General features: G+C 39.9%; 3 protein-coding genes, 1 long non-coding RNA gene and 1 other non-coding gene across 6 annotated transcripts; 4 read left to right on the forward strand and 1 right to left on the reverse strand.

The window, feature by feature from the left end:
• Window positions 1–4,392: 4,392 nt before the first annotated feature.
• On the forward strand, window positions 4,393–6,084 carry LOC145549722 (uncharacterized). 2 transcript variants are annotated; one of them, XR_014085564.1, is made up of 3 exons: window positions 4,393–4,899; window positions 5,391–5,504; window positions 5,599–6,084. It is a non-coding gene; the product is annotated as an uncharacterized LOC145549722 (long non-coding RNA). The 2 variants fall into 2 exon arrangements; XR_014085563.1 differs by lacking the exon at window positions 4,393–4,899 and having other exon boundaries at window positions 4,906–5,504.
• Window positions 6,085–17,839: 11,755 nt separating this feature from the next.
• kcnk13b (potassium channel, subfamily K, member 13b) lies at window positions 17,840–33,294 on the forward strand. Its single transcript, XM_017302214.2, has 4 exons — window positions 17,840–18,132; window positions 18,246–18,696; window positions 28,320–29,113; window positions 32,658–33,294. The coding sequence occupies exons 2-4, from the start codon at window positions 18,357–18,359 to the stop codon at window positions 32,814–32,816; spliced, it is 1,293 nt and encodes a 430-aa protein (XP_017157703.1). The 5' UTR covers window positions 17,840–18,132; window positions 18,246–18,356; the 3' UTR covers window positions 32,817–33,294.
• Window positions 33,295–36,076: 2,782 nt separating this feature from the next.
• trnak-cuu (transfer RNA lysine (anticodon CUU)) lies at window positions 36,077–36,149 on the reverse strand. The gene has a single exon. It is a non-coding gene; the product is annotated as a tRNA-Lys (tRNA).
• Window positions 36,150–36,230: 81 nt separating this feature from the next.
• LOC103457809 (26S proteasome regulatory subunit 4) lies at window positions 36,231–43,598 on the forward strand. Its single transcript, XM_008398221.3, has 11 exons — window positions 36,231–36,277; window positions 36,779–36,832; window positions 37,308–37,404; window positions 38,387–38,511; window positions 38,600–38,785; window positions 38,867–38,995; window positions 39,250–39,346; window positions 40,320–40,509; window positions 41,109–41,260; window positions 41,741–41,895; window positions 43,241–43,598. The coding sequence occupies exons 1-11, from the start codon at window positions 36,275–36,277 to the stop codon at window positions 43,373–43,375; spliced, it is 1,323 nt and encodes a 440-aa protein (XP_008396443.1). The 5' UTR covers window positions 36,231–36,274; the 3' UTR covers window positions 43,376–43,598.
• Window positions 43,599–47,842: 4,244 nt separating this feature from the next.
• LOC103457807 (calmodulin-1) lies at window positions 47,843–65,185 on the forward strand. Its single transcript, XM_008398220.3, has 6 exons — window positions 47,843–47,981; window positions 56,182–56,212; window positions 56,911–57,054; window positions 63,206–63,312; window positions 63,470–63,605; window positions 64,893–65,185. Exons 1-6 carry the CDS (start codon window positions 47,979–47,981, stop codon window positions 64,919–64,921), a joined length of 450 nt encoding a protein of 149 aa, XP_008396442.1. The 5' UTR covers window positions 47,843–47,978; the 3' UTR covers window positions 64,922–65,185.
• Window positions 65,186–71,866: the final 6,681 nt, after the last annotated feature.

Consider the following 71,866-nt stretch of genomic DNA (forward strand, 5'->3'; position numbering starts at 1 on the left):
GGTCCAAGCCTTCTTGGGGCCCTAAGCATTTTTTGTTTTGTGGCCCTCCCATCAACACCAGATGATTTTTAATTCTTAATTCCTAATCCACTCTATGTCTGTAGCCCACCTACTACCATTAGCACCATCTGTAATTAGCATAGTTTAATATTCAGACGTCATTCATACCTTGGCATGTTTATGTAAGAAATGATTGGAAAGTCTTTGGGGACTCTGTTTCACTTCATGTAATCTGATGTCTGCGTTCCGGTCTCTGTTCTGTAAAACTCACGTTCAGATGGAATATGTTTGAACTTTACAAATAAAACAGAAGTTCTTTGAGGAACATCAGCAGCACGTTGCAGCTCTCTGGTGCTTCCAGCATCGTTAGCATTTTGTACTTGAAACTACACGCACTTGAAAATGAGCCTCTAAATGAATGAGAATGAAAACCAGTTAAATCCTTTTCTTTCTGAGGTTTTTTGGCTTAAAAACATTTTGATTGGGTTTTTGAGCAGCATAATTAAAGCATAAATTTCTCTCTTCATTTGCTAAGTTCTTTGTATAAATTTTGATTTTGATTTTTTTTTGTGTGTATTCTGCTGACAGCGGTAATGAACACATGCAGTCACTGTAATTAACTCTGAATCTCTTCCTCGGGGCGTTCTGCCTACTTTCTTTCTCATTTTGCTCGTGCTGTAGCCTCTGAGCTAACATTTATTATATTTGCCAAAAAACCTAATGGCTGCGCGACAGAAAACATCATATATCCTTCTACAATAATCATAAAAACAAAAGAGTTCCTCACTATCTTTGCTCAACGGCACCATTATCTCTCTCCCAATTTGTGCCTTTTATTCCTTAAGCCTCTACAGATTTTGTTTTCACAGTGACTCTCTGACATCTTCACACCCATAAATTACATGTTGGCTGTGAAATAAAAAATGGGACGATGAGGAAATATTACCTTACCATTTCCAACCATCAATGTGACTTGCTATATTTTATATTGCTGCAAAAGTATGGACACCCTTCATCTGATTCTGTGTAAAAAGCCTTTGGATTCATTTTTAGCTTCCAGTCTTATTGAGCCGACATCTCCCGTTCCTCTCATCAAAACGATGGCTTGCAGAAATGTTGCAAAGGATTGAATGAAGAAAAAAATAAATTGTTTGATCAAAACACGACGCCCACAATGTCCAAACACCAGTTAGCGTTGACCGAAATGGGGGATATTATTTTCTGTCATCGCAACAAGTCCTAACATGCAGCCTAACCAGCGAAGGAGCGGCATCAGAAGCAGAAAGAAACATTCTGAGAGTCCAAGACGTGAATAGACAGAAAACCTGATGAAAACGGTTGTGGGCAATAGACGTCTGCATAGCCTGAGAGATTCTACATGTCGCAAAGTCATTCACCAAAGCTATTCTTGTGCAAGTAAGCAACTGGGATTCAACAAAAGAACTTCAAACCTGCAGTCTAAACACGGTAGAGGCAGCGTCATGATCAGGGCCAGACTAGGCTACTGAGAACAGTAGCCCAAGGTCCAGAGAAATGTTAACCTTTTTGATAACACTTCATTTGAAAGGGGGTGAATAAGACTGTTATGACACTGTCATAAACATGACATAACACCTGTCATGAACATGAATAAGCCTTCATGAATATGTTGTCATAAAGCGTCATTCAGTAAATTATGATACTTTTAATGCAAAGTTGACATTATTCAAAATGTCTTTGTTATGACAACTTAACATTAACCAAGAAATCATTACTGATATAAATTTGTTATAAGTATTACTGATTGCACTTTAAAAATTAGCTAACTTTATGTTATTAAAGGTAAAGTTTAAACAGTAATGAGTCTTATTCACCCCCTTCAAATAAAATGTTACCACTTTCTTTTTTTTTTCGTTTTTGTGAATGCATTTCTTGCAAACATTGTACTTTATACAAAACTCAGAAACGCATACCAGTATAAATATTTTGGGATTTTTTCTTTTGCAAACATAACACTCATTATTAGTATTTGAAAATTATGAAGTTATAGCACATTTTTTTATTGGTATTGATCTTATCTGTAACTGCGTTTTTTTTTGTGGTTTTTTTAAAAGAATGCTGTCTTTATCTTATTTATCTATTACTGATGTTCTGGAGTTTGTTTTAGCTACGGCTGGAGTTAAATCACATTATAAATAATTTGTTGATCATGATGATTTTTTTACGAACAACAAAAAAAACGACTGATTAAGTCAGTCATCAGTTCATACCCACTAACGTAAAGAAGTATCTATTAATGTACCTTAATTTGGTAAAAGAGTTTTTCTTAAATACACTGGGCACCAAAATTGTCTCTAGCCCAGGGCCCGGCATCCTTGCAAATTTGGCCCTGGTCACTGTATTTTGTCGCTTTTCTTCACATTTGTTTGCCGTCCATTCTGATGTTTTTGTTCAGTCTTCGCCTCCCTGCTCATTCAGATGAGCTGACAGCCACCTGCTGCTGTCTGAGCGAGCTCTGCGCTGGTGGCGACACAGTTCGGTTGGACGTTCCTCAGACATTTTCCGACGTTCGGATCCCCCTCACCTCATCATGTCTTTGTTCAATAGCGCTGTTTGTGACCTCTGAGGAGACAACATGTTGAAGTTCTCAACTTATTCCTCTGTTCTCACCGAGTTCGAGGTGAGAGCTGCCTCTTTTCTTTATGAATTTGTCCAGTTTGCATTACGCCCACGGTGCTGTTTAGAAAGTGGCGTGTTGGCGTCTCCCAGGTGAAGGTGGTACCATCGGATGAAGCACAAAAAGCGCCGGTGTTGCAGTGCGGCTCTGTCTGGTTTACCAAAGTGGCCGCTGCGGTACAAACGTTCATGGGGCGGGGGGAAAGCTGGCTGACAGATGAAAGGGCCCAGCCACTGTAGGTAGCCATGGCAACCAGTCATCCTCACCATGACATTGCAACAAAACACTGTATGTGGTCTTTTGGGATTTCTTTTTCATTTTAGGCTTGACTCACCGGCACAGAAGAAAAGGATAGAGCCTGGCTCTTTGAATTGTGTGGGATAGTTTAACCAATGAATCATGTGGATACAATAGAGATATGTCAAAATACAGTAAAATATGCATGTTTATTGAACTGTGTTTAAGCAAAATATATTTTACTAGACTCATTCTGTGGTTTAATTTCATAATAGCCTAATAGCCAACTACTGCACTGCAAAAACTGAAATCTTAGTAAGATTAAATATCTTAAATTAAGGAGATTTTTCTTGTTTTCTTTCTGTCAAGATAATTTTTCTCACCAAGAGGGATTTATGTAAGAATATTTTTCTTATTTTAAGTGTTTTTGTACTTAATTATCTCAGTAAGATATAAAAGCTTAATGTTAAGAAAATATTACTTATTATGAGTAAATATGTGCTAGAATCTAGAATATCAATATTTACCAATCAAACTTCAAGTCTAGAACTTATTTTATATAAGTAAAATTTTCTTATTTCAAGCACAGAAAGCGAAATCACATACTTAATTAAATGTATTCAGATAATTAAAACAGACTATGTCCAAATGGAATCCTTTGTGTTATTGTCAATGAAAAATTAAAAAAACCCATGAACTTATATTCTTGTATAAGTTGGCAAAGTGTACAGGAAATTATAATTTAATATTTAAACGATTGACATTTAACACAACAATTTCAGAAACGATATCAGTTTATATATCAAGATAATTCTTGGCATGTTTCCATCTGCTAAGGACCTTCTTAATTTGATCTTCTTGATGCAACCTCTTACTGACATGTCATGAAATTTCTATTGATGTGTGATTTGAAATGGCTGGTATTCCACACAATGAGATTAGAATCAACAATATTGATTAGCTCAATGTCATGATAAATATTTTAACTTTTGGTTTATATTTCAAATTCTTACTTTATAAGTTACTAATATTAGTTTGAACAATATTTTATTCATCATGTTTGTAACCCCTTTTATGACATCATACAATCCACATGGGAAAGCGCCCAAAATGTCAGTGAGATAGTATTAATGTTCGATACAACAGATTTTCTTTCCGATCCAATACCGAGTAAAATTTAAGGTGGTATTGGCAATACAGATCCCATACTTTGTGCAAAAGACAATTAATTTGTTTCTTAATTAAATAAAAAATAAATGTAATCCATATCTTGGCTTCATAAAATGAACACAATGTACTCTGATGCACTCATTTTAAACTCAGAAGTACATTGAGAACAATCTCGTTTACTATAAGCTATTTTAATTCAGCAGAAATATACAAAACATATGAAAATGGAGTTGCAAACTAAAAAAAAGTAAATTAGTAAAGTAATAACCCTACTAAACACATCCTTGTTTAATTATTAAAACTACTACAAAATGACAGCTGAAAATGGCTCCATGTCACTTTTTTAATAATCTGTCAACATGTTCATTTCTGAGTGAGTGAGCGTCAGCAGCACGCTGCGCTTGGGCATTACGTCCTTACACATTACATACTCACCAGGCGGAAGAAAAAGTAGTTCCCATTAACAACGTTTCATTTCGGCAAGATCTCAATAATTTAGTTACTTTCTAACTTGCTCTTGTTAATCTACATTATCTCAAATTACTAAAGTGTTGAAAGTATTGATCCTTGGATCTGACAATAGATTTTAAAGAATTAAGTTCTGGTATCGGAAGAATCGATATTTCAGTATCAATCCGCACATCACTAACGGCAACGCCAGAGATCATTTAACTGCCCTGATTAACCGTTAATTCAGTTGTAACAGCGTAACTAAGCTTTTATCTACTGTACTTTTATAAGATTTTCTTTTGGCAAATTCTCTAATCTCGGTTGGACATGAATGAAGATGGAGGACTTTTTTATGTGTATAGACCCTACAGCTGCTGTACTGAGAGGTAAGTTTAAAGTTGTCTGTCTTTCTAAGATAAGCTAACTGAAGCTAGTTAGCATGTCGTGATATGCCAATTTTCATCCGCGGTTAAAGAGCCGCTCTTGTGAATATGAGCTTTGAACAGTTATTAACCACAATAGCTGTGGCTTAAAAATATCGACACGAGTCTTGGTAGCTTCCGTTTTTTAACATAGCTAAGGTGGCTTCTCATTCGTAGCTTATGATTCGGGAAATGGTTAAAGAGCAATTCCGCCTAGTATTTCACTAACTGAGGGTGTTTGATGTGCTGTAATTAAAAAACTTAAATGCAACGAGTCTAAAAGCCAAGGTTAGATATTCCACACTGTTACCAGGATATTTTAAACACTATTTTTGATTTGTGAATTTAAGTAGTCCTAGTTTGATTTAATTAAAATAACTTTCTTGCCATCTTGAATTCATGTAATATTGTAATTGAGCACATGAACTAAAATAAGACTTGTTTTATTTTTCAAGTAAACCAAACTGTTGCCATGGTGAAGCCTATGCCAGACACATGTCAATCACGTATTGCACCATCTACAAGAAACTTTGGGAATTGCAAGTGACGGCATCCTTCACATTCTTGAGGTAAGAAATTTATGATACTGATTCATCATTACACTGATTAGTCCCTAAAACGTGGTTTGTTTTGTGACTGTTTTTCTGTCTGTGCTCCAATTAGCAGATGACCCAACAACTTCAAACAAGACCACTTTTCAGCTCTGTGGTGATCGTGAAACCAACTTTCTACTGGCCATTGGAACCATGCCTGCCTGCCCTGATCTTCTGAAAGGAGGACATCATAGCTACTACACCTTTCAGCATCCGTGTGTGGGGCCACTCCTCTCTGTGCTGCTGACAGACGTCTTGAGAACGCCGTCCGTAACTGAGGCAAGACTTCCACATATAAAAGGCTATGGCTTATTGGAAGAAGTTCATTGCGGGGGAAGCTCCTATTGTTGACATCTAATCCCAAGATTTTTTTTTTGCTTTGGACAATTTGGTTTGCTTGACTCTTAGTGCAGCAGATGTGTCAGATCTTCATTGTTCTGTCATTTTACAGGATTGTTTCAGAATCAGATGCCCATCCAGACTTTAAATTCTGACCAGTAGTCATGTTTTATTGTGTTTATGTGAAACTTAAACGTAATAAAGATGTTAAAAGTAATTGAACTTATGTCTTCATTTCAGCAAGCCAATAACATCTCTTGTTCCAGTATTCACAGGATCAATTTTTGGATGTTTGTCTTAGCATAAGAACCTTGAGTAAAGCTGTGACAAAATATATATTTTAATCCTATGCAACAATAAAAATAAACTAGATTTAGGTATATCACTGCAAAAAGTCCCCTTTCAAAAACAAGAAAAAAAAAAGTACAAAAATAGGGTATAATTTTCTTAAAATAAGAAAAATTATCTGCCAACAGAACAAGAAAATTTATCTTGTCAAGATTTTCCAAAACAAGAAAAAATATCTAACCAAGATAAACCTACAAATATCTTAAAATTAGTGTATTTGTACTTAAAACAAGCCAATTTTACTAATACAAATAGAATATATGATATTTATTTTCTTAATACATAGAACATTTTTCTTAAAATAAGAAAATTTTACGCTATTTTAAGAAATTCAGTGTCAAGTAACATTTTCTTTACTTGAGATAATTTTTCTTAAAATAAGATAATATATCTTACTCGTATAAGTAAAATTGGCTTGTTTTAAGTAAAAATACACTAATTTTAAGATATTGTAGGTTTATCTTGGTAAGATATTTTTTCTTGTTTTAGAAAATCTTGACAAGATAAATTTTCTTGTTCTGTTGGCAGATAATTTTTCTTATTTTAAGAAAATTATACCCTATTTTTGTACTTTTTTTTCTTGTTTTTGAAAGGGGACTTTTTGCAGTGGTGCTGGTTAAACAAAATATAAAAATACACTTAAATGTTCTTAAAGGGATAATATTATGTAGAATTGACTTTTTTTTAGCGTTGTATCATGTTACAATGTTCTCTCATCAAAAATGTACCTGGAGTGCTGCCTTGATTCTTTCATGCATGTTTGAGAAATCCTTTAGTCTCCAATGGCAACCATTCAGCTGGATGGACATAGCTCCGCCTTCAAGGATGAAGCTCCTCCTCTGAGCTGCAGAGTCCGAGCTTCTGAGCAAATCTCGACTGCGACTCCTCCCACTCAGCTCCTTCAGACTAGCCAGCAGCAATTAGCAAACACTTGGTAGAAATGTGGAACTGCTGAGCTCATTATAGGAGCTGCTTCTCAGACCATCGCTGGTAAAAACGTTGTTAAAGGGTTAATATAGGAGCCATGTTGTGATGACTTCCTGAAGGCAGAGTTTCAGAATGAGCTGGAGTTTCTTAAAGAGACAGAGGCCCAATCTCAAGGCGTTAAATTACGAAGTCGAATTTCTTCTAAGTCATATTTCATATCTATAGCATTTCTTTTAACAACTGAAGTTAACATAGTAACTTGATTATGAAATAAAGTGGCACTTTGTTCATGGAATACACAGTTTGCTGCCCATCTAACTCCTGTGTCTAATGTATCCACTGCATGTAACTGCACATTAATGAGGCAGAGGGTTAGTGCTTCCATTAGCACATTCAACTTCGGATGTGCCAAGAACATCTCACGGTCAAGTGTTTCCGAGGTACTTTAGCAAAAATACAGAAATAGGCCTGTAGAAGAGAGAGCTTTCTGTGCCAGCATTGATAGAGGAAGAACCGGCACAATTCGGAAGGTCGATGGGTTAGGAAAACAAGATGAAAGCTCTAAAGTAGCCTTTATTAGTGCAGGTTCATTCAAACTTTATGAGAAAGAAAACAAAAGCGGCAAAAAAACCTTTGTCGGTTCTAAATGAGAATCCGTGGGCAAAACGCTCCGTCAGTGCTGTGTTGAATCCTCACCAGATGAACACAGAACACAAGATTTGCATAGTGTAATTGCTCTATTATATGCATATCAGCTCATGATGAATTCTCCGCCCTGTTTGGAGACAAGCGTGTCACATGTGTCGGTGTCCTCACCGAGCAGCTACATATCGCTCCAAAAAAAAACGAACTCCGATAATTAGCAGGATGGGAGCTGCAGAGATGGAGACCAGAGGGGACATGCATGGAGAATCGTTGATGAACTCTGATAAACACTTAAAAAAACTTGATGTGGTTTTTGAAGATGAGAAGGACAGAATTTACAAGAGTTTTCACTCAAAGTGTAATTCATTGATGTCCAAAGTGCGGCTCTGGACTGATTTTCTTACTGTAATTCAATAATAGGGCAAATTTATCCCCCCATCAGAGATGCAACAAAAATTTTTAGATTCAATGCAAAATATTAGCTTTAATGACAAATCTTTTTGTATTTTCTTTCATTTTTATAGTGAATCTGACCACATTTAATGTGGGATTTTTACTCCAAAGCAGACTTTAATGCATCCAAACGCATTTAATTCAGTTATTAAGCTCAACCATCTACAGAAAATGTTTTCTGAGAAAAGGTGAACCAAATCCTGTTCTTGTGCTGACAATAGACAATTTTTTTCCCCAAAACGTAAAGTTCTGGTGCATTCAGGGACTTCGTTGTTGTTCGTATTTGGATCATTCATCCCTTTGTTATGCAAAGACATTAAAACTGTATGAAATTCCTAATGAGAAATTGATTTTTTCCAGTCCATTTCTTCACATTCTCTGTTTTGAAAAAGAAAAACCAATATACAATAGAAAAAAAACTGCTGATCTACTGAGATTCTCACACAATAGTATCTCAGGTTTACTTAGAAGAAGCCAAAAAAAAAAGAGAAAATCTCCCGTTGATGGCAATCGTGTGGGCTAAAATGCCTGGCATTGTTAATAGAGGAGACTGGACAGACTCATATGAGGCGATAGAAAGTAGTCCAGATGAGCCTGGTTTACAGCCAACGCACGAGGATTGCCATCGCTAAATGTACAACACATCTAACCTTAAAAACGGGAGGGTATGGAGGTCAAGTGACAGTATGTGTAAAGTTGCTGGCAACACAGACACAGCTCCATTTTAACCAATGGAGCTTCTATGACTTGGCCTGGTAAAAATCAAACTGTGCTTTGCTCAGTCCAGATGGTCTGGACCCTCGGCTGTTGGGAAACGACTGTTTCCTGGAGGTGTGGACTCTGTTGAAGTTGTAAATTTTACCCAATCATTAATGTTTGAACTTTAGTTATCTAATGCACCAGTATGAAACTACGAGGCTAACCACAAATTGCCTTCCTCCACTGCAAAGAGAGAAGCACCAATCCAAACCAAATGGCTGTTGATGATGATTCAATATTTAGCCAACCTGGACTGAACGGCTCCGTTCACTTCCTCTGCTGCCATTGCTAAAACTACCGTCAGAACACAATCCTAAAACAGAAAATCGACATCAACAACTTTACCTTTTTTCTTGTTGATTTGCCAAGCAGAATTTCTACCAGAGTCATCCAAGTCGAATCTTAGTTACGTGAGATTTGAATTGAGCAGAGTAGCGCAGGACGCCAAAGGCCAGGCTAGTGAAGACTAGCTATCGTCAAACATCTGCTATACACGTCTGCATTTTATTAGTTTCCTCAGGCTTAGTGGACTTCTGGAACTGGCTACCATTTACATAAAAGTTAAAATGTGTGGGTGTGTTTCATGTAGAGTGAAAACAGCATCAGCCTGTGTCCAGAACCATGGCATTACAAGAAGTGGATGAGCTTAAACCTGTCCCTGCTGTTGATTCAGAGGTTGTAGGAAGAGGGACGAATTGCTCAAGATCGTGCTTTTGCTCCATCTTACTTTATCAAGTATATCGGTAAGCCAAATTGTTCAGTTTTATCCTATTGTATCCCATGAACAGAAATGGCAGCTAAAACGTGATGAAATGCCACCAATCACTAAATAACCAGTAATCACCTTTTCATTTGGAGATTCGAAAAAATTTTATGTTTCCAAAACTGAAGTGGACGTCGCCCTGGTTTTGGTTTGATCTCAAAGGTTCCTCTGTGTGTCTCTTTGGCCAATCAGCTGTTCTTCACATAGAACAAGCTCATTATCTCTCCTCTGGCCAATTACACCGGACTCAGGAGGCTGTGGTCGCCGCTGTCTTCAGACTCTAATGCACCATATATCCTTCACATGCTCAGCAATGAGGCATCAAAGGCTCTGCAGATGAAGGCCTTTCACACTCTCACTTAAAAACCACCAAACTTTGCACACACACACACACACACACACACACACACACACACACACACACCTCTCACGGATGTACAATTTCACTCTGACACTAAAGCAGCTCCAACCCCTGCAGCAGCTAATTGGCTCCGAGCTAATCCCGCCTCTGGGTGTCTTCGGCTGGCAATAAAGTCTGCTGATTTCGCAGCAATGCAATGGATGAGGAAGCGGCAACGGAGGCACTTTGTCGCACAACACGGTTAGCCGTTTGCTTTTTAAAGGGTGAAGGCGAAGGAGAGTTGGCTTCTCTGTAAATTAAACTCACAAGCAATATGAAAAGGACGCAATCACTTTCTCAAATTTCCCTAGACTGGTCTGCCAATTGATGTTGTCCAATGAATTGTCACCAATACGTTTCATTCATTTATTTATATATGTGTGTGTGTGTGTGTGTGTGTGTGTGTGTGTGTGTGTGTGTGTGTGTGTGTGTGTGTGTGTGGGGGTGTGCGTGTGTGTGTGTGTGTGCGCGTGCGGGTGTGTGTGTGTGTGTGTGTGTGTGATGTTGCTGTTTTATTGTGGCTTTGTTCTCAGCTATTCATAAGCTTTTCTCCAGAGGTTATTGGGAAAGAGGCGGGGTCCACCCTGGACGGGTAACCAGTCCATCGACTCACATTCATGTTTAGGTTGAACGTTGTTGTTCAATTTTAAAATAACTCGGCTGTATTCCATTCAACCTTCCTGTTATCTACTGACTGTCTTTCTCACTTTTGCTGTTTCTTGACAATTGTTGATTAGCAAAAGCAGCTAATTGAAGAGTTTTTTTTTTCTCACTTACAGCATCCACACCTCCAAAGGTTTTTTTTTGTCAGTACCACCCAGATACTTTTTTTTTTTATGGTGCATTCACAGATCTATTTTTTGATTCTGGACCATAAGTTTCAGATTTTGCATTTTTAACTGTCAGGTCGAATAAACGTTTAACAGGTTTTCCAGCCACTTTTTTCTTAGAGTCAAAAACGACGAAAGGTAAACAGCACACACTGCAGTGCGTGTGTTTTTCTGGGACCTAACATTACATTTACAATGATATATTTTTGCCAAATTTATATTTAATTTGATGCTATCAGAGTCTTTTGGACAAACAAGTGATTGATTTTATTGCTTTCAGCTTCAATGGGACTAGAAATGGAAATTAGCCACCTGGAGATAATCTCATGTGTTTACATATATAAATGTTCATTAATATATATTGTCCCCATTAAAAAAAAAAACAACAACAACAAAAAACTAGATCTTATTTTTACAAGTTTCACATTAACGAGAAGAAAACTGGGTAGCAAGACTCTAAAACATGGTGGCAGCTGCCCCTTCTCCCACCCCCCTTGTAGATCCGCCCCTGCTGTTTGGGGTTTCTCCATGTTTCACCACACAGTCAGGAAAGAAAAGAAAACCACACAAAGAAGATAAAGACCTTCTCATGATTGTGTTCCTGACGGAATATTAGCTGCTCTGACACCTTTGAGCATTACTTTACTCTTGTTTACATACAGTCCTTTGTAACCTAGTTCCTTGTTACTATGGTTACCCTGCATCGCAAGGGTGGATATCTCCCCTCCCTTTAAGATTCATAGTGGGAGACGTGCACTGCAACTGTATTCGCCAAAATTCAATTTAATCTGGTGATTTAGCTGAAATGAAATAAGATTTCAAATGCTCTGTTTTTTGTCCACTCAGAAAACACATTTACTGACCTGTAAAGTCATCAGGTCGTCCAAGGTGCAATGGCAGGATGAGCAGTTTGATGTCTCATTTGACTGCTGCCCATTTTGTGTTTAATCATTATTAGTATTTTTAATAATTGTCAAAGCTCAGCATATATCTTTTTTTTCTATTTTTTATAAAAACAGTTGAATCTGTACTCAAAATATTCAGCTTAAAGAAATATGTTGCTCCTTAAAACATCAGCGCCCTTTGAAAGAGCAGAGAAAGTGAGCTGACTAAAACAAATATGGCTGCTTTGTGTAGAATCGAGCTACTCTACTCAAAGCAGGTTTGTCTTACCTCTTTTTTTTTACTGTAAGCTAATATATATATATATATATATATATATATATATATATATATATATATATATATATATATATATACATGCAGTCTCGGGCGTCTCAGTCTCAGTCGCCCGAGACTGCAAAACCCGACACACCAACCTGTGTACCGCTTGGATTGATTACAAGAAAACCTATGACTCAATGCCACACACTTGGATCATTGAATGCTTAGAGATATACAACATCAATAGGACTCTAAGAGCCTTCATTGCAAACTCGATGGGGCTGTGGAAAACCACCCTTGAAGCCAACTGCAAACCACTTGCACAAGTGTCCATCAAATGTGGCATATACCAAGGAGATGCTCTGTCCCCACTGCTGTTCTGCATAGGCCTGAACCCTCTCAGCCAAATCATCAACAAGACTGGCTACGGATACCGACTCAAGAATGGGGCCACGATCAGTCACCTCCTCTACATGGATGACATTAAGCTGTACGCCAAGAGCGAGCGAGACATCGACTCACTGATCCACACCACCAGGATCTACAGCACTGACATTGGGATGTCATTCGGACTAGAGAAGTGTGGTCGGATGGTTACAAAGAGAGGGAAGGTCGCCCACACAGAAGGGGTCTCACTCCCAGAAGGAACAATAGCAGACATAGAGCACAGCTACAAGTACCTGGGAATACCACAAGCAAATGGCAACCTCAATGAGGTCACAAGGAAAGGAGCCACAGCCAAATACCTCCAACGAATAAGGCAAGTCCTGAGAAGCCAGCTCAATGGCAAGAACAAGATCCGTGCAATAAACAGCTATGCCTTACCAGTAATCAGATACCCTGCCGGAATAATTAGCTGGCCAATGGAAGAGATGAAGGCCACGGATGTTAAGACTAGGAAGCTACTAACCATGCATGGAGGATTCCACCCCAAATCCAGCACCCTGAGACTGTACACGAGCCGTAAGGAAGGAGGCAGAGGACTAGTGAGTGTGAGAGCCACTGTCCAGGATGAAACATCCAAGATCCATAAATACATCAAGGACAAAGCCTCAACGGACGATGTGCTCAGCGAATGTCTCAGGCAATGGGGAACAGAAGACAAGGTGCTGGAAGTACCATCATGGGAGGCAGTCACCCCCAAACTGGAGCAGTGGCTCAAACAGATCCCAGGAACAACATCAGACATCTCAGTCCAGAAATGTGCAGTTCTAGGCACAGCCAAGATACTGCGCAGAACCCTCAAGCTCCCAGGCCTCTGGTAGAGGACCCGAGCTCAGAGGATGAAACAGACCACCCGCGGAGGGTGAGAAGGGAATTTATATATATATATATATATATATATATATATATATATATATATATATATAAAATTGCCTACTTCCATTTCACGATTGCAAACTGAAAGGTTGAAGAATCGGGAGACGTTTTAGTTACAGTGACTCAGGATATTTTACACCTTTTCTACCTGGTGGTTTATGTATTGCACATTTTTATGACAAGTAAGGCTTTTTTTTCTATTTCATGTTTTATTCTGTGACCTTTCTCTACTTGTAGCCAAATGAATATAACTAAGCAAAGTATGGTTTCAGTGAAAGTTATGTAGTTCATAACTTCAATTAGCAAAAATACAGATTAGTTTTACTCAGAGGCTAAAGCTAATAGCTAGGTCAAGGAAGACCAACAGCTGGAAGCACAAAAATATCACAGTTGTTCATGTGAACGCTATTATGGGCGTAACGAAAGAAAGACTGAATTTCTGCAGGTTTCGTCAACTCAAACTTAAGACTTTTTAGACCATTATGAGTGGAATTTAACATGTATGTCTTCACAGAAATGGACAAATTTTGTTCAGCCAACTAGCCATAAATTTGCATTTACCCATGGCGGGCACGAAAAAGCTAGCTAGCTAGCTGCTAACATACACTTGCTAGCTTGAGAGCTTGGCAGCTAGCAAAGGTAGCCTCAACCGTCTCAAGTCACAGAACGTAATGAAGATGTGCGACTCAAACGTTTGCCTGAAAGAAAATCCCCGCAAGAAAAACATTAAATATACGAGGTTATGAGATTTTGCCCCGTCGAGATAAAATTTAAGATGTGTAATTAATATATTAAAGGCCAACTTACTTTTTTAAATGAATTCATTTTAAATTAAAGACCATTGTGAATGCAATTTAAAATCTATATCCTCACAGAAAAGTACAAACTTTGTCCAACCAACTGCTGGTAAATTTGCATTTACCCACAGTAGATGCCGAAAAGCCAGCTAGCTAACTGCTAACATACCTTAGCCAGCTGGAGAGCAAGGCAGCTAGCAATGGTAGCCTCAACCATCTTGAGAACGCAATGAAGAGTGCGACTTAAAATTTTGCCTGACTGTAAAGTCCTGCAAGAAAAGAAATTGGATTAAATAATGGTGATTACGAGATTCCGTCGTGTCAAGACAAAATTTGAGACCTGTGATTAACATATTAATGCACAACTTAATGTTTAAAATGTATTTAAGACATTTTAAGGCCTTCATTTTAGATACATAAATTTCAGACATAAGGATGCGGCCACACCTTATGTAATTAATTTCTGTCTGGCGCAACTACCTGACAGAAAAGTAAAGTGGTGTAAAAGGCCGAAATATTATAAACATATTACAAATAAATCATGAACCACCGCCTTAAATTAAGGGTTTTAATAACGCATGACGCATATTTCAAGCGTAACATTTTGTGAAACTTTCAATTCTGTTTTCTGAGATACCTCAGAAACAAGTTGGCATTTTTGTCAGACCTATTTTTTTAATGGTTTTTGGTCGGGTCAACACAAACTTCTAGGGTTGTTCAAACTGATTCTCTGCGGTAAATCTTTTCTTCCAGTAGGTGCACACGGAGTTGTTCTTTTGGTTTGTTTTAAACTCACACTACATATAATGGTTTCAACACGTTCTGACGTCACTGGTCAAGATGGGTAACAAAAGTCCACAATAGAAACTTTTACAGCAAAAACTCACTAAAATAAAAAAAAGATAGAATAAAGAAAAAAAAGAAAATAACCTTTTAGTTTGAGTAAAGAAAAAAAGAAAATAACCTTTTAGTTCGAGTACAGTGATTCAGTGGGGAGAAGTAAATGTTTTTGACAAAATTACCAGTGCCGTTTTCAATGGCTCCCCTACTGTAGAACAAAACCTCTAACATTTAGAGAGACACATAGAGTGAGTGTTAGTATTTTCAGTCAAAGTCATGTTACAGTTGAGCAAACTCCACGTTTAGATTTGTTACAGTAGGTCAGAAAACACCCTTTGTTGTCTCACAGGCTTTTAGATTTAGAAATCATACAATGGTTGTCATGGCGACCTGAAAGTGGCACTTTTTGCTCCAGTCCTCTAGCAGATCCTTCTTTCCCATCCTTGTCGCTTTCCGTAACTGTAAGATAGACATGGGTCGTCATCCATTCTTGTCTGCATCTTCATATAAACGTTAAATTATTTCTCTGACCAAAGATTCGATCAAGCATACACAAGTGTCTATTTTCTTCTGATTGTTCAACAAATATCTGACTTACTAGGATGTTATGTTAGAAGAATAATGCCACGTCACGTCATATTTTTTTTACAAAAATTAAAATGAAAGTTACAAATTACCTACTAATTAAAATTTGCCAAACCCCCTGATCTGATCGACCCAGAAAGAGAAATTCAAACCACATAAACGCTTTGGATTTACTTTGCCGAAAGAGTGGAGTAGGTTTGGCTAAAAAAATTTCTTACTGTACAAGGACCTGACTTGAATATGTAGCAAACCATTAAATAAATTAGCTAGATAAGACGTTTGTTAACGTTTAGGTTCATTCAGTAAACAAGATGTTTTTTTGTTTTTTTATCAGTCCAGCGTTTGCCTCAGTTGTTTAGTTTTTTTTCTGTGTAATCCGACTCTACTGCGGAACAGGCCTCGTCCTTTGGGATGCGCGTTTTTCAAACTCCTCTGACCTATCGACCTGACTCCATCATGAAAAAACAAAACAAAACAAAACAAAAAACACAGTGTCTTATCACCGCCCACCGATGGGAGTTCAAAGGTCACGATAAGCGCAACAATTATGCTGGAGAAGCTGTAAACGCCACTTGAGGATGTTTCACTTTGCGTGGAAACTCAAAGACCCAAGAGCCCTGCTGGTGCGTGTGTTAGCGGTGTGTGTGTGTGTGTGCACGTGGGTGTGTGTGAGGGGAAAACTGAGAGCATGGGCTTAATTATGGTGCTTGTAAACAGGAGTGAAATGATGCAAAGTGCCTTCTTCCAGAGATTGGCGAAAAGAAGCCACTGACCTTGCCGGGGTTACACGGCCAATTTCGATTCAGCCGCAGTGATGTCATCACATCTACTTAGATTTCATCTAAACCCATGGGTAAAAGTCAAATGAAGGTAAAGATACAACACACCTGTCGCCATGGTTGCGAAACGTCTTCCCCGAGTGCCATGGAAACGGACATATTGCTGGCATAAATGAGCCTTCGGATCGTCCGTTGATTCGCCTACCTCACCAAGCATTCATATGCATTAAAACAAATACAAATGTGTTTTTATAAATCTGGAATTACAAGAAAAAAAAATGCTTTTCACTGGAAATTTTAAATAGATTTTGATTGTTTCAATTTATATTCAACAGAATTTCTAATCTTTGTGCTTCTTCCTGTTTTTTTTCCACGTCAGAACCACAACCTTTGACCAATTTTGTTGGGAATTTATTTATGTGACAGAACAACACAAAGCGTCTCATACTTGTAAAGTAGAAGGAATATGTAAGATTTCATGCCTCTTTTTTATTACTTAAACCAAACAATAGTTTGGAGTGAAGCACATTCAGTTGTAATAATTAAAGTTCAAGCCAACATCCTGCTTAGAAAATGTGGTAAAACTTGAAAACTGAAGTTCTCCATCCAATCTAAGTTGAGTTGTGACTCTGAACCAGAAGTGATAACACAAATCCACGCTACAAGTCAAAAACTGAGTTTTATTTTTGTTTCCACGTCACAACTTTGTCTTACTTTGTGTTGGTCACTAATATGCCATAAAAAAGAAAAAGAAAAAAAGTACACTGACGTTTAAGTTGATTTCACAAGATATGGAAAAAGTAATTTGGCAATAACTTTTTGTTATTCAGTGCAAAAACACAAAATCTTATTGAGTATTTTTGGTCTAGTTTCTCTTGCTAATATCTTCGTACACTTGAAATAAGACAAAATGAACTTACAAATAACTTTTCAGCTTGTTTTGAGTCAATATTAATAAAAAAAAGATACTTGCTGGAAGATTATTTAACATATGACATTTTTTCTATCTTATAAATCAAATGAGTGCTTTTTCATCAAAATTAAGAAATTATAGTCTTCTATTTTGCTGAAAAGTTACTTATAAGTTAGTTTTGTCTTATAAAGATATTTCTACACTGTTTTTGCAGTGTTACAACTAACTCCAACAACTTAAGGGCTTTAAATTTCAGTCCATATCCTGATGTAGAAACTTGTCATCCATAAGTCCGTCGGCTCCTGGCTGTTTAGTCAAATCGTCCATGTTTCCAGAAATAGCTCTTTGGGTGCCTCTCTCTGGATCCTGAATAATTTATTTCCGCGGTGACATTTGCTCACGCGGTCCCGGGGTGAAGACGCGGCAGGCGCGTGGCTCCCTCCATCCCCCCATCGGAGCTCCGCAAAGGTCAAGTGTTATTGATCCCCAAACACGCTCTATAATGTCGGAATCAAACCTCCAAAAGTTTGGATCAGGTCGAACATGACGGATGTGTTGCGCTCAGGCTCATTATCGTGTCTCTCTCTCGCGCGCGCGCCAGCTGAGCAGTAGGTGATCAGACTCTGGTGCGTAAAAGACGCGCTCCGGGGCGGGGACTGATTTGGAGACGCATCAGTAAAAAAAAAAAAAGAAAAAGGAAAAAAAAAAAAGAGCACATCAGCACGACGCGCTGCATCTACAGGTTGTTTCTCTCATATTTTCTAACATTTTCTCAATCTGATAAAATCGAGCCTCTGGAACTGCTTCAAACATCTCCTTGTTTGACTTTTTTTTTTTTTAACTGGTTGTTGCCAGAAACACAATGAAAGTCCACGGCGATGGACTTTTCCGAGTCCTCCGTGGAGCGCGTACGGTCCCCCACAGCCGCCGCCGCCGCTCCTTCGCCGCGGCGACAACGGCGACATAATGGCATGCAGGAGCGGCTGCTGCTGCGGCTCCTCCGGCCCCATCAACGAGGACAACGCGCGGTTCCTGCTGCTGGCGCTCTTCATCGTCCTCTACCTGCTGTGCGGCGCCGCCGTCTTCTCGGCGCTGGAGCAGCCCAAGGAGCGGGAGGCGAAGGCGCGCTGGGCGCAGAGGTTCGAGCACTTCTCCCAGAAGCACAACCTGAGCAGGAGGGACCTGCGCAACTTCCTGAGGAGCTACGAGGAGGCGAACGTGGCGGGCATCCGGGTGGACACGGTCAGACCCCGGTGGGACTTCACGGGAGCGTTTTACTTCGTCGGGACCGTGGTGTCGACGATTGGTGAGATTTGGCAGCAGCTGTCGCGCACCGACCGGTCGTTTCAGGTCGAACGCGTTGACCGAACCGTCTTTTGGGTCAATGTTTTGTTTTTTTCACTTTTTTTCTTCTTCTGCAAACATCAGTTCAAACTTATCCCAACTGTGAATGTGCCTCTAAATTCAAAATGTAAATATGTAAAAAAAAAAAAAAAAAAAGTTATATTTTCTCTCTGTCTCGTTTCTGTTCATGGATTGAGCCAACAGAGAAGCACAGAGGAAAAATATGTTCGTATTCCTTCAGAACTGCACAGGCAACAGCATTTTCACCGTAGATCTAGACCTGTCGCAATAAGCAAGTAATCGATCAATCGCATGCTAAATTAAGAATTTCCACTTTAATGATTCTCTCTCTCTCAACTCTTCAGTCATGGTGCTTTGGTCTCAACGTCTTTTTTTTTAGGAACAATTTTGTTTACAGAAACTTCATACATTTTTTATTTGTTGTTTCTGCTGTTCTATTTATTTATTTTAGATATTACATTACTTGTGAACGGTCTCAAAATAACAATATTATCATTTATCGCAATAACTTATCATCCAGCAAAATGTATTGTAGTGACAGGTCTAAAAATGACTCAGCTGAAGTTCAATTAGATGAAGCAACAGAGATTTTTAGCTAGCTATCATAAGATGTAGCACAGACTCGTTCAAAAACAGTAAAATATCCCTTTAATTGGTTGCTGAGTGTAAGTGTTATAGTATGTTATCGTTTGTTCCTCGTTATTTACGTTACCTGATGCAGATTTCCTGTTGACATGATGAAATACTCACTTTTGGGATGTAACTGATATAAATGTTGTGGAAATCTTGTGCCTCCCCCATTTGCTGTGCCTCCCAGAACAGAGAGCCATGTCATTCATTCGTTGACGCTGTGCTGCAAATGTATTTTTTCACTTGTCTCGTCACATTACTGGGGAGGACCAAGCCTGGCACAGCTGAGAATGACTTGGAAATGAAAAGGCAGTCTCATAAATTAATTCTTTTGTCATTAAATGCAGCAAAAATATTAAAACATGCAAGAGTAATTCAATGATTAACAATTAATCCGACATAAATTAGCAGCTCTGAAGCTTCTTGACTACTTGTCAAACTGTCAAATTAGTCAGAAAATAACAATATCAGTCATAATTAGTTATAATTTTGACTGTAAACCAGAGGATATTCTGGTTTGCTTACGTTGGTAGCTCTCACATTGGTCTCGACCGAAGTTCTGGAATTTTATTTTGCTTTTGGTAAACACACTGCTTCTCCTACTGTGAGGTTTCCAGGGCTTAGTATAAGGCAATAAGTGGGAATTTGGTCTCAGCAGAGATGGAGCTGATCTGATCCAGCACTGGTATCGAATGTTTATTTTTCGAATGCCTGCTTCAGTATTTCTGAATCTGATGTCTGGCTGATAGGGTGACTATCACAGACCAGATTACGTTCCTGCAGATTAAACTGTCAGTCAAAAATATTCTCGCACCCTTAAATAAACATAATAATCTCACCTTGTTTACATAAAATTATTGTTTTCATATGTTATGTACGTTGAACAAATTACATAAAGTTCAGACCTACAGATGTCAGACTGGTATCTGAGGACGTACTCTGCCTGTTAGCATTAGCTTCGTAGCATATAGTTTGGTGTTGAAAGCTTAAAATAAATGTTTTTGAAATGTGTTTTATGGAAACATTAAGAGCTTATAACCTACCCTCAGACTGCTACAGTAATAATAACTGACGTTAAAACTGTAGCTATAAAGAGGAACAACAAGGAGCGTTAGCTAACAGGAAAGCTAACTGTATAACAGAACTGTTTCCATATTCTTTTTTTTTTTACCTTTTTTACTTTTTCTGCCACAGTACAGTAAGTATGTTGCGACCCGTTGGAAGGCTTTCACACTAGTTCTAAAAATGTACAATGTAGAAATTACAAATGTATAAGTTTCTGTTACAGTTACCCAATGCTAACTTCAGTAATTCGCAATAACAGTTGTTAGAAACTGCAGTTTTAGTGATCTTTCTTGTGCAACTTCACTCAATCTAATGTTCTCTGATGAATAATTGATACCCTGTAAAGAAAGATTCATCTTCCTCCCGCCGGCACCTTCCACAAGGGAATATATTTATTTATTTATTTATTTTTATTTTTATTTTTTTCTAAAACAGATTTCAAAAACACCCGATTCCACACAGGACCATTTCCAGAAATCTTTTCATCCACATGGAAATGCAGAGAACGTCCCAGAGCATTATATTTACTCCCCCCAAACCAGAAGTAATGCAATGCTGAGTAGATAATATGCGATTGTTGTTATGTATGACTCGTTTAGGGTTGTAGATCATGTTAGATGTTGGGCTAATATATAACAGTTTTTTTTTTATGTGTTTTTGCTGTCCACATTAGAATGAGAGGGCAACATTTTCACTGTGGAACCCATTTAAACCAACCCCCCACCCAGAAAAGCAGTGTTTTCCATGTAGGCACGGGGGAAAAATAGTTCAAAACTATACATTTTAGGGGGAAAAAGTTGTAGTTTGGATTCTGTTTACACATTTATCAACTCTCTGCCATAATGTAGGAATGGAAGGATTCTCCTGAACCTTTTTTTTTTTTTTAGCAATTAGCAAATAATACATGGGAAGATATACACAGTATAAGTTGACGGGCCTCTGTTCTGTTGTTGTTTATTACTTTATGCAACAACAGAACAATTACTACTCACAGAATGTTTTCTGGATTAGAAAACATTAATAGTGGATGGTTTTTAAATAATATACTCATTACCATAACATTGTAGAAATACATCCATTAGAGTAAAATGATTCAAGTCCAGTCAAAGTAAAGTATCAGGTTTGACGTTGAAAAGCAGAGGGAACATCAGATTAGGCTTAGATGTAATTCATATGCAGAAACCAAAGTGCAAAGACAGAATCTGCTTCTGTTCTAACAGTCTCCATCCCGTAATATGGTGGTGGCAGCATCATGGTGTGGGGAGGCTTTTCTCAGCCTGGTTGATTAGAACATGGAAGGAATATTGGTAAGCCCACTTATAGCTGCAAAATGGCACCGCACTTTTCAGATTTTCAGGCTCAGTAAGATAGTTGCATTCTGTCAGAGGGTTCTTCAAGAGTCGCTGTAGAACAGACTGCTACAGGAGATCCTTCAGCAATCAGCATTTCAAAACCTTGGATAATATGAATTACAATAACATTTAAATTCCCTGTCGGATTAGTAAAGTTTTTCTGAATCTGAAATTTATAAAGCAGTTTGGTTATTTTGTATCACTAAAAGACTTGTTGCTCAATTTCAAGCTTTGGACAAAAATAAAATAAAAATAAAGGCTGACATTGAAAAAACTGAATTCACAAAATTAAAGTTTTTCAATGCGCTCTCCACAAAATAGTGTTTCTTTTATTTTATTTTTAAAAAACGTGTTGCTCAATTCTCCAGGGACAGATAAGAGTCGGCCTCCGGTGCAGAGCGCTATCTCTCCTCAGCACACAGCAACAGTGGACAATAAGTACCATCACCAGTGCTTATTGTAGGGGCGTTATCACCCCGGCAGCTAAACGACATGTAAATCTGAACGACTTGTGTCTAAATATAGAAGAGGTGTTTCAGATGGACCCAAACAGCCCTGAAAACAGGAACGGTCTGCGCGACTGTTTGACATCGAGAGATTTGTGGAAATTTCTCAGGTTACGAGAAAAGAGGAATGTGGTTCAAAGACGGCCGCAGAATAAACAAGTGAACAAGTTATTAAATCTTCTCTTTGAATATTACAGTCAGTAATTGACAACCACAAAGATCTATAAATAGGTGTGCATGTGCATAAGTATGGAAGCGTTTGTATTCAGTGTTCTGGGTGTGGACTGTGTAGACTGTAAGGGAAACTGAATGAAACATTTACATTTAATAGAAAAAAAACAGACCAATTTATTTTTTATTCTTGTTTTTGTTTTTGTAATATCATCAGTGTGCTTCAGTATGAGACACACCATCAGTCGTCTTTACTGCATGAAGTAAAATGGACGCAGAAAGAGAATTAGTCTGGACTGCATTTAGCCGCATTGCTTGGCAACAAAGTCTAAGTGAAGAAGATGAAACCAGAAGCAACTTTTGTGTTGAACAGAGTTCAGATTTACAAAAATAGATGCAGCGAAAAAGAGAGGTCTTGTTGGAGAATGTGTTTCTGATTTCCATCCAAATTATGCAACTTTGATTTAAAAAAAAAAAAAATTTATTTGGTCACACTTTATTAAAAAATACTGCAGGTTGAAGGCAGGTTTTTTGGCACTTTGGTGAAGAAGAAGTCTGCTCCTTTTACGAACACCGTCACTTATCCCAGGGACAAAATTTCTACCTGAATTCAAAATGAAGAAAAGAAAAAGTTCTGTCATTTCTGTCAATCCATGAAATCCCCTTCAATATCTTAGTAGCAGCGAACAAAGGAATGGAAAAACGACGTATTTGTGTAAAATTCTCAGAACCGTCAGCCTCCGTCAGAGGCCTGGGTTCGCTGGTGTCGGTGTGAGACGGAGGCAAAGCGCTGAAGTCCTTCAGATCTCCTCAGATTTATGTCTTCATTTCGCTCCTGTGTCATGATTGGAACAAATTTACGGTCAGCGTCAGACGGTGTGGCAGAACCTCTGATCGATAGCAGGCTCAAGGCGTGTATGAGGGAGAAATCCATGACTGGCAAAGTCATCACCATCTCTTCAGAGACATATTGTGTCACACGGTGTGAACCCCGCAGATTCATGTTGCTTAAAATGTGGAAATAATCATTCTTTGGCGAGTTCATTGGTTAAGCCCTCAAACTTGTCACGCGTTGCCTTTACGGCCCATCGGAAAGGTTTGCCGTGTATTCGCGTCAGGGATCAGCCAAGAAGGATGTCTTGCATGTGGCCCAAAATGTTGCAAGCCTTAGTTTTCATCATGATTGGTCCTTTATTCAGCTACCTCTGACTATCAACTTTGACAAGCTTACATATTCGCACTTCAAAAAAGCATCTAGTTTTCTGCGACACGTTGGGTTTTGAACAAAAAGTCCAAATTTGGCCAAATTTGGCTTACGGTACATTTTAAAATGCATCGCATTTACTACAATATTATCGGCATGGTATCAGCATCATCGATGTTAGCTGTAAAATTTAATACCAGATATTGGCCATTCAGGTCAAAATAATTCACCGATATACAAGGCGTAGTTTTTATGATACCATATCGAGTATCGACCAAAAATCCAATATCATGCATCCCTAGTATTTATGGTCTAGGTTTGCAGCTGTATTAAATGAGATGGAGGCTTCTGGATAATTATATGATTGAAAAGTTATTAGATGCACTTGATTTTATTTGATTCTGTCACAGTAAAGAGGGGCTGCCACCAATTTATCGGCCAGCCGATTTCCTTAATTATTGGAAGATTGTTGATGGGCTGATTTTTACATGTGAAACCGATCTTATCTTCATCTGCAAAGGTCTAAAAATCAACCTCCGTCCTCTTCTGTTCTCCCGTCAGAGAGGTTTGACTGATGGACCGCCCCACCAGGTCACGTCTGCACATTACAGTTAACAATAGTCACCCCATTGTTGCCAATTCAGTTACTGTCGCTATATTTAGCGACATTTCAGACACGCACACACAAAAAAATTGGTATCGACCAAAATCAGAATCGGCAGGTTAGACTGCAATCTGTGCACCACTATTTGCCACATGCTTTATCTGTGCTGTTTTTTCTTCAAAATTATGCCCTGATAATGCATGTTGTTCTAACCACACAAAATCCCAGCAAAAATAAGTTGAAATTTGAGGTTTTAATGTGACGAAATCTGAAAGTGCCTTGGGAATACTTTCACAAGGAAGTGTGTGAAGCATTAACATTAAATTCTCAGTAAAAAAAAAATTGTAAAAAGATGTGAACACAGAACAAAATGCTTGTGTATGTCCAAGGGGTTAAGACGGAACACGTAATGAGGCACTCAGTATGTGTCGGCAGAATGGTCAATTTGATCTTTTATTCATTGTTCCTTCGTCTACTCTCTATCCCACATACCACTCACTTTGATAAATCCTTTTCAAAATAAACTGTCATATTGGATCCTTTCTAAAATCACTGCATGCATCATGACAGGCTGATGTGCTGTAGAGCAGCAGAGAGTGCAGGATTGTGACGGTATCATTAGTGGATCTCTTAATGCCTGTGCATTTCCTCTCTACCTTTCCGCATTCTAATGGGAGAGTTATATCTGGTTTGGAAACAATGTTATCCCCGTTCGCTGCCAATTTAGCTGGGGTGATACGGAACCCATCCACCTGTTGTCACCTGCCATTTCAAATGACGACCAGCAGGACACTCAGGGGACCAGAACCCATTTCCATGAGGCTCAGTCCATGGATTCTCTAGAAAAGAAAAAAAAACCAAACCATGTATTTTGCCAACCTTCTGAAAATCCTATGAAGATGAAAATTCCTACTTTAGTAAGGACCACAAATGGTCCTTACGCATCTTAAGCTGGGATGCGTCGACAAATTTGTCAGTAGATTAATTCCTCTGTGTAAATAAGAAAAAATAAAGTATCCAAATTATCGTAAGTTAAGACTGGAAGGTTTCAGTTGCGTCAGCCTCACCAGCAAACATTCAGCCTGAGTTTGTTGTTTTGACCTTTTCTTTCCTGTTTTCAACTTCAGATGGTGATATAACAATGCGGCTCGGGACTCCACCGAAGTTGTTTGCAGTGGATTATAAATATTGGAGCGAGACTGCGCCGACTTAAAAGCACACCGTGTCTTTGTCATGAGCATCCACTTTCACGGCTCCATTTCAATATTCGGATTTGAATCACATCTATTGTTAGAATCAGTTATTTTAATTTCCAACCTTACAACAAACACGTCGGTCTGTGAAGTCGCAAGCATGAAACAGGAAAGTGATTAGCTGCGCAGAGGTTATTGCTGCAACCGCGACTTATTAAAACAAGTCTATTTACTTTGTGATTATTTTTGACTTCTGTTTTTGTTGCAGATTAAAATAACAGCAAGGGCTTTTTGAGAACATGGTAAACAAAGGTGATGAGTCAGACCACAAGGATCTAAGGCACGACTGTTTTCTTTCCTCCACAGGCGATCTAATCAAGTTATTATTCTAAAATAAACACACAGAAAGTAACCATTTTGTCTTTTGTCTTACTCTGAAAGATTGCCTGTGAGAAAACTAAACATAGTTTTAAAGAACTAAAACACTGTTGATCTTTTCCAAAGTGTTATCTGATTGTTCATAATAACCTGTACCATAAGAATATGGTAAAGATGTGTAAAAGCTGTGGAACACATGCAGCAGTATAAACTCCATTATGAAAATTAAATTCTTAAGATTTACATCATGTTCTAATGTTATTTCCCCATCAAGCAGCCCTTCCTACTCAGCTCCTTCAGACTAGCCAGCAGCAATTAGCGCAGTTCCACCAGGTGTTTGTTATCAGCTGAGCTCATTATAGGAGCTACTTCTCTGTGCAACGCTGGTAAAAATTTTGTTAAAGGGTTAATAGTGGAGCCATGTTCTGATGACTTCCTGAAGGCGGAGTTTCAGAAACAGCCAGAGTTTTTAAAGGGACAGAGGCCCAATTTCAAGGCGTTAAATCAGGAAGTAACATTTATTTTAAAACAACAGAAGGCAAGATAGTTTTGATAACACTTTAAAATGCCTGGAAAACAAACAATAATGTCCCCTTTAAGTTTCAATGTAGTGACATTTTAATAAGAGTAAAAATCTAAGATTTTTTAAATTTATTTCTCATGCAAATTAACCAATGCTACACTAATAGGAGCTCAATGGGCTACTATGCATTGGGTTTAGAAAAATTATTTTTCAAATTTGCTCTTTCCTAGTTCTCTCAAGAGGGGCTACATTTTTTAAGCATTATGTATTTATTGTTTTCAAGCAGCTCATGACCTCAGTGGCTGCACGGAAGTCTTTATTATATGGCTATTGCTATTTTTCTGTAAAAAATCTATAGCTACCTGAAAAATACAAGGGTTAAAGCTTAAAACGAGCCGCATGGTTAATCTTTGGTATGAATGTTAGGACGTTAGCAGCACAACTCAGAAACCGTCACCGACACGTCTAGTTTCATCTTAACTCGTGTCATAATGCAGTTCCTTTCATGCCTGTCTAACTGCAATATTATTATCACCATCACCGTATCTTAAATGGTTCAAATAGCTTGTGACATTCAAGTAAATGATATCCTGAACACAAAGAGAAGAAAAACAAAGCCATAAAATCCAGCTCATTTGGCTTTATTGTCGTGTTTGGGAGAGAGCTCTGGCTCAATTAGCACCTTGACAACCAATTTGAATGAAGAGGCAATCAAATGCTCCCCAAGAAGCCACCGTGTAGCGCAGCCAATTAGTCAAGCTGAAACTTTTGTTTTCCGTCTCAACGCTGAGAAAAAAAAAAAGGCCGCAACATTTAACTTCCCTTTTTCCATCTGAAAAGGTCTCGTGGGTCACATGCATTCACTTCTACTGTACCTATTGACGTCACCAAAGGTGCTAGATGGCAAAAACTGTAAAAAGTACTCAATCGTATGACATACAGTTTCTTGTTAATACATTTCAGTGTACTCTATAGCTTAGTAAATACTTTGTAGAGCCATTTGTCAATGTTACTGAAGCTACAGGTCTTTAGAGCGTGTCTCTGCCCGCTAGCAGCTGAACACTTTTGCCCATTCTTCTTTGTGATGAAGTTCAAACTCACTCGGGTTGAGCTTATTGTTCGGCTTCAACTTTAAAGACTCAAATTTAAAACTGGTCTGGACTTTAAGTGGGCCATTCTAACACCTGAACATTCTTTGATGCATTGGATCTTGTTGGGATCTAGTAATGACGAACTAAACTACCTCCAGGGACCAAAAAGAGAGGGTAGGAAAGCTATCAATCCCAGAATGCACTGCAGTAATCCACCTTCAGTTCTAGGGTGAAAAAGGAGGAGGAGTTTCACTGACATCATGTTTTAGCAAAAACTTGCTAAAGTACAGCAAGTCTGAAACAAATATTTTTATTTGCCAAACAGTCCAAACAAGTCCCAGAAAACTGTAATCCCACTAAGTATTAAAGAGACGAGCTTTGACTCGATCACATTAGGTGCTCGTCAGAATCATTAAGAGAGCAATGGCAACCCGGTGGAGGGAAGCATCCAATTTAAAACTTGGAGAACACTTAATTGTAACTGGGTAATTGTTTTCATTGCCAAGAGATTTTATGCTTAGTTCGAATGATAAAGCAACAGGAAGCGGCTATGGCTCTCCTCTGCTATATGCAAGTAATCAATTTGTTTCCTGATTTGTTTGCAAGACCATGTGCATGAATGAAAATGGAAGTTTTCTTTAGAAATTGTGTTTGTCTAGAGACAGTAATGCTCTTTGTCCTACTCTCTCTCTCTTTAGTCTTTTATGTATGCTGTGGAGAAACAAAGATTCAAATTAAGCTACCACTCCTAATGTTTACCTCCCCTTGTCTCATTGATAGCTGCACAACCCTTGTAGTCTGGACCAGACTACAAAGACACTATTGAATGTCTTTGTGTGTTTTCCAGGGTTTGGGATGACCACTCCCGCCACCATTGGAGGAAAAATCTTCCTGATGTTTTATGGACTGCTGGGCTGCGCCGCCACCATCCTCTTCTTCAACCTCTTTCTGGAGCGCGTCATCACCGTCATCGCTTTTGTCCTCAAGTCCTTCCATGAACGGCGCCACAACAAGGCCGTCCTGCCGCAGAATGGACGCCGGGCTTCTGAGGGTGAGAAGGCGGGCAGAGCCGAGGTAGGCGCAGTAGGAAAGCGTGAGGAGCTCGCCGGCTGGAAACCCTCGGTTTACTGCGTCATGTTCATCCTCGGGGCGGCGGCAATCTTGGTGTCCTGTTGCGCCTCGCTGATGTACTCTGCGGCTGAAGGCTGGGGCTACTTGGACTCGCTCTACTTCTGCTTTGTGGCCTTCAGCACCATCGGGTTCGGGGATATGGTCAGCAGTCAGAGGATCTCCTACGAGGGTCACGCCACGGCTGCTTACCGAGTTGGAAACTTCTTCTTCATCCTCACCGGTGTCTGCTGCATCTACTCCCTCTTCAACGTCATCTCCATCGTCATCAAGCAGGTCCTCAATTGGCTGCTCAGGAGGTTGGAAGCCTCTTGCCTCTTGCACTGCTGCTTCCCTAGGAGGGGTCCTCACCCGCACCGGCACCCTCGCCGGAACGTGGTGGCCCCAGGACATCTCCGTGCCTGCAGGGACCCTTCCATTGAGACGGACGCCATCAACGAGAGCGAGACCGACCCGGGCCGCAGGATGTCTGGGGAGATGATCTCCATGAGGGACTTCTTGGCTGCCAACAAGGTGAAAACTTTGTCAGAAACAATTTAAGTTGCCTCACATCCGGTCTTGAATTTAGCGCTTTTAATGGAATAATGCTAATTAAGTCAGATATGTGGCAGGTTTGAACAGTGGAACCTGGGTAGTCTCAAAGGTGACTAAGAACCACAGATGCCCATCAATAGCTAAATACTTAAGACCTTCTCTAAAAGTGTTTCTGTCTATATTAATAGTTAAAATACTAAATGTATCTTAATTTGCATTATTGCGTAGTGTAAACCATCTTATTGCTTAAGCTAACATCTAAGGTCTTCCTTACCCTCTTGAGGGTACAACCAGTCAGTGGCAAGGAAAATAAATAGGACTTCTGGATTGACTGCTTTGCAAACACTAGCCAATAACATGTCAAGTAGCATTTTGCCGGTATTTTTACTTCCCCAGCTGAATTTTCCTTCAAACATTTTTCTTCTGAGTCTGCGAATACTTAACCGTAAATGTGCTAGCTATATTGAAGGGGTTTTGAGGATGTAGGTCTCTTAAGGTCACATCATCCAAATCCAAAACTTTCCCTTTGTTTTATTTTGGGTATTCACAGTTGGACCTTCTGGTGTGCGTTGACTATTTATCCTCCTGTATAACCCTACCGCACTCTGGCAAAAAGTCACAAACTGAGCAACAGCAAAACATAGTATTGTATTGTAACATAGTGGGGAAATTTTTGGAAAGATAGCTGTTTGCTAATATTAGCGGGGTTGAAGAAAGATACGATGTCTGTTGTTAGCATTTTAGCTGAATTTCTCCTTTCTAGTTCATTTCTAATTTAAGTTTCACCTCTAAAACCAAAAAAATACATATCTTTTTCTGGTGGAATATGAGTTAATGCTTGAAGGTCACTCCAGCTTTAATTTAAACTACAGAGGAACAGCAGGCTCTGATGAACAACAACCTCGCTTACCGGGAAGGGATTAGAGCCTGCTTACATCAGTCCACCTCCCACACAGAAACAAATCTGGTCTCATTAAAGCTGTTGTTTCTCTTATTATGTTTTATCTTATTATATTTTTTTAAACCGTGTGAATAGACTCAATTAAAACACACTCAGTGCACCACCAACCCGTCTGCCGAACACAATTTGCGGCGTATTGATTTTCAAAAAGTCATTAGTGAGAGCAGCGACGACTGAAAGCAGAGTGAGCATTCAGAGACGTTTTTGGTCCAACACCTTCGTTTTCTGATGAGACCTAACGCAAATGTTGTTGTTCTTTAGCTTAATTCCTTCTCTAAGGACTTAAGCTTAGAGACATGAAAAAGGTAAAACATGACCTTTGTCATTTTTTACAAGTATCACGTTTAATATCTTAAGCCCAATATTTAACTAATGTTAGGCTTAAAAAAAATCTTAAAGCTGCAGTGTCTTTTATAAAAAAAAAAGTTTTTTTTTTACATATTTGTTAAAACTGTCACCCAGTCATGTCAGTACAACATGAGATGTATAATCTGTGAAAAGATTGATCTCCACTTCCTTCCTGAGACACTATCACGGTCTGAAGATATGCACCGCCCCCTAACAAAAACAGTAGTTGTTTTCATATTTTGAATGTGAACTAAGTGTCACTCTGACTCCAAAGCTCAGCATTATTTTTGAAAGGTAGTACTTTGAAAATAATGTATTGCAGTAAATAAACAAGAAGTTCCCACATTCTCAGTGAAACCAACCTCTGACCTTTTTCATGTTTTGTTACATTGCTACCCTCAAACATCAGCGTATTTCTTTTTTATTTTTACGATAGACACAAACACAACACTTAAAAAAAACCCCAAAAAAACCTAAACAGTGGGTCATACATTTTTATTGAGTCTGTATTTTGAGTCATACTTTGCTGCTGTTGAGTTATAAAAAGCCAGCTGGTTCTTCTTCTCTGTGGTTTTTTCAAGCAATGTGTAGCGACCAAAAACAGATTGACAGAAAAACGTTCAAACGCGTCTCTGTTTCCATGTTTACATCATGCAAACAGATGCATTGTTTGCATGATGCCTAATGGATTCCCCTTTATTTAGCTCCATCAGCTCTGCCCAGCTTCCCACATGATGCCGGTGGGGAAGAGTGTGTTCAGTTTGCTCTACTCTTGCATGTGGACGAAGTTTAATTTTCATCACAATTCTTTAATCAAGTATCATTTTCAGTAATGTCTAAGCTAGTTCGCAGACTAGTTCGCAGAAAAAAAAACTTATGCTGGTGTGATATTTAGGAAAAGAAGCACTCAAGTCTTTTTGACTTGCATAAATCCCATAAAAATACAAATTGGTAGTAAGAATATGTAGATCCTTAAACAGATGAGCAGAGGGACGATTACAATTCTAACAAAACATTTTCAAATACTTACAATTTCGTGCAAAGTTGTTGGAAAATTATTTTATAAGATAAACATAGGTATATGAGACTATAATAAAGTGTAAGCAATGCCTGTATACCTTATTAAATCTAGCCTAGCCAAGTAGAGCCAAGAAACGAAAGAAAAAGTCAAGTTATCTTCTTCGGTCACCTTTATTTTATTGAAATTCCAAGCAGACCATAAGCGTCTGCAACAAATGTCACGCTGCTCCCTGCAATACTTTTTATGAAAAATACAGAAAAAATGTAAATGTCATGTGGAATACAATCCAAAGACTTTCCCCCTCCTCGCTAAACATAATCGTATGGAAGAAATGAGAGCCTTGTTCTTCTCTACGTGGAACTGGGAAACGTTGCCTTGTTGAACCACAACTTCTGGTTGCCTCTGCTGACGCTTGTTAAGCATTTATCACCTTCCTGTCTAGTTAAATTGTCGCACCTAAGCACAGGAAAGATCTGCGTACTTTATATATCGTCTGTGAGAACAGGACGTGCTAGGTGTCAACACTTTGTATTTGTCTGCTTCTGCAGGTGTAAAACTGAAGTGTGTAACCTTTATTTTAAAAAATATGTTTTTTACATAGTTAAAATTATCGTGTTGATCAGTATAAGATAGATAAGCTTAGAAAATCCAGCTCCTCTGCCAGCTCTAACTGCAGTCAGTCAGAAGCAACCAATCAGAGCCAGGAGGAGGGCCTTAGCGCTGTCAATCACTCTCATGCTCACACCCTCCCTGTTTGCTCTTTGCTAATCAACACCTGGCTCACCATAACGTAGCCTTCCATTAACGCTAACACTAGTTAGCTAGTTAGCATAGCCCTCGATGACAGCAGGTAAACAGTTTCCCTGTAACTGTAAGTTGTTTCTCCGCCACTAGCACATGAGTTAGCATACATGAGGTTGATTGACAGTGCCAAGGCCCTCCTCCTGCCTCTGATTGGTTTAATTTTTTTCCAACCTCAACAGTAGCTCAGATGTTACCTGTCTCACAACGTCCATGCTGGCAGTTTTAGCATGGAAAAAAAAACAAAAAAAAACGTATTTTTGTAAAAGTTACATACTGCAGCTTTAACTGGAGGATGTTGCAGGATGTTGTTGAATATAGAAAGCAAATGTGAACTTTTTCTTTTTTTTTTTTTCCTTTCCTCCTGCTGACCGGTTTCTCCTCCCCCGCAGGTGAACTTGGCCATCATGCAGAAGCAGCTGTCGGAAATGGCGGTCGGACACCCGCGGCAGTCCGGCGGCTCCTGCTCGCATCAGAACGGATTCTCAGGAGGGGTGGGTGCCCTGGGCATCATGAACAACCGGCTGGCGGAGACCAGCGTGGACAGATAAGGTGTTTTTAAAAAAAATAAAAGATACAGAAGAATGAAGAGGAAGAGTCTGAGGCGGGCGTGGGCTAACTGAACCCCCCATAGCCACCTCTCAGCAGGTGCAAGCGAATCCATCTCCGTCCGCTTTCCTTTGAGGAACTTGACTCTGTGTCAGTTTGCTGAAATCTTTCATTCGGACCGGAGTGCTGGAATGTTCCCTGGTGATGAACCCAGTTTCCATGGGGATAAATAAATAAAAAAACAGCCTGCCTAGAGTGTCGTTTTCTGAGCTCCTTCACACCTAAACGCAACATCCTGGGTTTGTCTGTTGTTTAAAACATGGTTCATGTTCAGGAAATGAAATGATGCCAAATACAGTATGTTATGTCCAGATATTTTAATGCATATAAGTAATTTGTCTATTGGCATTTTTAAGCGAGAAGAAGCTGGCAATCTTCCAACACATTTCTGTAATTCTTAATAAAACCTGTTTAACTTTGGTTCGAGCTCTGGGTCAGATTTGTTTTTTCTCCCCAAAGATGGATGACAAACGTCTCCAAAAGCATCACAAGAATAATAATTCCTAACTGCTTAAACAAAACAACTTTCTTAGTTCCTCAAAATGCCACCAAAAGCTGTAAGAAAGTTAATGTTTGGATCTGTCTACGCTTCATTGTGTGGTTTATTTTTGTAACATTTTATTAGGCTCCCTGTGTAACTAGAGCAATCGGTGAAAGCATTGGCAGCCATTTGAGGTGCAAAAACTCCTTTATCGCGCCTCACATCACCTTTTGTCCAAGTGCTTCAGGTTTATTTATAAAATCTGAAAACCTGCACAATCTATTTGTTCCAAGAATTAGTTTTTTTTACAGTGGCCTCACTCTGATTGCAGAAAACCACAGAAGGCCCCGATGGTTGTTAATGTGTCAGTGGAGTCGCTGACCGCGAAAAAATGGAAAATGACTTGTTGACACGTGAAAGAGCTGGCGGCGCAGTTGTCTTCTTTCTCTAACACGCAGGTTAGATGCTGATGTGACCATTTTCCAGCCGCCGCCTTTTTGCTTTTCCAGCACTTGAGCTGAAGTGCTTCTGATTTCCAAAGAACGAAAGCAGATCGTCGGGACATTTAATAAAAAAGAAATACCTCAAATCTATCCCAAGTATTTCAATATACATTGTGATTGGATATAGGGCATCATTAGCTTATTGTCTTAATATCTCTCTCTGAGGGGGCGGGACATGTGTCATAAACTTTTAAGATCAGCTTTGTTGTTCTGGTCAAAAAAATAAATAAATCAGTTCTTACTACAGCCTGTTAGGGGGCGATAACGCCTGGCTTATATGCAGTGTTTGTATTAACAAAAGGAGAAGAAGAAATGAATCGTTAAAAAAAGAAATAAAGTGATTTTGCACCAGAATCTCTTCTCATGAACTTAGTTTTTTTTTTTCTGTTGCTGATGATGTTCTGATCCTTCCATGTGAACGTTATATGAAGTTGTTTTTTTTTATGATTTGTGAAGTTATTTCTATGCTTTGGTGGATTGTTACTACAATATATAACTTTGATAATCAGTAAAAAACAAGACCTGGGGGAACAACAGAAGGTTTTCTGTTTACTTGGTTTTTCTCTATAATTTGTAGAAAACTTTAAATAAAACTAAGCTAACTCACAAGTACCTTTTCAGCAAGATATAATAGTTTGATTTAAGTCAATAATTCCTTAATATTGATGAAAAAGTACTAGCTCCATTGGCAGATAATTTCATTTATGACAAGAAACGTTCCCATGTTGTAAGTGAAATAATCTGCCAGTGCAACTAGAACGTTTCCATCAATATTAAGAAATTATTGACTCTAAACAAACTACAATATTTTGCTAAAAAGTTACTTATGAGTTCGTTTCAGATGTACTAGGATGTTGCCACAAGAAACCAGACAGAAATACTTGGCAAGATTTTGTGTTATTTTTTCAGTCTTCTGTCAACAACAACGGAGGAAGAGTTGAAAAGGCAAAGGTCGATTCTTTTGTTAAAAGTAGCCAGATGTTTGTGGCATCACTTTTCACAAACATCTGACATTTTGTTGTTTTTTTTTAAAGTTATGTGTCTAAAGAAAAATAAAAATGTCTGACTACTTCTATTTTTAAACAATCGAAAATTTCAACCATACTCTTGCACTGCATCAAATTTGCTCTGTTCTTCAATTGGCACAAAATCGTTCCTCATCTTTGGACGCCCCTGTCCTTGAGCCTTCTTTGCCGCAGCTGAATCTCTCGACTCGAAATCTGTTCTTTCTCAGGAGCAGCGATTTCCAACACGACATGATGTTTTGAGTGAAAACCGTTACACACTTGTCTGTGGAATCAACGGAGGTCTAAGACAAGACGACAAAGATTTCAAGCACAATGCTAAGCACCTGTCTTTGTAGGCCGCAGACACAAGCTGTCAATGTTGTTTTTATTCAACTCCAGACTTTTTCTCAAACTTTTCTCTTCCTGCAAGTACAGAACATTTGATACATTTTTCAGCATTGACACCAGGGCACAAACGCCCCGAAATAATTTGAATTCTGAAAGATCCACTATTCACTATGGAAACAAACTCTTTCACATGGAATAGCTCAAAAATATTCTTAACAGGGAGTCAGAGAAGCAGTGCCTACACAGATAATAATAGCTTTGAACCAGTGCCTGTGTGCTGCTAGCTCCTGTTTGTGTGCAAAGAGCATGCCATGCACTAATGCATGTATGCATGTGGGACAGCGGAGGCTCGGACTGGCATACAAAGATTCTTTTGTTGAGGCTCCATTCTGAGACACGGCTGCACCAGGAGAGTTACTGATAGCAGGGCTTCATTCAATATGCAGGGCTGAAAGACACACGCACAAACGCACACACACACACACTCCAATAGGAACACACTTGTCAATACCTTGAAGTTTTACTCGTTCTCTACAGATAATGCATTACAGTGAATTGCAAAAGACTTTCATGCCCCTTTAATCTTTTCCACATTTTAACTGGTGCATAGAATTAAACATACTTTGGATAATGCTAACATTTCTGTTTAAAATATGATTTTACAGGATCTTATATGATACTCTAGCTTTCTGGGACACTGGATTTGGAGTTTATTATCTGTAAGCCATTTTTGTGACTTACTTCAAAATGTCAAGAAATAATATCAAAATCTTTTTAGACAAACTTGTATCACTGGGTTTTGAAAAAGTTATTTTATTATTATTATATTTTGTCAATCACACATTGAAAATAAAAGATGCAGACGCCCAACGTGGGGCTCGAACCCACGACCCTGAGATTAAGAGTCTCATGCTCTACCGACTGAGCTAGCCGGGCTGGCGGTGTATTCGCCTACGAATGTCTCAATATGCACGTGGGCTGACAGGATGAGCGCCTTCTATTTTTTTGTGCCCTGCGTTGTTGCCGTATGATGTGACGTCACATTCAGTCGACAGGCAACCATGGTAAGTGAGCAAGCAATTTTTGCCACGGATAATTAATATATCATTTGTGGTCTAAAACCTAGTTTTGTGACTATGGCTTCACTTTTAGCGTCACGGTTTACACCGCGTAGTCACTGTTTATAGCTGCGTATTTTATTTGTGAAATGGCGAGCTATTTTAAAGGCAGCTGACGATCATTTAGCCTAATGCTAGCAACATTAGCTTCTTTTTAGCTACCGGGGTTTGTGTTTCTCTTTTCCATGTACTAAGTTATTCACTTTTGAACTACACTTTAGTCCGTTGTTTTGTTTTTATTAATTTTTCTGTTTTTGTGGATTTTTAAAATAGTTTTGCAATTTTTATAGTTTGCATTTACAGTAAAAAGCTAAGTGACTTGGCAGGTTGCAGATAGCAACAAGCTAGCTTTCTCAAGGAAAACAATGCTTTTAGAAAAATAACACATTCATAGCGATTCATTCTGGACTTAATTACTGCTTTACTGAATCTTCTTTATTTTCCTAGGGTCAAAGTCAGAGTGGAGGCCACGGTCCAGGAGGAGGCAAGAAGGATGACAAGGTGACTTCTTGCTACAGTTGTGGGAGATAGTACTATTTGGTGCCTCTGAATATATCAAAACTGCTATAAAAGCTGAAAATCGTGCACATTGTGAGGTTGTTTCAGTTAATCGCCAGTTTAACATCACAGTTGTGCTTCGAAATAAGCTTCAGAATCGTAATACATGTTGACAGCGTGTTGAGATGTCAAGTCCCGGTTCTGAAGATGTTTGGGCACAAGAACAATAATAGAAGATAATAGAGTGGACTTTTTACTGTCATTGGTCGATTAATCGACCACAGTAAAATTGATTCCAGTTCCATTCAATAGGAAAACACACAACATAAAAAATTATTTAGCAAAATTATGTATCCTTCTGAATAGTGTTTGTTTGTGTGAAGCGTGATCGCTTAAGTACTTCATTACTATATTCTATTGCCAAGTCTTTAACGAGGTTCTTTTTTAAAATTTTGCTATCATTCATTTCTATTCGAAGGATAAGAAGAAGAAGTATGAACCTCCAATTCCAACCAGAGTGGGGAAGAAAAAGAAGAAGACAAAGGGTCCCGATGCCGCTAGCAAACTTCCACTTGGTAAAGAAGTGAAAACGCACAGTTGTCTGGCAACATGTCCATGTTTTGCATTATGTACAAAAACCTGCCTGTATGCAGCATTTCAGTGGAAGGAGTCCAAACTAAAATCCAAATTGTCCAGCCATATAAAGTAGGAGTAAACTGTTAAGTTAATATCTCAGTGATTTATTCTATCGATTATTCCGCCGATTAATCAATTAATTGAATAGAAAAATTGGTACATTCTTCAAATATCATAAATTCATAAAAATACAAATAAACAAATAATTCCATTCCTTTTTAAAATAAGAAAATAAACATTTTATTGCATAAAATGCAACAACAGCATTCCTTTACTGAGTGCTTGATCATTTGTAGCAAAAAAGCAGCTAAGAAAGGTTTCTAACGTCAAAAAGTTCAGCCCTTCCCGCTTGACTTAACATCAACAAGGTGCAGGGATGATCTGTTGATTTCCTTTTTGTATTAACAGATTAATAATTGGATAGAAGAACGTGCTTAATAGGATTAAATTTTTTGCACAATTTGAACCAGGTAATGCTAATAATAAGCATTACCTGGTCTAGGTAGAAGACATTTACAGACAAAGAAGAATTTTTAATTTTTTTTAACCTTAAATGTAAAATGTATTCATTTTGTACAATTTTGGCTGAATTGCTGATTGGATTATGTTGTTCTGTCAGCAATTGGCTATTTCTTTTTGTCTTTCTACTCCAGTTAACGATTAATCGCTAACAATCGATTCATCATGATTACAGTTTTGACTTAATTACTGCTCTAAATGTGTTGTCCTTTCAGCAATTAGACTTTTTTTAAGTATACAGTTAATTAATAAATTGCTAAATTAATAAATTACTTGTTAACTGGAGATTAATTGTGATTAATCGATTGTCAAAATTGTTTTGACAATCGATTCATCACGATTAATCGGATGAATTTTTTCAGCCCAGTTTATTTCACACAAAGCGGTCTGTCTGCGTTCCAGTTACACCTCACACTCAGTGCCGCTTGAAGCTGCTGAAGCAGGAACGGATCAAAGATTACCTGCTGATGGAGGAGGAGTTCATCAGGAACCAGGAGCAGATGAAGCCTCTAGAAGAGAAACAGGAGGTCAGCCTTCGTTCTGACGCTCGCCTCTTGTCTCGTCTCTCTGGTGATCACGTGTGTGTGAGTGTTTGTTTTCTTCCTGCTTTAACAGGAGGAAAGGTCAAAGGTGGACGACCTGCGAGGAACCCCCATGTCGGTGGGCACCCTGGAAGAAATCATAGACGACAACCACGCCATCGTTTCCACGTCAGTGGGATCGGAGCACTACGTCAGCATCCTGTCCTTCGTGGATAAGGATCTGCTGGAGCCAGGCTGCTCTGTTCTGCTCAACCACAAGGTGAGGTGTGGGGCAAAGCCTCAGCTGGTGTGTATCTGTTTGTTCCACGTTTAAATAGACTCTGGTTGTGTGTGCCTGCAGGTTCATGCTGTGATTGGGGTGCTGATGGATGACACCGACCCCTTGGTGACGGTGATGAAAGTGGAAAAAGCTCCCCAAGAAACCTACGCTGATATAGGAGGACTGGACAATCAGATCCAGGAGATTAAGGTTCAGCGAGGCACACAGTCAAACGAACGTCTTAAATGCATTAAGTTATTTTTTCGTCGTGTCTTTTTAAGCTGGACTCCTACTGCGTTTAGGCAGAAAAGGAAAAAAATTTATTTCAGTTCGTAGCATTTAGCTTAGCCTTTTGTAATGCCTTTTGACATTACAAAAGGCAAAACTTTTTAAATCTCTCTCTCTTGTTGTATGAAATATACTGTATAAATAAAGCTGTCTTGACTTTGACTGTTTGCTGTTAGGAGTCTGTGGAGCTGCCGCTCACACACCCTGAATACTACGAGGAGATGGGCATCAAGCCTCCCAAAGGTGTCATCCTGTATGGACCTCCCGGCACAGGTCCGTCCATTTTAACATTTTTTGTTGTTTTTGGCGCAACCAACCAACACAAAATAATTTAAAGAAGCTGGGTTGATACGTTGTATCTTAATATCAACCAAGATTTTCAGTACAACTCTAAAACAAAGTCTAAATGAGGATTTTGTGATTTAAGATAACTTTTATTAACTCTGAGGTAATCGGTCAAATATAGACTTAAAGTTTTATCACTATATTATGTGATATAGTTGTGATGACGATAAAAGTAATGCTAAAAAACATTTATTACTTTATACTTAAGGTCACAGTCTCACACACATAAATGTACCACACCAGTCACATAAACAAGTGTGATTTGCATCAATACAATAACTGCGTTCAATCACGTTTTCAAATCTATTGATATTGATTGACAGTCTTATTGAACAAACACTGGGATAAGTAGTAAAAACAGAAATTCTGACAAAGCTGACAGTTTTGAGAGGTTTTTTTTAAACAATATTTTTAATTTATTGGGAAAACTGTGAATCAAAATTCTTAACATGATAATAAATTTATCACGATAAATGATAAACGATACGATAAATGCCCAGCCGTACAGGTGTGAAATGCTCTTTCCTTTTTCTGAGCCGTTCTAGGTGAGATGTTCACAGCTTGTGATGCGTTATGCTGTGTGCCTTGGTTGCCATGATGCTGATTAATTTATCCAAGTTGATTTGTGCAGCACATTTCATCAACAAGGCACTTTACACCATAAAAACATAACATAACCGCTTAAACAAGCAATAAACATTACATTTTGTCAAATGCTTTCATAAATAGATTGATCAATGTTCCAGTAATTGTTAATCAAAGGCAACTCTAAATAGTGTTTGATTAATAAGGAACTCAGTGTTTCGACTGTTTTGCAGTTTTCTGGAAGTTTGTCCCAGATCAGAGGCGAGTACATCACACTGTTAGAGTCAGGATTTGTTTTAAACCTCTGTCCTCCCAGGTAAGACGCTCCTCGCCAAGGCCGTGGCCAATCAGACGTCGGCCACCTTCCTGCGTGTGGTCGGCTCGGAGCTTATCCAGAAGTACCTCGGAGACGGACCCAAGCTCGTGCGGGAGCTGTTCCGGGTTGCGGAGGAGCACGCGCCGTCCATCGTCTTCATTGACGAGATCGACGCCATCGGCACTAAGAGGTACACGGAGGTCTGCTGAGCGCTGGCTCAGACTGAGAGCGGTAATGAATCACCTGTGCTCATGTCGAGGTGCTGGATTGGTGTCACAACGTACCGTCTCTAAATAATCTGTGTTTGTGTCAAATTCTCAACAAGACGAGGTGATGCAGAGCGGAAGGGTTGTTCTTTTTATTGTCTTGTTGAAGATATGTTTATGCCAAATTCAACATTTGCTAAAAACATTTAAGTATCCTGGTCAAAATCTCTGTTTCGTGGATCATTTATAATATAAAAACTTTCCTTGCAGCATCTCTGTCATTATAGGCTAAAGTTCTTCTATTGTCTTTGATACTGAGGAATAATTTTAACTAAGTTTTTATCTTGAAATCCTAGGTATATATAGATTTATATATTAATTTTCACATCTGAAATCTAGAAATATTTTTTAAGAGTGGAAGAAACAGCAGGAGGCAGAGCGGGAAGGATCTGAATATTCATGATTTTATGAGTTTTATACCAAATAATTCAGGCATTAGCTTCAAACCGAACCAGATATGGTTCGGTTTGAAGCTCCACTGATGTGTGGATATTTGTAAAACCTGTTTTCTGCCTTTTTCAAGGTACGACTCCAACTCGGGTGGCGAGAGGGAGATCCAGAGGACCATGCTGGAGCTGCTGAACCAGCTGGACGGCTTCGACTCGCGGGGTGACGTGAAAGTGATCATGGCCACCAACCGGATAGAAACGCTGGACCCGGCCCTCATCAGACCCGGTCAGCACGCCGTCTGATTGGCTTGGAGGCCGCCCGGCTCTGGCTCTCGTCTCGTATCTGCAGTACTGTAAATCTGTCTGGCACTCAGGAAATGGCTCCATTCTGCTGAGTCATGGCAGGGAGGGGGAAATTGAAATGTCAAGTCTTTTTTTCTTCTGGTTTTTTTCTCTTCTTTGGGATGTGAATTTATAATGCCCGTTCCCTTAGGCAGCGCTCTTTAAACAAAGATTGTCACGTGCGGCAAGAATTACATTCACTTGACATTATCAACAGCTCTCTTAAGACGGGGAGTTTTTTTTCTATTTTCTTTTTACGCAATCTAGTCACCGAGAGCAAAATCCTGCAGAGCTTTCTTAAATAACAACCCCTCCAATCCTGTTTGTTTCGCAGATATTCCCTAAAGACTCAACGCTAGTAAATGCACAGTGTGTATAAAGATGTTATTAATCCGTTTCTGTTTTCCGTTTCTGCCACACACAGGGCGAATCGACAGAAAGATCGAGTTTCCTCTGCCGGATGAGAAGACCAAGAGAAGAATCTTCCAGATCCACACCAGCAGAATGACGGTGGCAGACGACGTCACCCTGGACGACCTCATTTTGGCCAAAGACGACCTATCAGGAGCAGACATTAAGGCGAGGCGTCCTCAAGAAACAGGAACCAGATACTTCTGATTTCCTGTCACAATAACCTATTTTGCTGGATGATAAATTGTCCCAGAAACTATTGCGATAAATGAGAAAATTGTCATTTTGAGACCATTTTCATCTAATATAATAATAATAATAATGGCATATTAATGTGAGTGCACACTCTCAAAGATCAAAAAACACTTTAATTTCTAAAGAACATTTAACACTGGAACTGAAAAACATTTTAAGTACCAGAATGGATTACGAAGTCTCTGTAACCGAAATTGCATCTCAAAGGTTTTTAATCATTTAGATTAGACAGGGAAAACAGGCAAAAGTGGCAGGCAGGACTTTTGCCAAACAAAAAAAAAAACAAAAAAACAGTGCAAGCTAATTACTTAGTACTGAGTAATTTCATTTCCCTTCAGGATCAGTAAACTACATTTGAAGTGAATCAAATGTTTTTCAAAATTTCAGCAATATGAAACGGGAGTGTCCTTAAATAATTGTTGTCCGAATGGAAAATGCAGTTTATTCTAATTTATTGTGCGATTAACTGATTTATTGCTTACTTAGAAACTAGACTGAACTGTCAGCATGTACTGCATCATAGCTGCACTTCTTCTAATTAAAATTCAGCATCTACATTGACCTCCACACAGAATTGAAAAAGTCCAGTGTAGAAAATCTTTCTTTCTACTTTATTTACCAGATTGAAAGTTATTTACTTTAAATCTGGTAATCTGCAGGGACTTTTCAGTTGGAATGTGTTTGGTTATGTATTTCCTGCTCTTCCTGATGGGTTTCTTCTTGCGGCTGCAGTCACTTATTGATTAGATATCCCAACCTCATCCAAACAGAGGGAGGGGAAAAAAGACAAAGTTGCTCAAACGGAAAATACTAAGGCTGGCTTTGTAAATAATTAATGTCAGCAGTTAATTAGGTGAAGTGAACTTTCCATTCAATAGTATCTACCCGCTTTAGCTCAGGTCGCTGCTGTAGCTTTGCTGCCATCTTGTGGCATATGATGGAATTATAACAAAAAAAACCCCCAGAAACTTTCATGAATTTATGTGTGCTTCATACAGCTTTAGTAAACAGGTCAGTAGTGTTTTGTTTTAACATTTCAGCAGGTTTTGCACAGTTGAACCTGCTGAACACACTAAGCTAACCATTGTTCCTTTTGTGATAGTTCATTGGAAAATATACCCCCCACCCCCAACCAAACACACACACACGTCTGGCTATGTTTCTACATTCTGTTTCACATCTTTGATACCTAAAAAAAAAAAGAAAAAAGACACAAGTCTGACACTTCTCCTCTCCTGTTTCCTCTTTTCTTCTCCAGGCCATCTGCACAGAGGCAGGCCTTATGGCGCTGCGAGAGCGCCGCATGAAAGTCACCAACGAAGACTTCAAAAAGTCCAAGGAGAACGTCCTGTACAAGAAGCAGGAGGGCACACCGGAGGGCCTTTACCTTTAACGCTCCCATCTTTATTTCTTGTCTTTGTTTCTTTATACCCCCCACCGCTCCCCCACCCAACCCTTTTGTCATTTATTAGCGAGTGGAAGAGTGGCAGCAGCTGACTCGGCTCGTCAGCGAAAAGCTTTGATACGTCTTGTGCACGTCACGTCTTGCTCCATCCCCTCCTCCCTGTTACCGTTATGTGTTAAAACAGTTAATAAAAGTGATAAATAGAACCAGGCGTGGGGTGTTAGTCATCACTTTTTAACAGCTTCGGTTGCAGGAGCACTTTAACCATCTGCTGACGTTTACTTCCTGCATATGGAGGATTGCATCATTTTCATACATTCGGTATTTTAGAAAGTAGTAAAAGTAGTCACTTCCTTTGAACTATTTTATATTTTGTCATTTTGTAATCACAAATGTGACGTGTTTTATTGGACTTTATTAACTCAAATAAGTGGTGTCCGTTTGCGTTTCTGTTGCAATTGTGCACGAAACTTTGTCGATATTTCGCTAATTTAAAAAAAAACACACAATTTCGTGAATAAGTTCGTTCAGGCAATAAGTTGTTAAAATCATACGGCGCCATCATCTTAGTACCACTTCTTGTTGTGGTTTGTGCCAGTGGCAACATCTGGTTGTTGATCCTGTGATTAATGTAATGCCAAAAAAAAATGTCACTGCAGTTTTGCAAAATAAACCAATTCAATATGGCCGCAAAAAACACCTCATCCCACTTTTTTTTTAAATTGGCATGTTTCCAATTGGCAAATTTATTTTTGAAATATCAAATTGCTGCAATTATATGGTGATTCAAAACGACGCTGCTACAAACATCAACCTACCAATGGGACTAGAGATTGAAATTAGCCACTTGACTATAATGCTACTATATAATGTCCCATTATAAAAAACAAAAGAACTTTGAAGTAATCAACAACAAATGCCCATCATAAAACAAAAACATTTTTGTCATCTGACATGGGGTCTGTTTTCCGTTGTAGTTTTGCAAAAAAAAAAAAAAACACCTCATGCTAGCACAAAATTTTTTTGCTAAACATGAGGGTTTTTTGAAATGGGTGTGTTTCAATACGTAATTCCAATTTGCTGAGTTTTATGGTCAATGGAAACGTAGCTACTGTGTCATTTCTGGAATATTTCAAATTACAGCCATAAACTCAACAACGGCATGTAATTTAAAAACTCTAATCCACTATTTAATCTAGTGGTTACCAACAAGAGCTGCATTATGTTAAAGGACTAACACTCAAATGTTTACAAAGGTCTGCTTCAAAGAAAGAAAAAAAAAAACGCTAAGATTTGGTGCATGTTTCCATTTATTCGCGCAATTACAAGCAAGTAGGCAGATGCATAAGTTCAGTAAATCCAGCCAAGCTGCTGTTGCTGCAGTCTTGACATGCGGACAGCGGCGGCGTTGATTTAATTCCCCCTGATGTGGAACCATGTGGAACTCGGTGCTCAGCAGAAAGTGGCCCCATGCAGCAAGCATCGGGCCGAGATGCAGGGCCGGCCTTGAGCCGTTGCTGCTGCACTTCAGGACCCTCATCGAAAATGATCAGGCATTTCAAATGCAGCACATTTAGGGCGAAAATCAAATACACACCCGTTAGGGGTAGCATGTTGCACCCCATCAGCTGCAAACAGCTTTATGAAGATGCGTTTTGGTTCCAACGAGGCGCTTGTCCTGTTGGCTCAAAGCAAATTTTGGGATGTTTATAAATCACAGCAAGTTCGTCCCAGATTAGTTCCTAAATGCCTTTTATTTGAATTAGTTGTAATAAACTGAGGCTGCACAGTGGCGCAGTTGGTAGAGCTGTTGCCTTGCAGCAAGAAGGTTCTGGGTTCAATTCCCGGCCCCGGTCTTTCTGCATGGAGTTTGCATGTTCTCCCTGTGCATGCGTGGGTTTTCTCCGGGTACTCCGGTTTCCTCCCACAGTCCAAAAACATGACTGTTAGGTTAATTGGCCTCTCCAAATTGCCCCTAGGTGTGAGTGTGTGTGTGCATGGTTGTGTGTCTCTGTGTTGCCCTGCGACAGACTGGCGACCTGTCCAGGGTGACCCCGCCTCTCGCCCGGAACGTTAGCTGGAGATGGGCACCAGCAACCCTCCCGACCCCACTGAGGGACAAGGGTGTTAAGACGATGGATGGATGGATGGAATAAACTGTTGATTATTTGCCTCACAAATTCTCCACACCAAACTTAAAATAAAGTCTCATCAAGGGAGCCAAGATCCAGTTCAGACCTTTCTAGACATTGTTTGGCCAGGTTTTGGGGAAGGAGAAGAAAAATGATGTCGATATGGTCATATTGAATATGTGAAGCAAAACAGAATCATTTCAGCAAAATGTTCTGATTAGTTTTCAGCAAATTAACAGGGGAAAAAAGTCTTAACCTGAGTTAGTAGGCCTGATAGCAAGCTAGCAAGTGGCATTTTTTAAAAAACTGAAAACTGATGTTATTGTATTAAACCCTCTTTCCACAGATAGCCCTAAAGAAAGTCCTTCAGAAGTGGATTCCTTGTGAGGAATTGAATCATGGCGAAAGTGACATGGCAAACATTAAGATTGACGCATTTTTGTGTTAGAATGGCCTAGACTTAAATTCAAGATGTAAAAAATAATGTTTACAGACATTCTTCACCTCATCTGGCTGAGCAAATTTTTTTGTTTGTTTCAAAGATGAAACGCGGCATGCTGCTTCAACTTTGCAATCAGCAGCACTGCTTTGTGTCGCTCTGTGACATAAAATAACAAAATATGTTGAAGTGTGTAAAAGCTTCAGTTAATTGAACATTTTTTTTTGCAACAAAAAGATCTCGTACGGTAATAAAGACATATTGAAGATACATTATCACTGGGATGCAGCAGCAGAAATCTTTATAGCTTCTTGTTGCTTATTTAGGAATGCTCCTCACGGTCCATTAAAGACTAAAGCACGTCCCCATTTTAATGGAGACGCGAAAGCTTCCATTAATTTGTCCACTAGGTGGTGCTTTAGTCACAAATTGTGAGGGGAGACATTACTTTGCCCCTTTCTGCATCGTCACTCTACCAATCCAGGTTACAGCCCATTATTGAGGAAAATGGAATATTTACCATTTCCACGAGATTACATATTAATAATAAAAAAAAGGCTCGTTTTTGTGTACCGTTAAGCTACCACCAGTCCTGCCGTGGTTTATGGCTCGTTTCACACCGCCACGCCAGTCCAAAGTGAATGTGCGCACTTCTTTCACCGAGCCTATCAAACATTTCCCCTGTGAAGACCTGTCGCATTTCTATCCGACTCCGTTATAAAAACATTCTCGTACTATAAACAGTAATGGATATCGCTAAGCGGACGGAATTAAGCAGTGAATATGTTTAGCTTTTTACGGGGGGGAAAAAATCCAGTATTTTTATTTATTACGTTTCCATCAAGTACCACTGCCTGGTGCAATGCAGGTCCCGTGTAGCCAATCGATGCGTCCGGCACATAGAATATAATATTGCAGGTCTGCACTGGCCAATCAGAGAGCTCCTTACATACAGGCGCAGCAAAATCTCATGTGTCAAGCGCGCTTCTTAGATTTTACGGTATCCTTCCGCAGCTACGAACTAGTGCCTTGTGTCAAGAAATTGTAACTTCCAGAAAAACGACGAAAAACGTATACGTGGTTGAAGAAAACTCTTAATTTATCTCTTTTTAATCTCGGAAGGGAGGGATATTTATTTGAATGTGAACGTTATCACTCAGTTAAGTTGCAGGAGTTTAAGTTTGTTATTAAAATGTAAAGGAACAGATTGTTTTCTGTGAGAAGCTATTAAGTAAAAGACAGCTACAAAAATAAGACAATTTAGCAAAACATGAATTAATATTTAATTGTCAGTTTTTTTTATGTAATTAGAAATAATCCAAAAAATAAAAGTTGTGCCAGATGTAAACAAACTATTTGCTAGCCATACAGACAAACTAATTTAAACGTCAATGTTTACCAAGCACCCCAACAAGCAATATTAGTTTTTGAGTGGGAAAATAAGTCACTATATGGAAAAGGTTTACATTTATTTTAACTTATTCGGTGTCTAGAGGCGCGGATAAAAACATTGCGCAAGTTTGAACTTGATTTATATCCGATTTATTGGTGTGTTAATAATATGAAAACTGCTCAACAGATCACTTGTCGCATCATTTAAATATATTCTTCCTTACCTCAATTCAAACTTCTTTGTAGTCTGTTATGTGCTCTACTTTCTGTGCAGCAAAACACAGTTCATGCAGGATCATTTTATCAATAATTAATTGCGTGTCAAAATGAGCAGGAGGATGCTCCTCTTCTGTGCACTGCAGACGTTTGAACCGCGCTGATTGGCGTGCCGGGCTGCTGGAGGCCCGCGCTGCCACAGACGGCTCTGAATCGCAATAAGGAAGTGAGTGATACGTGCTAGCGTGGCGGAGGGATACACAGGACAACCTGCGGCCCCCCCTCCTCCCACCTCCCCGCTCTGGCCACGGCCGATATACACACTCCAAAAACCGCCAGTGGAACTCCATCTAAGGAACGAGCACACTCCTAGTCTGCTTCCACAGACCAACAAGCACACAACCCATTCGACATGGTACGTATAGTCATTCATTCTTTGTGCTAGGGGAGGGAAAATGGCGCTTCAAGTGTAGGTACACCTGCGTTATGAGTGCTTGCTGGTCGGAGCCTTGCTTTATACTCCATTTCTGTATTTGCTGTTCACTCATTGATAACTGTTATGAGCGACTTGTATCCGTACAGAAGGCGGAAACTGCCGGGGAGGCGCATTTTGTATTTCAGCCGATTCGAATATTAAAATGGCCCTAATATTCGCCATTTTTTTGGCTTGTTCTTGCGGGTTTATGCCTGAAAATGTGCTCTACTATGCTTGATAACTGCGCAATTAGCTAGTTCATGGCCGCATGCTGCAGCTCGAATTAAAACTTGGACGACATTTGGAGGTGTCGGGGGAAACTGGTGTGCTTTTCTGGGTTATTGTGGGATAATTCTGTTCATGAGCGATACGGTACTATTTTATTTTTTTTATTCAAAGCGCCTCCGGAGCACAGGCGTGTTGAGAGGGGGAAAAAAAACGTCTTGAAGTCGTACGCTTGTATTTTTCCTTCATATGGATTCACACGGCTCAAGATGTGCTTCATTTTTCGTTCTTTTTCTCGACACACACAAAGGTACAGTCTGGGTGAAGAAACTGTTTGGTTTCCACTTTTTCTTTTTTTTTTTTTTCGAGGGGTTGCACCATCGCGCCGCCGCCTCGTAGCTTCGCCTTGCCGCGCCTGAACCTCCGCGGTTCTCTTCGGTGCACCGCAACGAAAATTGACCATACCTATTCCGTAAACTTGCGAGGTCACATCTCTATCGATGGGAGCGGGAGGAGGGGAACTGTCGGAGCCGAAAACGAGGTCTGTCGGACGGTGTTCCGCCTCTCCCGCAGCCCTGCGAGGCTTTATCGCAGGCAAGCTGGGTTATCTAGTTGTGCTTATGTCTGCTGATTTGGTTGCCTCTTTGCAAATTTCTCGATATTATGCAAATATGGCACCTGTGGGAGTCGTGCAAGAAGCTCTGTGTAAATAAATACATGAACAGAAGGTGGAACAAGTTGAATCGACTTTTTCTTTTTCTTCATCTTCTGCACACCTAGCTGCCATCCTGCTGTACAGTTCCTAATAATTACGTATTCTGCATGTCACTCTGTTGCAGCTGACTTTCTGGTCATCTCCGTAGGCCTCGGTGACTTGCAGAAAAAAAAAAAATCCTTTTTTGGTGCACACATTAACTTGACATCTGCAGCACAGGAACTGGAAATGATCTGCATATTGCACAGAAGCCTCTCTGAGCCTTGAAGGAGTCCAGAAGCTGTAAACCTTTCAGCTCCGCTGCGATCAGATGACCAACGTACAGTATCAAGCTTCCATTCAGGTTCACGTTGCAGCGCTCTGCAGCAACCGGAGTATAAACCCACCAGCATCCATGAAAAGTTTCATTCCAACCCCCCCACCACCACCACCATCACCTTATCTAAGCCCACTCAGGTGGAAACGCTCCAACCACCCACCCCCCTCCACCAGCATTGAGGTGGAAGTATCGAGTAAGTGTGTCAAGGCCCTATCTTGTTCCTGCTCGTCCCTTGTTTGCTGATGTATGTTTAGTAACTCACGGCGCATCCGATACGCCGCGGTGAATAATTGATGTGTTTGGCAGCAACACCTAGCCCTGCCCTACACCTCCCCCCCTCCCCATGCGTCTCGGAGCTAAGGTGTCCCGTCTGCGGCGCGGCAGGCGGAGAGCCCCTGTCACCACAAGTCATATGGTGCACCGGTTCTTGTCGCTGCGCTCTCGAAGCATGGTGTTGTTTACACCACACACCCTACCTCTCTTTCTCTGTGTGTGTGTGTGGGGGGGGGCTGCTTGGGCCTGAGGCCTCTCTGTCTTTTGTCCAGCTATGAAGAGAATTGCCCCACAGTGGAATGAACGCCCCGCCACCACTGCCGCTACTACCCCACACACACTTGGAGTCTTTGTTTCCCTCCTGAATGTTTTAGCTCGTCACACCCCTCTGTCTGGGCGATGGCTGCTTGATCCAGCTCAACAAACTGGTCGGCCACCTGCATAGTAGATCACAGAAAAAGAAAGATCCATGATTGGTACTTTTGTTGTCTAAAGGAGGAAATGCCAATTGCGTAAGAGCAAAAGAGGCCTGGGATGGAATGTGATTCTCACAGTGTGATAACGTCACCAACATACCCTGGTGTGTAGTGGTGTTTACACAGATTCAGACCCAAAAAAAAAGCAGGATTCCGTCGGTTTCATGTTCAACAGAATGGGAACACATTTCCCTACTGCTGCAAAAGTTATCCAACATTGATTTTTATTTTTTTTTCCTGAACAACACCAATTCCTGTTTTTCTTTTCTTTAGCTAGCGGTAACAAATTTACAAATTTTGCCAGACGATAAATTGTTCCAGAAGTTAAGTTAAACGACAACCTTGTTGTTTTGATGCCATTTTTGAGTAATATAACGTAATGCCAGAATAATGCGAGTACTCCCTTTTAAAGATCTGCAAACTTCAGTTTTGTACAGAACAGTCCACACTGCAACTGGGAAACATTTTACATATTCAAAATAAAACAAGCAATTAATAAAGCAGACATAAAAACCACACACACATCCAAAACCATAAATAAAATGGATTAAGGTCTTAAATAAAATTGCGATTCAAAAAATGTTAATAATGAAAAATTATCAAGCTCATTTTAATGTTAATTGCTTATCACGGCAGGCTTGCCTGATGCAATTTATTCACTTCCCGATACAATACTTTGCGTATTGGCCGATATGTTCCCAATACAATATCAACATCAATCCGAAATTACATATTACATATGTTGTCGTGTTAATTGCTAGAAAAAGGCTTGATCAAGTCATATTACTCAAGAGATCAATGGTCAATAATAGATATGACAACAACTGACCCATTCTTTAACCAGTGGATCAGTCTGTGGGATACAAGCACTGCTGAATAGAAATGCTGGGCTGGACTAAACGATTATTATACCTGATATTTTAGATGTCGCCCGATGTAATCTGATACTCATTTTTCATGCCAGCAACAAAAAACTATGTTTTTGAGGGGATATAAAAAACTGCACGTGCTGCAGTTTCCTTGATCAAAGTTTGATTAAAAACAAAACTAGAAAACGAAAAGGGGGGGGGAAAGAGCATCAATGTAAGTCTTTGTTGATGTGTTAACAGGTGAAAATTATTTTAGTATTTGAGGAAATAGGAAATATGAGTTGTCAATCACCGTGAAGGGAAAATTCTGGTTTAACAAGCTGATGTTTGCTTTTTAGTTATTGGGACCATCTGCTAAGGTGTTAGCTTAGCTTTACAACTATTGAGTGACGGTTTTCGCTCTGTTGGTTTTATGAAGTAAAATATTTCCAAATCGCGGAAAATATCAGGGGAAGAAACTGTTTTTTTTGTTTTTGTTTTTTTTTCCTCCACCAGCTGACCTGGATTGTGCAGCTACAGGAGGGGGACATCACTGTATCTTACAAAACTTCCCAACACCTCCTTTGATATGTCTGTAAAAGGCATTAAAGTAGGGCACTGTGATAAATCGATATCGCTTAATCAAATTTTTGGTATTTGATTGGTTAATATTTGAAAAAAAATAGGATTTTGTTTTTACCAATGCACTCACGTTTCCATAGTTCAGGAAACACAAGTGCAGGTTAGCACGCCCAAGGTCGCCATCTTGTTTGACGAGCATTATTCAAAGTCAATGGACTGTATTTAGACTTTGAATTCATGTCAATTCTATGATTGAAAATTCGCATCAGAATAAATTGGTGATATTATGAAAATTAAGTAGAACTCAACACGAAAAACAAAAAAATTAAGAGGATTTTTGAGCATCTTGTGAAGTTATACTTTGGTGTGTGTTTTACAGATGACACTTTTAACACATCAGCATCAAATCATTATTAGTAGCAGGACTTAAAATGATAACAACTGCTTCTGTCAAAGGGAGAATTCAAAACAACTTTGTCTTGCAATTTTAAGATGTTTTTTTTTTTCTGGTAAAATTGTCTTCATTTAATTTTTTTTTCCTCCTAATACAATTATTCAAAAATGTGCATAGCCTGACCCCAATTCTCCGACATACAACTCAGAGAAGGGGTGATTGAAACAAAACTACTTTTTGACTATGTTTTCTGTAGCTTTTTCTTTTAAAAAAGAAAAATTTAACTTGCATTGAAAAAAAATCTGACATTTTAATTTTAATCCATAGCCCAGCCCCATTTAAAGCAAGAAATGTTAGACCCTGGAAAACCTTAACACCAGGAACCAACACATGCCTGTTCCCGACCGGCTCATGGAGCTGCTTCCTGCCTGTTTGGACTGCTGCCATGGGCAACAGGGTATGCAGTCGACCCACTCAGGCCAGCATCCACAAACACACACAGATTCCTGTTCCCCTACAAGCTGTTATTTAGACCGACGGACGGTGAATCACAGGGAGTTTCCTCCGAACAATGAGAGTCGCCACCACACAGAGAGGTGAAAGGGAAAAAAATAGGCCCGGCGTTGCTGCGGCACCAGAAGCCCTCGGCAGCTTGGGTCACAGCCAGGGGAGGAACCGTAGTGCTGAGTCACCAAACCCTTCTCCCCCCTCACACACACCCTGTTCAGTTTGGACAGACGGGAGGCAGGTAGAAGGAGAACATACAGAAATAGAATCTAGTTTGTTTCATTTTGGCTGCACAGAGGCGGAGCAAACGGTCACATTGTTGTTTATTGTAAGCTCAGATTGTCCTCACCCTTAAGTTTTAAATGTATCCATCTAAAATTAAGGCCTTAAAATGTCTTAAATTCACACAAAAAAGTAAGGGGGCCATAAAAACTTCATTTACAGGTCCTAAAAGGGCAGTGCTATTTTTTGATCTTCACATCACGATACGTTATTCTCTCATCAAAAACATGTTGTCTTGTTTTTTCATGCATGTTTGAGAAATCCTTTAGTCTCCCGTAGCAACCATTCAGCTGTGCAAAACACCTTGGTGGACCTAGCACCATCTTCGAGGACAATGCTCCTCCTTGGAGCGGCAGTTTCCAAGCTTACAGAGCATCCCTACCCCCAATCAACTCCTTCAGACTAGCCAGCAGCAATTAGCACTTGGTGGAACTGCGCATCTGTCCATTATACTGTAATTATAGTTCATTACAGGAGCTACTTTTCATTGCAAAGCTGGTAAAAATGGTTTTAAAGGATTAATGGAGAAATGTTGGGATGACTTCCTGAAGGCGGAGTTTCTTAGAGACAGAAGCCCAATTTTCAGATGGTAAAAGAAAATTTACTGCAGAATCTAAGTCGTATTTGATATAGGCATCAATATTATTACAACTAAAGTTAACATAGCTATTGATTGGCACTATGTACCTCTAAAACACATATTGTCCCTTTAAATGTTGAGGCATCTCATGAATGCAAACGTTGGAGCTGTAAACTTTATTATTGCGTTCGGAGACTTGAGGCAGTTGCAGCTACCGCCAACTAGCTGCTAATATAACCTAGCCAGCTGGCTTTTTTCATCATCAGTAAAGTGCAAATTTATCCCAGATGTTGGTCTTTGAGTCATCGGCTCACTTCTGTTGTACAATGCTGTTCATACAATCTTGTTCTAAAAGCTTGAAACTACTACTATATAAAATTTGTGATTTTCTTTTGGTCCAATTTTGTTGTGATACAAATCTTAAATTTAATTAATGGTCTCAAAATATCCTAAATTTGCGTCGGTGAAGCTTGCAGAAACCCTGGACTCATTCAGTCGGGTCATTTAATCATTCGAAACTCGACTACGTACCGATCGATACCTGCCGCCGCCCGGTCCACTGCGACGAGACGCCTCTCTGTTTGAGAGGAGCAAAAGGTCGGCTGGCAGCGGTCATGTGGCACTCTGCTAAATGCCAACCCAGCCTAAACTAATCTAACCCTTATGCAACAAATTCAATTTGCTGACTTAATTTCCAAAATGGAGCGGCCTCGTCTCGGAGCGCCGCACTCGTTACGAGGTCCTGGTCTCCGGGAGTCACAGGACTCCGGGATGATTTCTTCATTGCATCAGCACGAGAAACACTCCATAAACATGCAAACGTAACAATGGAAGCAGGGCTGGGCGATTCAGAGGAAACGCAGGGATGGAAAGTATTGGTGTGGAGGAAGACTGCCATTAGTGTCTGTGTATATAAAAGAGTTGCTCTGTGTGTGTTCCCCCTCCTCTTTACTGCCAAGTACACGGATGTCAGTCAGACTGGTCTGTTAACAATGATAATAAAAATACCTCCAGTCATTTACACCAGTAGCTGTTTCTTCACACTTTTATTCTAGTCTTTTCTTTCTTTTTTGATGAGATTAAAAAGAGGGTGGGAGCTAGTTGGTTTGGAAGCATTTAAAGCTTGTGTGAGTCAGCCATGATGGAAGCCAAGATGGGAGGGAGGGCGACCGCACCAGGCTAGCCGGTTGGTCTTTAGGCAACGCTTCATCCATAAGCAATTTATCAATTAATCACATGATAAATTAAAATGAGCTCAGTCATTTCCATTGTGGTGATTAGTATTTTTGGAAGGTCAAATTTTGTTTACAGACAGTCCATTTTAGTCATGGTTTCGTTTGTGTGTGGTTTGTATTTTTTTGTTTGTTTTTGGCTCCGTTTTATTTATTTTGAATGTTTAAAATATCTTCTAGTTACAGAGTTAAAGTTCTTTACAAAATTAAGGTGTTGAGAGTTTGAGAGAGCGAACTTGCATAATTGTGCCATTGTCAACATGCTTCTTAAAAAAGGTCTCAAAACGACAATATTATCGTTTATCGCAGTAATTACTGGGGCTATGTATTGTCCAGCAAAATCTGTTCTCATGAAAGGCCTACTAATCTCTTTGTTACAGTATCTTGAAGTCTTGTTGCCTGCTTATTTTTTCTTAATTTTTCTTTTTGTCAATATCTACCTCCTTCTTTTTAATCTTTCAAACAAGACAGCTATTCAGAAACTGCTTTGATAAGCCTTTACTGTCTGGGCAAGCCAGGTCCAATAACTGATTCTATTTTATGCCAACGTTGGACTGGAGACGGATTGTTTCAAAACGACAAAAAAATCCTGCCACTCCTGCAGATTAAAGTCCTTCAGTGTTATGCTGGAGGAGTTTGTTTTGTCTACATGTATGAAGATAAATTAACACAGCACTGCCCCACCCCTACTTGTTGCTGTGCACTGCTAGCTGATGGAAAGCTTCTATACGTTCTCCCCTGCTTTCCAGCAATATGAATTTGGCTGCTTGTAAATATTTGGGGAAATGGAGATGAACAACCAAGCAGTTTGTCACTCTCTTGATTGTTGCTGATTTGAGCCCAAAAATTAGGGCTGAAACGATTGATTGCGATTAATTGATTATTGAAATCGTCAACTAATTTAGAAATTGTCAACTGGAGTACACAAACTCCAAAACAAGGATATTTGCTGAAAAAATAACATGCGTCAGAGCAGTAATTAAGCCAAAACTGTAAACATGTATATACATTTTCCATATAAGGTTAAAAAATTTATAAAAGTAAGGCTTTTGTCTATAAATATTTTCTACTCAAAATGATCTATTAAGCAGCTTTTGCTGTCCAATCATTAATCAATGCATCCTTTTCTACAAATGATCAGGCGTTCACTAAATAATGTCATTGTGTTTTAGGCAATAAAATGTTTGGGTTTTTTTTCTCTCTTTTTTTTGTTGCATTTTTAAGTGTATTTTAATGCATAAAAATGGCTGAAGTGGTTAAATGAAAAATCTTGCAGAATACACAAATTTTCTATCTGCTTTATCATCAGAATTGTCAATTAATTGTCAGAATAATTAATGGTCTGAATAATCACTTGCCAAATTAATTGTTAGTTGCAGTTGCACATAAAACGAATCATTTTTAGTTTCCTTGTGGCCTTTATTTTGAAGTTAATAGGTTGAGTGGAGATATTTTGCTCTGACTTATAGCCTGTAAATATGAGCCATCCATCCTCACCGCTACGTCCCAACATGTCAAAACTGCTATTTTTAAAAAAAAATTCCAGCCTTGTTAAAAATATTTGCTTTTGTATGTGTTTGACCTCCATAGAGTAGATTGCAGTGGAGCCAGTCAGGGTGGGGCTTCATGGGGAATTTCAGATATCTGACATGCTTTCCTTGTTGACTAACCAGTCTGTTCTCCCTCTCCTCCCCCCCTCAACCACAGGCTGACCAACTAACAGAGGAGCAGATTGCAGGTACGAACTCCTTCCACTCCCAACAAAACTTTGCTCCTTGTTATTTTGTTTACTGGCTCTCGGTGGATTAAATCCAGCCCCGCGTTATTCAATAAAGTCCAGCAGTCGTGTAAGGTAATGTCTCTCATTAGGCGTTCTGGCTGCTTCCACGTCACATGAAGGGAAACAGAACATTGAAGGACTTGGCAGCAGGCTGTCCCTTCCCTTCCCTTGGCAGATCATTAGCTGTTCAAAATGAGCAGTACATAAGGGGATGAAGTATTCACAGCAGTTATGAGTCACAACTGCAACCTACAAAGTCGCACTGAATAGACACTTTTTCGTCCAGGCCTCTGATTGGTCTCAAACACAATAAGCACCTTTATGTTCTCACCATAAAGACACAACATGGCGCTTTGGTCTAAAACTGGAAGCTCTTGTTTCTTTTCAGCCGAACCGCATTTTGTGCTTAATTAGCTGGCGCTAAGACCCCCAAGGCTAAAGCTCCATACTGCCTCCCTGCTGCATGTATTTAGTTGTTTTAAAACTTTCTGACTGTCACAAGGTCAGCTGGATTTCTGGGGAGAGTCAAAGCTCATCAGATTCACAACGGCGTTCCAGACGATCCCAATCGGAAATCTTTTAGCCGCTGGAAAGTCCTGGTGTGACCCGTCTGCGTTTGCCTAACTCAGACATGTTTCCCTCCTCTGACCCCACAGAGTTCAAGGAGGCTTTCTCCTTATTTGACAAGGATGGCGACGGAACCATTACCACCAAAGAGCTGGGCACCGTCATGAGATCGCTGGGCCAGAACCCCACAGAGGCCGAGCTGCAGGACATGATCAACGAGGTGGATGCTGACGGTCAGTGGCACACGCTTGTTTCGTTTCAACTGTTGCTCATTTTGCTTTTCCTGACCAGTTCAGAAAAGAAACGTGCTGGAGATTTTGTGATGAAAGTTTGGAATCACACCAAAAATGAAGAAGTTACAATATGAGGCTTATTCCGGCATCAAATCGGATGTCAGACTCACAAAATTTGATGTTGCACTGCAAAAACACAAAAATCTTACCAAGTATTGTTGGTTTAGTTTCTGGTGGATATATATCTTGGTACACTTGAAGTAAAATAAAACTTTTAAGTATTTTTTTCAGCAAGATATAGGAGCTTTTTTAAGTCAATAATTCTTTGAAATTGATGGAAAAACACTAGTTCTACTGGTAGATTATTTCACTTATAACTATTAGTTTTTCATCAGCATTAAGGAATCTTTTACTCAAAACAAGCTCCTACATTTTGCTGAAAAGTTACCTGTTGTTTTTGTCTCATTTCAAGTGTACCAAGATATCTACACTAGAAACTAGACCAAAAATGCATTGTAAGAGTTTGCAGTGTAGCTGGAGCATTTAAAGTGAAAATCTTGGCTATGATGCATTCAATGAAAAGGAAGAACGGGCTGATGATGACTGGAGCCAATTATGGAAAAAATGTCTGGTTTAATTGATTAAAGTATCCCTACTGCCATTTTTTAAGCAGAATTTCACAATTTTCTTAATCAAATTGACAATCATCCTGTTCTACAACAGTGTCTTCAGTCAGAGGCTTCAGTAGAACCTCTGTAATAAAGACTGCTACAGGAGAACTTACCTTCCCACATCCATCAGCTTCTACAATAACTCTTTAAAGAATCTCGAATAATATGAGTTATAACATCTAATTTACCTTTGGGCTCAATAAACTGTTTAAAAATTGGATTGAATTTGAAAATGTAAACTTTGGAGTTGTAAAAATGAACTAAGCTACTTAGGAGTTGAAATTCTCTTCCAGTTTTCCTCAACACCACAATCCAACATGGCGGCCGTGCATATAGAAAATAGTGGGCAGGCACAAAGTACTGTGTAGCCTCCTTTAATGAACATGTTGCTAGTGCTACTAAAAGTAGTTGACCATTTGAGGAAGCGAATCAAACTGGGGTTTTTCCCAAAAGTTTTTAAGGTTTTATTGGCTCCAGTGGCCTTTATTTGATAGTTAATTGACTGGAAAGTGGGAAATGAGAGAGGGGGAAGACATGTGGCAAAGGTTGCCAGGTCGGGAATCGAATCTGTGACGGCCACGTTGAGGACTAAGGCTTCCATATGAGGGTTGTGCTTAACCCCTACGCCACCACAGCACACCCCAGGTTTCCCAAAAGTTCTGAATGCCGCTGCAACTTGAACTCAGCAAAAGTTACCACTAAAACTCCTCCTTGGTTCAGTTCATCTGTTCACATTTACCTTGTAAATATTTGCTGCCAACATTTTTCGGCACGTTGAGAACCGTGGGGTTCATTTGCATGGGTCATGTTCAGTCAACCAAAATGTGTCGCAGGAAACGGCGAGTGCTCTGCTCTGGCCCACATGCTGGCAAATCCCCAAATTTTGCAAGCGAGGTGGAAGGCTTTTTAATATTTAGGTTAATATGATGCTCCCTCGTTTTTAATCTGCAAAACGACCGTCAGCTGCTACAGGAGCGCAGAAAGTGAGCACTCCCAACCCATTTTTCTTCTTGGGGAATTAATTTGAGTTGCTGCTGTTGTCTGAGGGATACGGCTGTGATTTTTCTGTCATTGCGTGACTTTGGTGGTTAGACCCTCCCCCTCCGTTACAGATAACAGGGGATTAGCTGAGGCATCCATTATTGTCCTGCCTCCAAACACATCAGCTGTGTTGTTGCCCATCTCCCTGCGTTTCTCTGCCAACTGTTCGCCAACTGTCCGAGCCAACTGGCGGGCCAGGTTTATTGTCAGATGACGTATCCCTCTGTGTCAGCGGTTTAGTCACTGTGTGTTCAGCTCCATCCGAGTCCACAATGTCATTGATATGGATGAGCAGGTGGAGTTTTCAGAACAAGCCATGTGTCAAAGAGTCGGCGTTGCTCCTCGGCGCTGCACGATCACAGCCGCCGTATTAGCAATTAGCGCTTTTAATTTACAGGAAGGCGCTAATGGACCGGCCAGAGATCAGTTATTGTGATAAATGATAATATTGTTTTTTTTGTTGTTTTTTTTAGAGCATTTTCAAGTAATATGATGGTAATGGCATAAAGAAGCAAGAACACATTCTCCTTCAAAAACACACTAGTTGTCAAACTGTTTTTGGTAGAAAGAGAGAAAAGAGAAAACCAATAAATTATGCAAATGGAAATTATTGTGCTCGTTTTAATTTATTGTGTGATTTATTTCTTATTGTGACGGGCCTACACTCAAATTATTAACTATCAAAACTAACCATGTTCGGCTTATAAACACTTCAAACAACAAAAACATAAACTCAACCAAAAGCTGCTCCAATTAGTTAATAAAAATCAGTAGGTCAGACTTAAGCAATTAATCATAATTAATTGATTATTGAAATCATTAACTAATTTAGTAATGGGTTAATTAACTGGGGTGTACAGACTCAAAAAGAGGTAATTGCTGAAATAACAGCCAGAGCAGTTGCATCCAATGGGGTACAAGGGTCCAGCGCAGGACCAGGTGCCAAAAACCACAGCTAAATAAATCTCCAGTTCCAGTTTTATGTTGTGAATCCAAAACCAAAATGTTGTACCCAAATATGCAGAATGATATAAAAACTGTATGGGGGAAAATATGTAGAAGTTTGAGTCTGGAAAAGTAGGGAATGTAGAAAATGAAACATGCCAATTCCCCAACGCGTTGGCCTTGTGACAGCTTATAGGAACCACATTGATCAGAATAAATCAATTGCCCCTTTAGTCATAGATTATCCTGCCACCCTCGCGAGTTGCATTTAAGAGCCAACACACACGCACACCATCACCAACATCCCCTTGTTCTGCCTCTGCCTCCCTTGGCTGATGCAATCTAGGTCAGACGGCAATGAAGCTAGTAATGGAAAATAAAAGTGGTTACATAAGGCCTCTCTGCCCGCTGTACATCCAGTACCCCATTGGATGTGAGCCGGCCCATTGAAAATCAGCTTTATTTACCAAACAAGCGGACGATGACGAGCGCCAAGCAAGGCGGACGAAGCGGCATCTTTGCGACGCGTTTGGAAAACGTGATCTGGGAAGAACACGGACACTGGTTTCTGACCGGTTTTGGCCGTTCTGTTACACAACCTGCTGTTAACATGCGATAAAGCAACATGCACCCCAAAACGAATCACTCTCCATTACACAATCCCACCGCTCTGGGGGGAGGGGGGCTAACGCGATGACCACACGTACGAGTGTGCCGAGATGTCTCAACCATCTATAGTTTGCGTCAGCACCTCTTATGTGTAATCGCACCATCTCCCACTCGGTTCACTCCTTATATTCTCTCCTCTTCACATCTCTGTCGCCCACTCACTTCCTTCCGCCCTCTCTCTCCTTTTTTTCTTTTTCTCCCACCATCTTCTCTCTCTTCTAGTCTGCCTTCTTCCCCATCTTCATCCTTCCTCGCCGATCTAGAACAAACAGCCAAGCATTCCCATCCCCCTTCCTTTCCCCTCAGATTGTGTTTTTCCAGTTGAGCTTGTACCGTTATCCCTTCACCAGTCTTCCTTGTTGCTGCTTTTCAGACGGTCACCTCTGGTCATGAGATCACCATTTGCCCCCATCACACCACCGCATCCCTTTTTGTTACACACCCACAGTCTTTAGTTGGTTACTTGTATGTCTTGCAAAGACTGCTCTCTCATTGGTTAATCAGCCAAACAAACTCGCCCCAGAACCAATTGCTTTAGCTCCTTTAATTAATTCGTGTTCCAGACATTTTACTTGATTCAGGATGTCGTGCATCCTTAACAAATACTTTTATCTAAAATTAAGGCATTGGAATGCTGTTATTGCATTTTAGACAACAAAATGATTATTTTCTTATTTAAAAAATGAATTGAATTGTTTGTGTATTTGCAACTTTTAATGTGTTTCTGATATTGTATGAAACAGGCTTAAGTGGTTAAATGAAAAATCTGTAGAATGTGTCAATCCAACTAATCATCTAGATTAATCAATTACTTAAAATCAATAGTTGCAGCCCTAATTATAGACCTTATACCTTGTCGTGGCAGCGTTGCTTAATCTAGAACATTCTAAGCAGTTTTTTTTTGTTTTTTTTTTTCCTGTCAGGTTAAAGTTTGAGTCACGCAAAAACATCTTTATTGCTTTCTGTGACTCAACTTGGTTGATGCTAGCGCTAACAAGCTGCTAATATATCCTTACTAGCTAGGTTTTCTGCATCTGTCGTGGGAAAGTGCAGTTTTATTGCCAGTGGGCTTGATGACGTTTGTCTTCGCCATTGGCTAACTTCTGTTGCCAGCCCATACGAAGCTAGGTGCATTCTATGCAAGAAAGGTTGGCAACAATGATGGTTAAGGCTGGAGAGAATCACAAAATGAGGTGAAACCTGCAGAAGCCCTGTATTTCTGTGTATTTCTTTCCCTTTATTTATATTTGATGATGGCTAACAGTTCCAGGTCTAGATGAAAGGAAGCTCTCATTAGATTCCCCCTCCTGCCATGGAGCCTATGAGCTCCTTCCAGTCAGGAGAGTCTGATCCCAGTTTAATCCTGTTGTGACAACGGCTACATGGATATTGATCCGACAGTACACACACATGACACTACCGGCACAGCAGCTGCCGTTAGGGCAACCTGAAGCGAAGCCACTCATTCATTCATTCTGGCTCTCACAGAGTCGAGGATGTGCAGCTGTAGCATCTGGTTTGAAGTGCAGAATCCTGATTTCTCTCCATACCCAATTCATTCAAGATCCTTAAAGGAATACACATATGACTGGGCTATTTTATTCATTCATCAAATTTTTGGTTTTTGAAGTTTATATGTTTGGAAAATCTGGATTTTTTTTCACCAATGTGTGTTTCCATAGCTTCCATATCTTGTTTGACAAGCATGTTCATTTTGAATTTGAATTTAGGTCAACTCTATGACGAAATACTAGAGTCAGGCCAAAATGGTTTGTTTTTCTGAATGCAAAATTAATGTCATGTTAAAAGAATGAAGTCGGAATTACAAAATTTCTTAAGAAATTTAAAAGGGACCCGCTAAAGTGTGCATGTCAATTGGAATCCAGTATTCTAATGTAGATAATTAGCTAAAGTGCTATGGTTGGCTTCAGTTGTGTTGGTAGCATGTGTCTGACGTGTCAGTAACAAGTAAGTAAATACCAATGTGGACGCTCATCGACTTGCTCTATTCAGTATGCTATATGTGACTAATATATCAACAATTAGCTAAAATTATTATTTTAGCTGTAAGGCTAATATTAGCATGGGGCTATCACTAGCATGTAGAGCAACTAGCATACTGACTAAAAGTGACATATATTACTCAATATGCAAACATTAGTGTATAAGCTAAAATTAGCTGACAGGCCAAGGTTAGGTTAAATGTTCAATAGCATGTGGGGTATCACTAGCATGTTGACTTACTCCATTGAGTATAATATGATAATTATCCAAAATGTGTATTTTACCTTTAATGCTGAAATAAGCTAAGGAAAACTAATTTATTTGAGGTTGTTGTTTTTTTCCCATCATACGACTTTTTTGTAATTTCAAGACGTCCTTATAAATTTGTGTCATTATTCTGTAAATGCTCACTAAATTCTCATAATTAAAAACAATTAACACAGCACGGCCCGTTATACAACTTGCACAAGGGACGATTAAAAGCCTTTTTTTTTAAATATATTTTGTCATTTGTAAATTCTTTTTCAGAAAAGCGAGCCGATTTAAAATCTGATCAGACAAATAAAAATTTAAAAAAAGCATCCCACACTTTTCAACATTTTCGGAGCAGTGTGTTGTTTTTCTTCCAATTCGCAACGGTGATGGATCAGGTCCAGAGCTGCGGCCTCTAAAGAGCTAAACCACTGGATGAACGTTTTCAGTCAGCTGCTTCTCATCAGCCAAATGCTGATATAACGTCATTATTTCGGCTGATCACTCGCCTTTTAACTGATTGCCATATTTGATGATTAAACGGGCCTCCTTGACTCGCTCCTTTCCAGGCAACGGAACCATCGACTTCCCTGAGTTCCTGACCATGATGGCCAGAAAAATGAAGGACACAGACAGCGAGGAGGAGATCCGCGAGGCTTTCCGGGTATTTGACAAGGTACGGAAATATCGCAAGCAGAACCTCTGCTGGAATGCGGTGACTTGAGGAGAAAGAAAACGGAGAAAAAGTTGTTGTTGGTGTTTTTGTTATGAAATCATTTTAGTCTTTTTACTAAACAATAAGCTGCAAGATGAATTCTTTCACTTTCTTCCAGGACGGGAACGGCTACATCAGCGCTGCAGAGCTGCGCCACGTCATGACGAACCTCGGGGAGAAGCTAACAGACGAGGAGGTGGACGAGATGATCAGAGAAGCAGACATCGACGGAGACGGACAGGTCAACTATGAAGGTATGGGATCACCGAAAATGAAATGCATGATTTTTTTTTTTTTACAAATGGGGGATCAGACTGAAGCTCATGTCTCCAAGCTAACTGTGTCCTGAATCTGGAAAGTGTGGCGTGATTTTTATGTTGACTTTTTTTTTTTTTTTTTTTTACTCTCATCAATAAACAATACCAAAAATGTGAGATAAGTACAAACCTCCCAATAGTTTTAGATCATCATCTAAAATGTTGGATAAGGAGAGTTATTAAAAAGTAACAAAAAGGACTGATCTTCCTTCCCCACTTTAAAACACGGTGGTGGCATTATCATGCTGTGTGAATGCTTTCCTATAGCAGGGACAGGGAAGCTGGATGGAGCTGAATAAACACTTAAGTTTTAACCAGGGATGCACCGATCCACTTTTTTCACTTCCGATACCAATATTTGATTAGTATCGACTGATGCCGATCCAATCCAACAGTGCTGGATTAACTTAAAATGTTTCCTTTATTCTAAATTAATTTGATATCGCTGCACCAGTACAGCACACTTAAATACACCAATAGCTTTACAAGTTTGGTCCAACATGTAAAAATAACTTTAATTTGTTCAGTCAGTTCAATTAGAAGTATAACGGCCAATGGAAAATAAATAATAAAGAAACTGAAATTGACAAAAAAAAAAAACACCCAAAAAAATAGGTTGACTACTTTGGTCAAACATGTAAACATGTTCTTGCTCTTGTAAATAGTTGAGAAAGTACAACTAGGAATTCAAAATATAATGCAAAATAATGATGAATGACACAGCTCAGAACAAACCATAGAATTAGACTGAATATACCTGCCACACTCCAAACCAATACAGATATCGGTATCGGATCGGTGCGTCTCTAGTTTTAATTATACTTTTCAGAAACCAAAGCTTCACGACGATGCACTGCTTTGAGTTTCTCTGTTGCACAACATCCAGATTACAACACATCGATTGTCATAACGTGACACCGTCTCAGCAGAGTCTCGCCGTATCGGCGCACGTTCTCTACGACGTTTATCGTTTTAGCTTGTGTGTGTACCGCTGCCGCCCTGCGCACAAAGCCCTGCGTTTTTAATCATGGCGGTTTAATGAGCCAAACGCAGAAGCTGTTTGGAGGAGGGGGGTCAGTAATTAGGATGTGTGTTCTGAACCTGCTCAGCTTGATTAAAAAATTAATAAAGCATTTAACAATTTAGCAGGTGACTGCCCATCACGGCAGAGCCGTAAAGCTGATGACCTCATTGTCCTCTTTTTTTTCTTTTTTGTCTCTACAGAGTTTGTACAGATGATGACCGCAAAGTGAAGCTTGCCCGCCCCGTCCTGACCCCCCTCGCCCTCCCCTCTTAGAAGAAAACAAAACAAAAAAAAAACATGAAAAAAATGTTTTACTTACCTCTTGGAAGAAAATGTTCATTTATTCATACTGTTTCTGTATAGAAAATAATTGAATGTTGACTTAAAATATCCTTCTGTCCACACAGGAAAAAAATGTAAAAAAAATACAAAAAATGCATGAAAATGATGGTTAGTGATTCTGCACCCTCTCTCCCGTCCCCTCCTTCCCCCCAACATGAAGATCAGTTTAGCATCAGTACGAGTAAAAACAATAACAAACCCTGTAACTACGACCTTCAGACTAAATTTAAAGCATCAGGCCAACTCCTCCCAGCTCCATATGCTCGTGGTAACCGTCTGGGCTGGCCATCTCTCTTCTTCTTCTTCTCTCTCTGTTTTCTGTTCTTCATGCATGCAGCTTGAGACCGGAGCACTAACCTCCACCCAACCAACTCATCAGTCCCCCCTCCGGACTACCAGAGCGTGCTGATTCCACTATAAGCTGTCCTCTTGTTGGTTTGGTACAGTTTTTTTTATTATTATTTTGTATTCGCAGAGGAACCCTGTACTGTTAGTTGAGAGAATATACCAGGTTCTAACTTAAAAGCATTAAAGTGGAATGGGATTTAATTGTATGCTAGATAAAGAGAAAAAAATTGTACAAAAAAATGACATTTTAAAGCGTTTGGCATGTTTTTATGTTATTCGGACGGCCATCTTGGTAGTCGTTTGTCCTTCCCTTCGCAAAAGGAGGGGAGGAGTTAGTCTTACAGTGAGCTTTTTTTTTTCTTCTTTTCGCTGAGATGGAGTGTCTGTCCTCTTTTTCTTGCAAGAGAGAATCACTGGCCTTCACGTTTCTTTTCTTCTGTTGTTTCGACTCAGACGGGGAGCATAGTGAGGGGGCGACGCCGTGTTTGCCGGCGCCGCGTCGAGTCTGCGCAACTGTTCGTCCTGAGTTCAGTTTACATTCATTCCAAGTTGTACATGCTAGTCTTTAATTATTTTTTTTTTTTTCAAATAAAAGACCATAAACTTCAAAATGTCTCGTGTCATTTTTCTTATGCTCTATTATAAAAGCGATCACTGAAGACGGCATAACAAGTCTGTATGTTGTTTACCTGACTAGACAAATGTGTCAACATTAAAACGATTACAATCAGCTCCATGTGCCATGTCTTTGGGTGAGCTGTGCTGTGTCAAACTGTGTGAAGGGAGTGTGTTTGCCTTCGCGTTCAACTGTGGATACACACACACGCATCTATGCCAGCTCTCTTCCCTTCTAAGAAGACCCAGCTGGTTGCTAGGCAACAGGAGCATGCTGGAACTGGGATGTTGGAGGAGGAGGAGTTGGGGGTGGAAGGGTTGGAAAGACAAGTGGGAGTTTGAATAAACCCTCCTGCTTCTGCTGATGACTCCATGTTGGCTTGTCCTAGTGAGGCAAACCAGGCCAAAGCACTACTGGGTTTGCGCTGCTTCATTATCCTCTGCACTGACTGCAACACTTGCAGGGCATTACTCTTAAATATCTACAAACTTGGGAGTCGCATCACTTTCGCTGTAAGGGGAGTGTTGTTTGAGCATGTGTTGGCCGGCTCTCCACCCACGCCGCAGCAAGAAGGAAACACTTGCACATATGCCTTTAAGAGAACGAAAAATCACCCAGAGAGGAGAGATTCTGCTTTCAAGGGAACAAATATGGATTCTATGTTCTCTAATCTGTCATATCATAGGAAAGGCGCATGTGCATCCTTAAGTCTTAAATTCTTTTTTTATTAAGTGGCCAGTGATGTTTTCCAGTCACATTGTATTTTATATTAAAATTGACAGGTCAGTTATAAAAATGCTATGTATGTTAATTATACAATTCACATTCAATCAATCGGAATTTGATTACATAATTAAATGTCTTGAAATTAAGACTTTGTCTCTTTCTAAAACTCTGCCTTCAGGAAGTCATCACAACATGGCTCCTCTATTAACCCTTTAACATTTTTACCAGCATTTCACGGAGAAGTAGCTCCTATAATGAGACTCAAGAGATGTGCAGTTCCACCAGGTGTTTGCTAACGCGAGAGGCTACCGCTAACTAGCTGCCAATGAATCCTTGTTAGCTGATAGCTAGTTTAGTTTGCATTTGTGATCGCAAATAATCGCAAGTTGGCCAGACCACATTCGTCTTTGGCACTGGCTCACTTATGTTGCCAACCCGTACTGTAATACGTGTATTCTGGGCAAAATAAGCTTTTACTACAATATAAAATATGACATTTTCTTTTGTACATTTTTGCTGTAATACATGTTTTAAAATTCATTCATTTTAAAGCGTCTTAAATTTGAGTCGGCGAGACCCGCAAAAACCCTACATCCAGTAATTTCAGCCATTGGGGCAATAGACTAACACATTGAGCTTCCCTTCTATTTCAGTCCTTTCTTAACCTGACAGGTTGGGCAATAATCAATCCTGGATGTATCTTAACCTGAACCTAAACACTCCTAGCTCCTGTTTGGACCCATTTACCCTGTTAAGTGTGAAATTCAAGTCATTTCAGAAACTTCTGCAACACTAACACTCCAGTGAGAAAACAGTATACAGTTACCCGTCGGCTCTTACAAACACAAGCACATGCTAGAACTTGTACAAAAAAGGGTGTGCCACCTTGCTCAACCGCCAGCTGCTCGCACTGACCAGCAGCAGCCAAGCATAAAAAAAAACCCAAACACAGACCGTCAATGAGGGCTCAGACGGGGTGTGGTTTTGGTAATGAGGCTATGGGTTCCCTGGAAAAGGCGTCCCTTCCTTTCAGGGGAGGAAGGGACATCTGAGCACCGTGCGGGTTAAATTAAGAACATCAATATTTCATGTGTAAATGAAGCAGCGCACTGTGGAGGCGGTAACGTGAGAGGGACTGACCGGGCAGAGCTATCGCGTAGCAGCACCCCTGGAAAGAACAGGCCCGCTTGTGAGATGACATACGGTGTGACTGTGTGTTGCCTGTGTAGGACACATCCTATAGTACACGTGTGCAAGAGAGGAGGGTGGAGTCGGGGACTGTGTGTGTGTGTGTTAGAGCCGTGGAGCTCTGTTTGTTGGTGTAGCGTTGGGTTGCTTTAGAGTGTTGAGGAAGTGGATGAGGATGATCTCAGACTGTCAAATCTTCAAAACAAGAACGCTTCTGGCACTTTCTGCCAACGTCTGTTGAGCGCAATGACCGAATGAAGTATACAAGCAATTCTTGTAAAGGTATTCATACTTTATGAAATTCTCAACATTGAATTGGGATTGGGTGTGCTGTTCTGGTGCAGAGGTTAAGCACAACCCACATATGGAGGCCTTAGTCCTCGACGCAGCTGTCGCAGGTTTGATTCCTGGTCTTGGCAACCTTTGCTGCATGTCTTCCCCCTTCTCTCATTACCTACTTTCCTGTCAATTAACTATAAAATAAAGGCCACTAGAGCCAAAAAAATCTTTAAAAAAAAAGCCATTGTATTGGGACTTTATGAGACCAACAAGTGGAAAGAAGATGAAATGTTCTGCATATGGACAGATTTTTGCTGTACTGTCCACAAGAACAGTTTTGTGGCTTTTACAGATGAATGGCAAGAAGCCATAAAAGAAATGCTTAACTACAAACAACAGAGGACACAGCAAACATGTAGAAGAAGGTTCTCTGCCGCATGAGACCCAGAATGAACTTTTGGGCCTATAAAACTTTGAGTGGCATCAGAATCATCAATATGGGACAATAGTTGAAGAAAACCTGTTGAAAGTTGTAGAAGACTTGAAGGGTGGAAAGATCACCCTAAGAATACAGTCCAGACTCCAACAGAATGATTGATATGTATGTGTGATTGGAAGCACATTTTGAAGTATCTTAAGACATTTCAATGTTGTGAGTTCAGTTGATTTAGATTGAAGATATTCATCCAGTAAAGATGTTCACACAACATACAGACCTAAATAGAATTGAGAATTTGTGGCAAGACTTGACAAGATGTCAACTAATGCTGTGTACGCAGTCTGACTGAGAAGGAGCTAATTTGCAAAGAAAAACAGGCAAAACCTTCAGTGTCCAGGAAGCTGGTAGGCAAACCCTGAAGGGTGTGTCCCTATAAACTCAGCAAATTGTACAAACTGTAGGCCTGCACTGTCGCCTTGCAGCAAGAAGATCCTGGGTTCAAATCCCAACATGGGGGTCTTTCAGTTTCAGCCGGAACACTGTGTGGGTACTAAACTCTGAAGTACGAGTCTTTATGTCTTAAGTTCTTTGTTCAACCTTAACTTCTGCAATGAGGACTTTACCCAACATCACTATCATATTGCATCTTCTTTTAAATTCTTCATGAATCTGTGTTACTGCACCTTTCATGCTAAAAGAAAAAGAATGGGAGGCATTGTCAGTGGTTAGCTGGTGTGGATGATTCTGCAGCCTGGCAGCTTCTTTTGGTCCTTGGAGGGTCGTTTTCTCCATGTTGCAGTAATGACAGCTGTAGAGGTGGTGGAGCAGAGCACCGCAGGGGGTGGGGGTTTGGCACGTCTTGCTTGTCGTACTCTGCAATGCAGCGTGGCCCCCTCCACCTCCACCTCCACCTCCACCCAGCTAAGCTCCCGTCATGGTGCCTTTGCAAGTAATGGCAGCAAGCGTTGCTCTCTCCCAAACACTTTCCCTTACCCAACAAAAGCTCCATCTCTTGCTTTGGTGTGTTTGAGTTTATAATCCGGCCCCCTGCTGTTCCTCATGTTTGTCTTCATCTCTTGCTCTGCTTCCCCCACTCTCGTCCTGTCCCTCCGTCTTTCCCCCTCATTTACCTTGCTGCCTCATCTCGGCCCGTTCTATTTGTCTTACGGTGCACTTTGTGTGTGTGTGTGTTTTTTTTTTATGGATTCCAATCACTCTTGCTCAACCTCCAGCCCGCTTTATGGTTGCGTCAGTGTCGTCGTCACCGGCTCCGGGGTCGCTGCTCATTGGTGCCAGGTCTCACTCTATTTACTTAGAAGAATGGGCTCATCCATCTTTGATTGTTGTGCAAAATTACTGTGATGTCACGAGAACCGAGCGTCTCGGAGCCTCATGCAATATTCAGAGGCGATGATATAAGATTCCTGCTAATGAAAAAAACAGCAGGCAATACAAACAGCTCTTTAATAACGGCCGGGCAGAACAGCCTGCTCCCTGTTGATCTCGGGAGTGCAGTTAACCGGCGCTGGGCAGAAGCTGAAAGTCCCCGTGACTCAGCGACGGGCGCCTGATTGCGAGGGCACCACCATTCACCGACTCGTCTGCTCTTCAGGCCGCAAATCCACCACATTGGTCCAAAATGTAGACAAGTACCGCGTGTCACAGCTAGTGACAAATACAGTTTGAATAAAGATGAGCTGTAATATCTGGCCTGCGACAGACTGGCGACCTGTCCAGGGTGTACCCCCGCCTCTCGCCCGAAATGTTGGCTGGAGATGGGCACCAGCACCCCTCCCGACCCCACTGAGGGAAAAAGGGTGCAAGAAAATGGATGGATGGATGGATGTAATATCTGGCCAGGAAAAGTTAGTTTCTGCTGTAACTGCTTTGATTGTGGCGCTGAGATTAGAAAGGTGGATTTAGTCTTTTTTTTTTTTATGTCAGACAGTTTAGAAAGGACTTCGTAGAAGGAATGAAAAGGGGATTTATGATTCAAAATGCCTTTCAATCTGCTGCTTCTGGCTGACAACTCGCGCTGCAGTTATCGTTTAGAACAGCAGATGTCACTATAGATGAAATCTGCCTCGCAACAATAAGTGCGAATTAGCAAATTATTTTTGATATGGCCAACATTTGCAAAGCAGCCCATCTGGTAGCAGCATTCATTGTGCAATTTGACATTTTAAAAATAAATTAACAATGGAACCAATGGCAATTTCGAAATAACTAACTCACTAAAACATTTTGCTGCTGTAATGGGGTGTTGCCCCCTCAGAAAGGAGGGGACTTTCTGATTGGCTGAACCGTCAGCCAATCAGAAAGCACGGTGACGTAAGAACAGAGAGAAATCCCAAACCGCTGACATATCGCGCAACTGAGAGTCCGGTGGATATCGGAGATGATATGTGGAAATGTTTATTATTATATCTAAAGGTCATTATTATATATGTTTATGTTAATTCAGTTAAAAATGTTAACCATGAAAAAACACAGTTACCTCCAAATCCTAGAGCGGCTGCTCCCGTCATCTTTTATCCACCGCCTTTTTTTTTGTTATGTCTTTTATCTCTTAAAATGACTCCACAAACTATCACTATTGCTTCTACATCGTCATTCGTGTTTGGTTATTCTAAATTCCCGTATGCTATGTTGGGAGTTTTGTGGATTTTCTTCTGGAATCGCAATGTTCTTGACTGGAATCGGTTTGTGTTGCTCCTGCCTTGGACACACGAACCAATCAAACCTGTTGTACTTTTACAATCTTTAAATCTTGTCGTCTAAACCAGACTTAAGACTCACAAGCTCTACTCATCTCCTCTCGACCACTGCCCAAACGCTCTCTGACTCTGGTTGCTATGGTAACATTTACATATCCCTTCAAAATAAGATACAGATGCGCCACAAAAACGAACATTTTACTTTTGTGAACATTTTAACTCACGATAATGACTAATGTGAGCCCTGAGCTTGTTTCTCTGCAATGAGACGGTCCCATCAGGGAGTGATGAGAGACAATGACACCTGAAGTGTTGCTGATATCCACAGCCTGCTTGGTCTCTACATGGCAAAGCAGCTTGAAGCTTCATTGCCTCATTAGCAGCCGGTCGCCGCATGTTACGCAGAGCGGGGTTGTAATGTCTGACTCACCTACCGGTCCGGGATAAATCCATTCTCCTGTCTCTTCTCTGGGCCTTTTCCCCTTTGCAAAGAAACTTTCCAAAGACATCTGATCTGTT

Source organism: Poecilia reticulata, chromosome 21 (genome assembly GCF_904066995.2).
Source record: "Poecilia reticulata chromosome 21, P_reticulata-male-v2, whole genome shotgun sequence".
Classification (NCBI taxonomy): domain Eukaryota; kingdom Metazoa; phylum Chordata; class Actinopteri; order Cyprinodontiformes; family Poeciliidae; genus Poecilia; species Poecilia reticulata.

Bases quoted from the DNA above. Each gene is read 5' to 3' on its own strand.
- kcnk13b (XM_017302214.2), top strand. From the start codon at position 18,357: ATGGCATGCAGGAGCGGCTGCTGCTGCGGCTCCTCCGGCCCCATCAAC. The intron at 18,697-28,319 runs GTGAGATTTGGC...TGTGTTTTCCAG, and splicing joins GACCGTGGTGTCGACGATTG to GGTTTGGGATGACCACTCCC. The intron at 29,114-32,657 runs GTGAAAACTTTG...CCTCCCCCGCAG, and splicing joins ACTTCTTGGCTGCCAACAAG to GTGAACTTGGCCATCATGCA.
- LOC103457809 (XM_008398221.3), top strand. The intron at 38,996-39,249 runs GTTCAGCGAGGC...GTTTGCTGTTAG, and splicing joins ATCAGATCCAGGAGATTAAG to GAGTCTGTGGAGCTGCCGCT. The intron at 41,261-41,740 runs GTCAGCACGCCG...TGCCACACACAG, and splicing joins CCCGGCCCTCATCAGACCCG to GGCGAATCGACAGAAAGATC.
- LOC103457807 (XM_008398220.3), top strand. The intron at 57,055-63,205 runs GTCAGTGGCACA...GCTCCTTTCCAG, and splicing joins CAACGAGGTGGATGCTGACG to GCAACGGAACCATCGACTTC. The intron at 63,606-64,892 runs GTATGGGATCAC...TTGTCTCTACAG, and splicing joins CGGACAGGTCAACTATGAAG to AGTTTGTACAGATGATGACC.